The sequence below is a fragment of the Nelumbo nucifera genome, chromosome 3, assembly GCF_055504915.1.
Source record: "Nelumbo nucifera cultivar China Antique chromosome 3, China Antique-T2T, whole genome shotgun sequence".
NCBI classification, from domain to species: Eukaryota; Viridiplantae; Streptophyta; class Magnoliopsida; order Proteales; family Nelumbonaceae; genus Nelumbo; species Nelumbo nucifera.
In genome coordinates this window covers 51,921,967-51,987,836 of record NC_142651.1, presented here as the reverse complement: position 1 = coordinate 51,987,836, position 65,870 = coordinate 51,921,967, and the positions used below count along the sequence as shown (strand labels likewise).

The window sequence follows — 65,870 nt, the reverse complement described above, 5'->3', positions numbered from 1 at the left end:
TAATTTAGTAATAATTTTAATAAATTAATAAACTAATTTATATTTCCTAGTAGTAAATTGATATTTATTAATAATTTAAGAAGCATATATAATATATATTATTTATTATATATAAGTATTTTTTTTATATATGTAATAGTATCTGGCCAGGCTCGGGCTCAGGCCGGGCTTATTTGAGAAAGCTTGACATTGAGGAGTGGTTGCCTTGCCCTAAACCCGCAAGACACTAGGGACGGGGCGGGGATGGGGTAGAGTGCTATGGGGCAGGGATAGGGATGGGGTGCCCCGTCTTGAACCCACCCCGTTGTCATTCCTATATAATTGTTAATTATTAGTGAAGTTAATAAAAATGCTAGCTTTTGTAATTATTTTTATTTATTTAAAGTTAATAAAAATTTTATTAAAAAATAATAGGGAGAATGACCGTTCAGCCCAACGCACAGTTGGGGTAGATGCCAACTCGGAATGGATGCCAATTCACGGGCAGGCATTGGTGCATAGGGAGGGGGTAATTGATATTTTGAAATGTTGTAGATCTAAAGTGGAAATCAGAATTCTGCAGTGGGCTTTTCTGTACTTTTTCGAAAATAATAAAAATAATAACAATTACAAAAATTACTACAAATTATTAATAGAACTAAATTTATTAAAAATATTTATTCATTTAAATTAATAATAATTATTTTCTGTAAATTAATATTCAATTAAAAATATAATTATTAAAATTTTAGATATTATTAATAATTTTGAATACTTTTAGTTAATTAACAATACATTTCGATTATTAATTTAATATTAATTAAAAGTAAATGAAATTATTAAATCTTTCAAAATTCTATGCATCGTATGGATCCCGCTAGTATATTCTTGCTCAATTGCTTCGTATTTGGAACGATATCGCATCACGTCAAAAACTCGCAACCCACATTTCACTGCCAATAAGAGATAACTTGATCGGGCCGGGCTGATCAAAGCCCCAAAATGAAATTAGGCCGGCCGCTCTACAAGTAGTCTACTTCATGAAATCAAATGTTATTGAATTTTGTAAATAGACAATGAGGAATCCTAGCAAAAATAATACATATGGTAACTTTGTGGTGGGCCCTATTAGAATTCAAGATCCAAGATAGAAGTTTGGACATGTCTTTTTATGAATCCCACCGTAGGGAACAGGGATGCAATTGGGCCCGAATTTGGATTGGACTGAGTTGGGTTGGGATTTTTAGGTGCCAACCTCGTTATTGGCTCTCACCACTTTGGATAAGAGTTATTAATGTTGCTAGAAAAAATAACGTATTATATTATACTAAAGTAAATTGAAATACAGTCCCCATGGTGGCAAAGGTGAGTGATTCAATACCAAAAAAAAAAAGAAAAAATAAATAAATAAGGTGCCAATCAGAAGGTTGATAAGGTTTCTTGCTCGTCGTAGCGAAGACTTGGGATTAAATCCCGCCTTCACCTGGATTGGGAATTATGTAACCCTTAAAAAGAAATCAAAAAAAAAAAATCCCCTTACCCATAACCAATGATCAAAATATCAATATAATAACACTACATATTTGATACCTGGTGACAATAATATTTAATCCCAAGGCTCTTTACAACAACCAGCAGAAACCTTACCAACTAAGCCAATTGGGTCGAGGTTGGTGTTGAAATGTAGGGGTGCAAATGTTTATATTGCACTTTTTATAATTTTTTATAAAAACACATGTATATATGTGATGGAAATAATTAAAGAAAATACTTATGTTTTTTGTTTTTTCTTTATACAAACTGTTATATTTTTTAAAATTTGAATAAATTAAATTAGATCGGATTATATTTGGATATCCAACATTATTAATGGATTCGAATTTGAATGTGTTTGTGTGAACAGATAATAGGATCGGATCAGATCTGATGTTTGTACTATCGGATTGGATTTAGATATATCCTGATTCAAATCCAATCCGATCTGTTGCATTTCTATTGAAATGTATGAACCCAACTTAATTTTGGGTTGGGTTACATTTGAGGCCTTGGGCAGTCCAACCCAACCTAAATTGGTGTTTTTGTGTTTTTATATTTTGATGTTAATATTACATAAATATTAAAAAATGCTAAAATTAAAAACGTGATTTCACTTAATAAAAAATCTAAAAAATAAGAACGTTTAACAAACTGAAGTGAAGAGCCTCAGCCAACCCAAGTTGAGAAGGGTTGACCTCAATCATCCTAATTTCACCCAACTTAATATAGGGCATTGAATTAAGGAAATTGCTAAAGTGCTCGTTGATTGATTGTTAACATCAAAGAGTATGAGGAAACCAATTTTAAGACATACACTATAATGAAGAAATTAAGCTACTTAGGTTAGGGATCTCTCTCTCAAATTGAGGATGCATGGTAACAATTGTTTAGTCAAAAAGCCTGTTTTTTTTACTATCAAAGTTTTACCCTTTATGCTTTTTCTTTTTCTAGTATATATCCTATCGATTGAAATTAAATCGGTTAGATACTACAAAAATGAGAGTGCAAGTATTATATTGGTTGTATCTTGATTTTACTTTCCATCTTTATCCTCAACAAATTTATATATATATTAAAGGAAGGTTTTCAAGCTACAACCCCCACCATTCAGACACATGACTTTTTCAAATTTAGACACATGGCAATTTTTGAGAAGTTGTTAAAACTCACAATATACTGCCATTATTCAGACAAGTGGCTTTTTCATTTTCTAGAAAGCTAGACGCATGACAATTTCCAAGAAATTCCTGCTAAAGTCCATAGCCCACTACTAGGTTACCGCTCCCCACCATTCAGACACATGGCCTTCTCATTTTTCTAGAAAGCTAGACACGTGGCATTTTCTGAGAAGTTGCTGTTAAAGTCCACAACCCATTACCACCATTTTCAATCTATTCCTAAAAAATGCAGAAAAAGCAAAATTAATTATCCACAACCACTTCTACCTACATTCTATCATTCTTAGTTAATCATTTACCATCTATGTATCATACTAAAAGAAACTATCAATATTTTAATGATTATTGAAAAGTTATTTTTGAAATAAATATTTCTTGAAATTTTAATAATTATTTAAAATATTAATAAATATAAATTTAACATTATTGATTCCCCGTACTTAGTACAAGGTTATTCACTATTTATCATTGAGAGAAAGATACCAAAAATTGTATATGTATATTATCATAAATGGACATGTACATTATCATTGATTTTACATCTTTAGGGCTCCAATGTTTAATCTATCATAAATGGACATGTACATTATCATGTGCTGACCTTATTGCCACTTATTATTTTGTTTAAACTCATTGCAACAGTCCATAAATTTCTCAATTACACACATGACACATAAGGGCTGCTACATGGTGGTCGAAATCCCATAAAACCAATAACTTTTTCATTATTAATGTTTTTGCTGAAATACTATATCAACTACTTTATAAATTCAACCTGATATTTAGAATAAAAATTATAAATTCATGAACTTCATTGACGATTAACACAATGCACGTGGAATCATCTAAATACCAAAAATTGAAAAGGATACAAAAGACACCTCTTATTGAATTAATATTAATTTTAATTAGATAATAATAATCCCAATTGTGGGATTAATATTAATTTAGGGATTGATCAATATCATTTAAATTAAAGACATTGCAACGGTCCATAAATTCTCAATTACACACATGAAATATAAGAACTGTTAAATAGTGGTTGGAGATCCCATAACCAATAATTTTATCATTATTTATGTTTTTGCTGAAATCCTATATCAACTACTCTTTAAATTCACCCTGATATTAAGAATAAAAACTATAAATTCATGAACTTCACCTACGATTAACGTAATGCATGTGGAATCATCTAAATACCAAAACTTGAACAGGACACAAAAAGGCACCACTTATTGAATTAATATTAATTTTAATTAAATAATAAGAATCTTAATTGTGGAATTAATATTAATTTAGGGCTTCATTGGATAAATTTTTTTTGAGTGAAACATAAAAGTAAAACTTGAGCTATGGTAACAGTTGTTTTGCCAAAAAACCTGAATTATACTTTCCCTTTTTAAGCTTTATGTTTTTTGTTTTCCCATATTTATCCTATCAATTAAAATTAAATGGGTCGGACACTATCAAAGTGTTTCCAATGATAAAAATGAGAGTGCCAACTACTAACATGGTTGTATTTTGATTTTACTTACCATATTTACCCTCAACAATTTTTGTTTTCTAGTGTTTTTTATGGCTCCAGTGTCTGATTTATCATAAATGGCCACGTACATTATCCTGTGGTGACCCTATTGCCATTTATTATTTTCATTAAACCCATTGCAACGGTCCATAAATTCTCATTTACATACATGACACATAAGGACTGCTAAATGGTGGTTGGAGATCTCATAACCAATAACTTATCATTATTTATGTTTTTTGCTGAAATCCTATATCAACTACTCTATAAATTCACCCTAATATTTAGAATAAAAATTATAAATTCATGAACTTCACCTGTGATTAATGTAATACATGTGGAATCATCTAAATATCAAAACTTGAAAAGGATACAAATGACACCTTTTATTGAATTAATATTAATTTAATTAGATAATAAGAATCCCAATTGTGGGATTAATATTAATTTAGGGCTTGACTGGATAAACCTTTTTTTTTTTTTGGACAAAACATAGGAGTAAAACTTGAACTATGGGTGAAACATAGTAGTAAAGACTCAATAAAAAGGATTCAACTATTATATAGCCATGTTATGGTTGTGCTATCTTAATCACCTCGATTTGGTCAAATCTAAGAACCATTCTCTTGACAGCCTCTACATGACTACATCAACTATATATGTGATTCATACAAAGTTATTCTTAGTTGATAGCCAAATTGGGAGCATATAAGAATTATGAATAAAAACAAAATGTGAACCCAACATTACAAAGGTAGATATGCAAATTGCAAATTAGGGCACGCATAAGAATTACAAACCGGACCAAGCATGTGAGTATAACAGATGAAGATAGGTGCACAAGTGCAAATTGGCTTAGGTTTGTGAATCACAAAATGCTAAACCACGTTTTTGTCATGTAGGTTGTGTTTATTTGCGATACAAACACAAATATGTACTCTACATAAATACTTTTTTTTGGTTCATAAATGCAAAATTGTTCACATTTGTTAACCCATTCTGTTCTCTTCATGTTTGTTTCCAATCGATGTAAAAGACTATATGGTGGTCTCTCTCTCACTTGACCGACGGAATAAAGTAAGCCTTTAACATTGAGATCCAAAAAGTACAAGTTTATATCCATCGAATGGACACAGTAATGCACTCTCCTTACGATACGAAAATGTTAGAAAAAAGCTCACAAATGCTCACAAATCCGAACAGGGGTACATATATACCCCAATTCAATGTTTGTATTGCAAACAAATGCAACCATAGTGAAAAGTACAAATTAGAGTCAATACAAAAAAAAATCATGAAACATAGTTGAGAATGCACATACAAACAAATGACAAAATAATAGCAAAGAAATAATTACAGATTGTCAAACATCAAGCAAAACCACTTATTGGTAACTTGGCCAGAAAACTTGAGCTAAGCTATCATAACTATTTAATGACTTACCTTAAAAACTTCTATAACAAAAAAAAAATGACAAATAAGGAAAGTTTCTTCTCTAATAAGATTTGAGATCAATATATAAAGCGGGGATTCCATTCTATTCAACTCACTCTTAGGTTTCTACCAAAACACACAAAACAAAAAGGAAAGAAAAGAAAAAAATAAAAATAAAATTTTACCACTCTTTGGAGAACTTCATTACTTAATCCACTCAATTTGTCTAAGATCTTCAGACTTAGGTTTCAAAGACCACAACCGCTACTTCAATAGCCTACACATTGTATCAACTATTAAGGTTATATATATAGTGCCCTAATCAAATGTGAAAATATTATATTCACCAAAAAAGTCAAGACATTTATTGTATAGTCTCTCTAGAAGTGTAAAACAGGCCATGCCGGGCCAGCACAGCATGGCCTACTTGCGGCATGCACTTTCATGGCATAACCAACTTGCGGCCCGTGCAAAGTGTGTGTCATGCCATGTTGGCTTGCAGGCCATCCTGGGTCATGCCGCCCCCTCCCCAAGGATAATTTGGGGGGTCGGCCCGGCCTGGTCCACGGCTCAAGCCCGTGCCGTGCCGTGGGCCTGGGCCATGCCATGCTAGGCCATAGGTCGGGCCTTGGGCGTGGGCTGAATCGAGCTAGACTGTTTTTTTTTGTTGTTTTTTGACATTTTTTTATTTCTTTGCTAAGTAAAACTAAAATATTTAACTTTCCTTTGGGAACTATTTGAAAAAAATAAGAAATCTAACAAAGAAATGAAAAAAACATACTTAACCAAATAAGAAGTCAAAGAGACAAAAGGCTCAAAGTGAATAACAAATTGGAAGAAAAAATAGGAATTTTATTTCATTTAAATTTGAATGATACAAAGCATACAATGGTTGGATGAATGAAATACGAAAATTGGAAAATGGAATAAATTAATAAAATATAAAAAATATAATATAGTTACAAATTGGAAATAAAAAATTACATTATTAAAAAAATATCAAATAAATTAAATAAAATTAAAACAAAATTTACAATAATTTGAAAAAATGTTATACAACTATTGAGTATACAAAAAATATTGACTTCAGCATTTTCTCCTATTGTTCTTGACTTTGATCATTTGCTTCAGGTGAAAGTGTGAAACATCAGTTGTAGTGTCATGGTAAAGGAAAGGGCTATTTATAGGAATTGAAAATAATCCAATTACCCAAAATACCCTAAAAACTAGTTGTTTTATAGTTGTTGGGAGGAGTATTTTGGTCATTGTAAAGTTATTTATCACTTTACCCAAAATGCCCCCCAAACTAGTTGTTATATAGTTGTTGGGGGGCATTTGTATCATTCTTTCTCCCCTCAAAACCAAAATACATAAATACCCCCTATATAGTTGTTGGAGAGTATTTCTATACCCCCCCCCCCCCAAAAAAAAAGCTAAAACTAGCCATTGGGGACCAAACGCGGCCCGCAAGCGGCACAACACACACAATCGTGTCGTTTCATACTGTCCCACGGATCTGGAACCCTGGGCCCAATACAACCTGGACCATCATGTTGGGCCTGGCACGACACGACCTAATTTACACCTCTAAGTGTCTCCATCTTGTGACCAACACCATTTTTAAACCATTGATTAAAAGTCCCCATTTCTTTTTCTTTTTCATTTCTATTTTTTCTTACATTTTATGGGGCTACACAATGGGTAGCCCATCCCCCATCCCCCTAACCCCGGTGGTAGTGGGATTTGATCATAAAGTGAAACAATTGAGAAGGTATAGGATGCCAATGCCAATAGGGCTTGGGTTAGGTTGTGACTACTAAAGACTTAAATCCAATTCCTTCCCAAGTTGGGGTCAAGACCATATTTTCATCCCAAATTATCATACTTGATTTGCACTAATAAATTTAATTATATTTTTAACTATTGATTTTTGCATTTATTTTCATATGTGCATGTACAGGCTTCTCCAATAGTACTAGGAAAAATCAAGGATATGTTTTAATAGTTTATGTGAGTTAGGCTATGTTTGGTTGCAGTGCAAATTTATTTGCACTAATACAAATGCAAGGGAGTGCAAATGTAAAAAATGCAAATTTTTGTTTAATTTTGTTTTGGATTTTGCCATGGTTTTCAAAATCAGACTGGAAAAACCGGGAACCAATCAGGTGATCGGTTCCGTTTTACCCTAGAACCACTATTTTCCTCAAAACCATTGATTTGGTCAACAAACTGTTGACCCAACCACCCAAGTGGTTGAACCGTTCAACGATTTGGCTGGTTTTTATTTTTTTGTCAAAACGGGCCGTCCGTTCAGTTCGAATGGTCGAACTGTTCAACCCGAGAACCAAACCCCTAACCGGTTCATTGTCCAGGTCGATTTTAAAAACCTTGGATTTTACTTTATTCTGCTTCATGCCTTAATTTACTTCATTTGTATTGCAATCAAACAAAATAAACTAAAATTTGAAACAAAAATAGGTCAGAATTTACACTCAAATCATTTACACTGCCATGGTTTTGCACCAGTGCAAATTTATTTGCATTACAACCAAACATAACCTTATGGATTATTGGGATGTAGTGAGGAAGCATTGGAATATGGCAAAATAATAAAAATTAGAGTTAAATCAAGAAAAATATCAATTTAGATGATTAAGTTATTAATTTATTTCTTTTTTATTTTTTAATTGATATTAATATTATTAAGTGTCATATAAAAACGCAAAGATGAAAGTATCAATACACTCAATATTTAAAAATGGAATATTGAAGGAATTTTTGTATTGATCTACTATGGATTAAGGTTACATACCAAGGATTATCGACGAATGAGTCCATGTTTATAGCTCTGCAATGGAAATCAGAAATCTGCATTGGGTATATCCATACTTCTCCGTTATTTGTATTTATTCGGATATTCTGTATGCACTATGCTGTATGGGGCTTTGGCAGCTTGGGCCTACCTTTCCAAACTTTAGTGTGTTAAATGTCTTCTGATTTCCGTATTCAATTTTTTCAAGGAAATCACAGAGATATGGTGTTTGATTTGAAAGAAAAGATAGTAAAAGGTGGGGAAACTTGTACCGACCTTTCCCTTTCTATCCTTTTCTCAATCAATCATACCTTTGTACAGGTTTCCCTACCTATTCTTTCAAAAATACAGCCTACAAACTTAACCAATCATAACTTGAATTTGAATGAATACCCATTGATTGGTTATTTCGGACAGGTTGCTGGGGTTAACAAATTGGCAAAGATCTAGTAAGATGAACCCATTTCAAGCAAGGTTCAAAGTATTAAACTATCAATAAACATTTTCATTGGCAAAGATCCAGTACGATGACTGCATCTCAAGCAAGGTTCAAAGTATGAAACTCACTTTAGCACAAGTAAATTGTACCATATTCCATTTTATTATAATTATTCAGGTAAATTGCTGAAAAGTTTCATGAAGTTTCTAACCATTGCTTAAACCTCCCCTAAAGTTGAATAATTGCAATCACCTCGCCTGAACTTTCTGACAGTTGCAAATAGGCTCCTTTATGTCCTCTATATATATCCTCTAGATCCCTAAGTCCCTTTAAATAATGCATAACAAGGTTAACAAAATTGATATATCGTACAATACACTGCTACATTATGATATTTGAATTCGATCTAAGAGTGGGCATGGAGTATGGCTTGTGGACCATGGAGTGTAAAGATAACAGACCCCTTTCATGAGCACTTAGAACAAAGCTTGCAACTTGCTGCATCCAAGACTCAACCAGAGAGTCCTACAGAAGTGGTCAGTGATGGTGCCACATTTTTTGTACCGTGTCAATTATATCCGTATCAAAGAAATGGAGGGCTAAGGTTATCAAAACAATATTATCTTTCTACATTGGTATGGGTTAGAAAAAATAAATGCGTTTGTCTCCATTCTCGGAGCTCAAATTAAAGCGTCAGGCAGGAGAGAGAAAGTCCTCCCACATGGGTGGTTAATTGGTTATCTCAAGCTCAAATCAGGATCATCTTCATCATCGAGGTCATGCTCATTAGATGGTCTGATTCTCTTCCCATCTCTTGGCGCTGTTCTTCCCTTCTTCGGTTTTCCCCTGGTACAAGAATTTGAATTAGGCTTAGTGACTGTTCGATAATGGCTGGACTGGTTGAACTGAATGACTTACTATTGTCTTCTAGTAAATCAGTCATTAAATAGATTGTGAGCTCTTTAATGGGTGAATGAAATATTGGGTTGATTACTATTCCCTGAAATAGTTTATTGTAGTTTATCCACTAAAAGACAAAGCAATAAAACAATTAATTCAGCCACTTCAGCCATTATCAAACAGCCTAATAGACATACAATGATACAATACTATGCAAACGTGCACAGACATTAAAACATCAGTGGTGCATGCACGCGGACTGCCAGTACCCCAAAACCCCAACCCTAATGTAGATAGGATCTGATATTCTGATCACAGCCACCTTACCAGAAAGCCAGTTAGCACCTTCATTTGCAAAATATCCTTTTACTGGTCCTTGTCAGCAAACATTATTTGCTATGGGCCAGTAAAGTTCTACTTCGGTGGATTGATAGGCAGATTGAAGGCAGTAAAAATAAAATCTCTTGTAATATCAGAATCCGTTGTAGTATGGGTACAGGGACTTCATAATTTTCCACATTCCCATTTTCAGGAATAAGATCATCAAGAGTCCCAACTATGGTTGGAGTAGAAATCTATCTAATTAGATGATTTCTAACCATCTGATTGGGGCATCATTTGTATTTTGTATTACTTTTAACTGTCCATTTAAATGCAGTAATGAAAGGGTTAGAACATCCTATATAAGCTGATCTTCTAAGTATGACCCATGTGATTAGGGGTGTCAATTGAACTGGATTTGGTCCAATCCGGTCCAGTCCAATGTGAGTCCATTACAAATGGACCTGGTCCAATCCAGTCCAATGAATATTTTGGACCATTTTGGACCGGTCCAGAGACTGTTCAATCTGTTCAAATTCCTGTTAATTTAGATTGGTCTCAACTCAAACCTGGTCCATTGACACCTATGTTCTAATTTTCTATCAATGGACCAGAAATTGGCTCAATCCAATATAAATTCATTATGGACAGACCAGGTCTAATCCAATACGTCATATTGGTCAGTCCAGTCCATCCAAATTCAATGTCTTATTGGTCCGTCCAATCCGTCCAAATGGATTTTGATTTGGACGGAGTCCAACCCAAAACCGGTCCATTGACACCCTCACATGTGATGGTGGGTTGCAATGCTCCAAACATGTGATAAGTGGTATGTTATGGGGCCCTAAACCCATAAACAGGGAAGTCAACAGTGTAGGTAACTTGTCCTGCATTGGGACAGGTTTGATATTACAACGTACAAGTCTAATCAGTTTTGAGGTTCTGGTTCAGGTTTGGGCCCTGAAATGCCAATCCATCATGGGTTCTGGTCAGGTTTGTCATATAATTCCATTCTAGATTGCAATGCTTTAAGCATGTCAAGTCTTTTTACATAACATCAAGTGTTCTATCTTTGATAATTTCTTTCCTATTATTTTTTATTTGTTCTATTTTTGTCAATATTTTTCATCAGTTCTCTTGTGAGGCTTTGCTATGCTTCATGCACTGGCTCACTCTATTCACAGGGTGGAGCGGGTTCCAGGGTGAGGTATGGTCAAGTTAGGTCAGGTTTGAATAAAGCACAACTAATACCAAACCCAACCTATTGACATTAGAGAGTGGGGATTAGCCAGGCCAAACTGAGCTAAGCATAGCACAGAGGATCTCAGTTAGGCTTGACTAGGTCTACCTTTTAAGCCTTTCAGGTTGCAAATACAGGCCTGGCCTGCTTCAGCCTAAACTGGGCAATTGAGTGTAACAGGTTTGGCCAAGAAGTGAAAATTCTAAAAGCTTTTAAAAGTCATGACTCCAACACAAGGCCTAAAACTTAGATTAACTACTCTCAGCTACAAAACTGTACTTAGTTTTTGATCAATTATTATATTGACAGTATATAATAAATATGTAAATATAGATATATGCTTATAAACAGAAATATATGTGTTACAAATAATTACATTCCTTATTTACTATTGTATATATCATGTCTTGCTATAAGTCATAAATGTATTATCAAGAGATATGTGCCTACTATATGTTTATGTATATTAATATTATGTATTTATGTATGTATTATATGTTCATGTAGCCTTATCTACATACATATCTGGTACAAGGACAGAAAACTGGTTAAGTATACATATATTCTACTCTATAATTTTATTTTTATACATAAGCTTTACAAATATATACCACATATGTGTTGTGCATCTAATATACAAAGAACAGGCTTAATCTGGGTCAGGCCAGAATCAGGCACAACCAGGCTAGACCTTAAGCTGAATCCCAGCCCATTCCAGAAACATGGACAGGTATCTAGGCCCAAGTCTGGCCCTAAAGTCCCTGGCCAGGATCAAACCAGGCCGGACCAGAAATTTCCATTCCTTGAGATGCTATATACAGGTTTTAAGTCCCCAGATCCTAGCTTTAGCCTTAAACAAGGAAAAGTTAAAGAGAACTCACTGTCCATTAGCTGATATGCCTCCCTTGGACCGACCATGGCCATAATCAGATCTTCCATCTGTCCAACACAAAAAAGGGCACAAAAATATATTCAAATTCTTTGACCAAAAAACAGCTATTCATATGTCTGCTAATATAGGCTCACCGTCTCTGCCAGATAAATGTTCTTCAACCTGGAAATTGACAAAACATGGTGTTCAGGTACAGCTTGAATAACTTAAAAAAGGAAAAATCTAATGGAACTTTGGAAGAGATTAGGGAAGTTAGTTCAACTTTGCACAATCACATATAAAGTAACTTCTAAGCCCCACAGTCCAACAGTCCCAAATGAATTGGAACTGTCAGGGTATTGGCTCTCACCTGACAGTTCAAGCTCTAAGAGAGACCATTCAAAAGAACAAACCCAATGTCATTGTTATAATTGAAACAAGAAATAAGCTATCAGAAGTTTGAAAAAAGGTTCAAGCTTCTGAAGGATTAGAGCTGGTGGGGAACAGACCGAATAGGACTGGCTGGGGGCCTGGCTTTAGTTTGGACTTTGGAATCAAAACATTCTGCTCTCTACAATGCACCTTCATATATGGACAGATTGTTTGACTCTACTACTTTCAGATGGCCAAGAAAAAGGGGGAAAGTATTATGGAGATGCACGAGGGCAGCAGTGATATGGACATTATGGGAGGAAAAGAATCGAAGAATCTTTGAGAAGAGGAGAATTAAAGAATCATTGATAGAAGGTATTATGGTGAAGGTGATTCATTGGGTAAAATCACTTGAGTTATCCTCAGACTTCACCTTTGACGATATAAGAAGGGAGCGGGGAACAATTGCAGCTACATCATCTTCAAAAAGGAAAGTATCTAGAACCTGGGACCCACCTGAGAATGGCTTCTTGAAACTCAACTTAGATGGCAGTAGCTTTGGAAATCCAGGTCCCTCTGGAATAGGAGTTATAAGGAATGAAGTGGGGCTATCTTAGGTCTGTTTTCAGGGCCTATTGGGGAAGGGGACTCTACAACAACAGAGTTAACGACAGTGCTGTATGGGTTGCAAAAAGCTGGGGAACTAGGGGTAAGAAAGTTGATAGTGGAAGGAGATTCAAAAGTGATACTAAGCTGGTTGAACCAGACTGAAAAGACTCCCTGGTACTTCAGAAATGAAGTCAAAAAGCTGAGGAGAATTGCACGGGATATGCAGCTAGTGTTCCATTGGACCCCAAGGTCAGCCAACAGTTTGGCAGATCAACTAGCAAAGCAAGGGATTAACAGAGATCAGTACCTCTGGGCGACTTTGTAAAGTTGAAAGGAAAATTTTCTTCATGTTTTTTGTTGTTTTCTGTTAAGATGTTTGGGGTAGCCAAGGCTACCTATAATATGTATTGATTTTCTATTATTAATAAAATTCCCTGTTGCTGATCAAAAAAACAAAATTGCACCTTCATATATGGGGAACCTGAGGCTGACAGAAGGAAAAGAACTGCTATTTTCAGTAAGTGGAAGCAGCTGACCGCAAAAAAAAACTGCGAATCTGTAAGTGTATAGGGGATTTGAACCTTATTTTTAGTCAAATTGATAAAAAGAGGAAGGAAGATTACTAGGAAAGAAATCATTCAAAACAATGAAGTAATTAATGATCTGGGATACAGACAGTTCACTTTCACTTGGACAAATGATAGATTTGGCTGTGAAAATGTAGAAGAAAGACTGGTTAGAGTTCTTTGCAGCAAGGAGTGGAAAATGGTGTCCCTGAAGCAACTGCTTATCACATAAATAGTCATGGTCAAGGTTTTAAAGGCTAAAAGCATAGTTGAGGCATAATGGCCCAAAAAGGAGAGGCACAATCCTCAAGGCATTGCAAGGCATAAGCCTCAATAAAAAAGGAAAAAACTAATTAAAGCTTATAAATGATAAAAAGTAGCATATAACATACCAAGTTAGAATCATAGAAGGTACAAGTATCTATGAAATAGAAGTTTACAAGCAATAAGTAATAGCTTTTAAGCATTAAATAATATAATAACTGATCAACTAACAATTATACACATATGTTTCATATTTCAAAATGCAAAGTTCTCAAATTCTTCAAAGACCAATTTAGATGAAAGGAAACATATGAAGATTCATCCATATAATTGATATTAGATTTATGGTCATCCGATAGTTTATACGAAAGGAAACAACTTAATTGATTTTCTCTATGGAAAAAAAATGATAAAAAGAGAATAAATCCATTAGGAAAAGAAATGAGAAAAACAACAAACTTGGGGTGTTAGATTTAGAATAATAAGAAAAAAGCCCACTTGATTTATCCAATAAAATTTGATTTTTCCTATTGGTTTTTCATTTTTACTCTTTTTATTTGGTCCATAATTATTGGAGTGCTTCTTCCATATATTCTGAACTTTAAAAATGCATAAAATACATATATATTTTTTGCAGTAAACCACTAAATAATCATTGATACTTGAGGCTTACCCCTTTTATGCCTCAAACTACACTACACACCTTGAAGGCCTTGAGGCTTATGCCTCATTTTGACAAAGGCTTAAGCCTCACATCAAAGCTGCTGTGAGGCTTAAGCCTTGAAGCAAAATCTGTACGTCTCACACCTCAAGGCTTAAGCTTTTTAAAACAATGGCCATGGATCACAACATCTCCCCATTCTTATTAATACAAGCCCCAAGCTTAGGAAAGGTGCTAGACCCTTTAGATTTGAGGAAATGTGGACAACATTAATTTTTCAGATACTTGGGGCAGCTTGGAGGGAGAAGAAAGCTTAACCCAAATTAGCAAGAAAGCTGAAGCAATTAGGAATGCTATGATCATTTGGAATAGACAGGTTCTCAGCAACATTTAATTTTCAAATTAGGGAGCTCAAAGAGAAAGATGGGAGCAAACAGCAGTTATTATGATAATAAAATTAAGGATCTTGAATGTAAATTGGACTTGCTTCTCAAGAGAGAGGAAATCAATTGGGCTCAAAAATCTAGAGTTCAATGGCCAAAATGAGGGGACTGGAATACTAGTTGTTCCCATGCTTCCACTGTCCATAGAAGTAGAAATAGAACCAAAAGATTGAGCAGAGATTGGCAGGCTGGAAGAGGAAGCATCTATCATTTGCAGCAATGTCTTCCGGCACTCTAACCCAAGCCAATTCTGGGAAATTTGATCACCTCACTCCTTAGGTGGCAAAGAAGCCTTTGATTGATCTATTATGCCTCAATTTTCATCATCATCCAAGCCTTATCCCATCTAAGTACCTATATATTAGGAGACCCCTTGAAAGTAACACCAAACAACTTGGTCGCTCCTAACATAAAAGCATTTGCTTATGGTTGTATTTTGAACTCAGCATGTACAACCTTGGGCAAAGATCACATAATTTTCCTGCTCCACACTATTCTTCTTCCCAAAATCTTACTCTTACTCCATTTCCCAGTTTAAAGTTCAAACTTTGTGAAATCAACAAATGACTGTTGAAAGGACATGATTCTCACGTACCCCATATAATGTGGTCACTACAATACCATAGAGCTAATGCATTCATTATCTTGCACCAAACAAAATGATATCTTCTTTGAGAAAGATATTGAACAACATAGGTAAGAAGAGCAAGTTCTATATAAAAGCTTCAATGAATTAACTGAACCATTACCTAAAAGGTCAGGTAATTTTATATTACAAATACATCGAGAGTAAGATGATGCACAAGCATACAAGCTCCACAAGAAACTATAATAACCCAACGTTCATTTATCATCTTACACCAAACAAAATCATGCCATCCTTGACAAAGATATTGAGTAACAATAGGTAAAAATAAGAAAATCTGGAGCAGTTGTTACAACTAAATAAGCCAAAGGCAGGAGGATACATACTGCTGGTGAGGTAACTGAAGACAAAGAAAACAGTCTGTCCTCAGCTTGGAACTTCCTAGATCGCTTTAGGCTGCAGGCACAGGATTTCACCATTGATGATTGATAATTGTAGCAACCAAACTAATTAGTAAGAGCAAGATAACAAAATAATAAAATCCATAACTTCGACCATGTGGTTGAAACCTATAAAAATGGCAACACTTTTTTTATCAATTATAAAAAATGGTAACATTGAATACAAGTATCCTACAAGTGCTTGGATGCATACTTGCTGAAGATGTCAAGTGAGAAGAATTGTGTGACGAAATATTTATAGGAAACCATATTGCAGAATACGGAGCAGATAGGTATCAATGACCTCAACTTCAAATTTCCTTCCAATATTACATAAATATATATTAATCTACAAAATTAGCTTAATTCTTTAAGTCATAAAACAATCTCTTAATTGTATATTTACACATATATAATCAATGTATTCTAATAGTATTATTATATTCAAATCAATTATGCAATAATCTTCCAGAATGTTTGGCTCCACTTGAAATGAAAACACCCCTAAATTTGACTTGTGTGTTAAGAAAGTGGGTGTTGAAAAAGAGATAACAAGTTTAGGACCCAGATTTCATCAATTGCTTTCCAAAAGTGTAGTGTTAGTGTATTACTAGAACTTGGCAATTTATTTCTCTTTTCTTAGAGTCTGCATTCTCACCTATGTCCCCTATCTTCTGCTTGTCATCACCAGACATTTTAAGTCCTTACAAGAGCAGGTAATTCCATTTACAACTTTTTTCCCCAAAGTGGCTACTATTAGCCTAGTATGAAAGTTATATTAAAGTGTATATTGTAAAAAGGGTAGGATAGTCCTTTTATCTTCCTTTATTTGTAGACAGGGGCATATATGTAATTTTCCCCCTTTCTCTTCTAAGTAATTCAAAGATGGGTCGACTGGTTGAGAGGTCGATTGACTCACTACCATTTGAACCCTATTTCCTTCCCTATAGTTTCTCTTCTTCTTCCTCTTCTCTATTTCTCTAATTGAAGCATATTCCATCTTCCTTTTTCATTTTTTGTCTATTAATCTAAGAGGTTTGTGAAAACACATGGTATTAGAACACTAGTAGTCAACAGATTCATCCCTAACATCCTGCTCCATCGTTTTCATCTCAAGCCCATTCCGTACATTGAAGGAAGGGAAGAGGACCCAAGAGGGCTGATTATTTCTTAGGAAAGGAGACTTTAATGCCTCGAGTGGTTTCAGTTTTTGTGTTGTGGGTGGTTTTCTAGATGCCCTCTACTCAGCAATTCAAAGAGGGGTTGAGTTCTTCAGGTGAGGTATTGCAGTTCCTTTTGTTTGTGTGTGTGGTGTGGTTATAACCTAGTTGGAGGTCAGTGATAGTGGTGATTGCTTCAGGCGAGTGATAAGCTACGTTTCTTGTGATTCTTTCAACTAGAAATCAGTTTGGAGACAATTAAGTGTGATTATTTGATTAAAACACTTCTTTTACCTAGTTTTCAATTTTCTGTTAGTAACTAAAGAAACCTTTGTCTCATGGCCACCTCTACTAGTAGTTCCTGATCAGCTATGGTGAAACAATCTGATTTGATGAATGTTCAATTAGCCATTTGTTAGGTACAATGGTACTATCTATATACCATTGGTTAAATCTGTTGAAGTTTCTCTGATTGGGAGAGGGAAACTAAAGTACATCACTAAAGACAAGCCCAAGGTAGGATCTGAAGGGTATGGTGAATGGGTGCAAGAGAATGCACAGATTATGACCTCCTTATGGAATAGCATGGAAAATCACATTAGTATCAATCTTATGTTCTTGGACATGCAAAGGAAATTTGGGAGCATGCAAGGCAACATAGTTGTCAAGCCCGTCTAGGCATCGCCTAGGCGACTAGATGCTTTTCAAAGAGTGCCTCGCCCAAACGCCAAGAAAATATATGTTAGGCGCATGCTTAGGGGACTGAAACAAATATATAATATTTATTAAATAAAAATAGATAATATTTTATTGATTGGTTTTAGTTTTTATAATAGAACCCGTTGCATGTTATCATGTTTTGTATTTTAGTATTTTTTATTCTTCATATTCTTCTTTTATTTTAGTATTTTTTCACCAACTTTTCTGGGTCTAGAACAGGAGCTCCGCCCCCTTCTTTTGTTCTTAATTTCTCGCATTTTTTCAGCTTTTTTTGTTCTCAGCATTGGTGTCTGAAACAGGGGCTCAGCCCCTTGTTTTCTTCTTCATATTTCTTCTATTGTTTTAATATCTTTTCACCATCTTTTCTGGGTCTAGAGCAGGGGCTCTGCCCCCTACTTTCCTTCTTCATTTTTTTCTTTTATTTTAGTACTTTTTCTCATCAAGCAACATTGCAAGAAACACAAGCACAAAAGTAAGTGCAGACTACATAAAACCAAAAAAACTAGTTCAGAAGGGGTAGAAATCCATCGGCTTCTTATTTTTAAATTCCATCGCCTAGGTGATGGCTAGGCACCCGCCTAGGCACCTGGGCGCCCCATGGTTGCTCAGCCTCGCCTTGGCACCTTGAAAACTATGCAAGGCAATTGTATTCAGGGAAAGATGATGTAACTCGAATCTATCAGTTGTATCAAGATTACTTTGCTCTCCAACAAGGTAATAAAAATGTAGAGGGATATTATGCAGCCGTGAAAAAGTCTAAGAAATGAATTAAATGCATATCAACCACTTGCAACTGATTTGAAGACACAACAGGAACGAAGAGCATTTAGATGTGGTGAGATTTTTATCTTGCTTGAGGTCAGAATTTGAACTAGTTTGAGCCCAGATTTTGGGTAGTAGTGACCTGCCATCCTTATCTTAAGTATTTCTCGTGTTAGAGGAGATGGATTTAGAGGCGGTAGAAGTGGTGGTAGAGATGGCAGCAATGTGAGAGGTGGTGGCAGGAATTGTAGTGGTAGTCATATGCAAGTTCGATAGTGAACTCATTATGGTGTAGTGGTGGTCATATGCAAGTCTGACAGTGAACTCATTATGGCTGTGGAGGGCATATAGCCAATTTTTGCTATGACTTATATATGGACCCCATCAACTTGGGCTAATCATGCCATAGTTGGATAGCAGCTTTATGATAGTATTCCCCATGACTATCGATCAAAAAATAGCATTCCCACTGTAGAGAAGATGGAGGGTAGTTATGTAATTTTATCTTTCTTTCTTGTATTTTAGTAGGCGCATACATTAGTGTACAGCTTCTTTAATTCTTTCGTAAGGACAAATTTGTCCATTCATATTTCTTTAATATAAATACTCTCTTTTTGGGTTGGTTCGATCAGATTGATCAACCCTAACAGATCTGGACTATTGTTCTTCCTCTTGTCTCTTCACTTTCTCACAAACTAACACCCACAACTAAGATTTCTGGTTCAGGAGGTAGTAAGAATAACAAACTTATTCCCACCACTCGTGAAAAAGAGAAACTTCATTACTCATCTTCATCCAGTGCTACCACCACACTTGTCAAATCAGGTATAGCTTGTCCTGTTTCCACTTCTAAGTCTAGTCCTTGGATAATTGACTCTGGAGCTTTAGATCACATGACTGGGTCTTCGGATTTATTCATGTTTGTCTCCTTCCTCTACATCTTAGACAGTTACCTTAGCTAATGGTACTTCTTCATCCATAGTTGATTCTAGTAATGTGTCTCTTAATTCTAAGATTACTTTAAATTCAGTCTTATGTCCCTAAGTTTCCTTTTAGTCTCTTATTTGTAAGCAAACTTACACAATCTCTGAACTATTCAGTGACATTCTATCCTTCTTATTGTGTCTTTTAGGCATGGTTCAAAGTATCGATATGCCCCTATGTATCGATAGAGGCAAATCAGTACAAGAAACCATGCACGTTTATATATATATATATATATATATATATATATATATATATATATATATATATATATTATTTTTCTTTCAAATTTTGGTTTTTGGGGATGTTTTTAAGTGTATTTTTTATTAAAAAAAGGGCTTCCCGAAACACTTGTAAACAGGTGTACTGGGACCCCAAAGATACGATACACCCAATAGTATCATATCGAAATTTTGCTCCTTGCTTTTAGGATATCAAGATAGAGAAGATGAGTGGTAGAAGTCATTGTAAAGAGACTGGGCCGAATGGGTCCTAGTATCTTCTCTTGTAATATTTTTTCTATTTTCCTGTTAGCTAATGGGCCTCTCTTAATGGGCCTGTTATTTCTTTTTTGTTTGATCTCTTTATGTTACTGCCTAGCTGGCCGCCCACTTAAGGGCATACTTGTAATTATTTTAACATTAATTTTTAGTAAAAAGGATTAGAGAAGAAAGGGAAGGATTATTCGAACCTTTCTTCTTCTTCCTCCTCTTTTCTCCATCTTCTTCTCTTGTACTACTGCTCTTACTTTTCTTCCTCCTTTTTCTCTCTAATTTTTCAAGTTTACACCTATTTTTGAGGACTGGTTTACATCTGTCATGAAGTTGGAGGATTGTACAGCCTAGATGACAATGGTCCACAAATTGCAAATTGCTCTTAATTCATCTCTTACTCCTCATCAATGGCATTGTTGTTTGGGACATCCTTCTCTCTGTATTTTGAAGAAGTTAGTTCCTTTCCTTCCTCAGAGTCAAGTTCTCAGTTAAAATGTGAATCATGTCAACTCAGAAAACATCATAGAGTACCTTTTGTTCCCAGAGAAGATAAAATAGTCATGAATCCTTGTGATCTTGTTCATTTAGATGTATAAGGTCCAAGTCATGTATCATCCTACAATGGATTTAGATATTTTGTAACCTTCATTAATGATTTCTCAAGAATGACGTGGATTTATTTAATGAAAGATTGTTCAGAGTTATTTTCTATATTTCTCTCATTTCATGCTAAAGTAAGAAATCAAATTTGGTATATGCATTAGGGTATTTCGTTTTGACAATGCTAAAGAGTATTTCTGTTGAGATTCAACAATTTCATATGATTTTCTTGTTTATAATCATTAGTTAGTGTTATTGGGCCCAAGGCCCATTAGTTTATGTTGCTTTTTAGGAATTGTTTTTATGTTATAAACAGTATCCACCCCATTAAGAAAACACCAAGTATAAAAAATCCAAAGCGCCCCTTCCTAGGTCAAAAATAAAGAGTCCTACAAATCTGCAATCAAGACTCCTCCAGTACTTCCTGATTTTGATGATCAACCCAATATCTGACACAAAGGGTTCTAGATCCACCAAAAAATCCAAGAATTGGGCACTTTTGAAGTCTTCAATCAGCTCTCTAACTCACCATGCAATCGGCTGATCTAGGGTTGCATGATGGAAGGCTCAAAAAATCCCAAAAGTTGCTCTGATACTAAGTAGAAAAAGAGAAAACAATAATCTGATTTGATAACAAAAGAAGAAAGAAACAAAGAGTTAATAGTGAGAAGAGAAGAAGAGATGGGGAAAAGCCAATAATGATCTGGCCACCCCACTCATTATCTTAAACTCATAAAAAATATTGATTACAAAGAGTAAATATGCCCTTAATGGGGTGGCTACTATTCATAACATAAAAACAACTCCAAAAAAAACAAAACTAATGGGCCTTGGGCCCAATAACACTAACTAATGATTATAAACAAGAAAATCATAAGGAATTGCTGAATCTCAACAACTTCCACGGTAGTTTTCAATCTTACTTTGATACACATAGCGTTATACACTAGTCTTCTTGTCTGCATACCCCCAGCAAAATGGCATGGCTGAAAGAAGAACAAACACATAATCGAGACTGCTTGTTCCCTCTTGATTCAGATGTTAGTGCCAAAGATATATTGAAGTGATGTTGTTCTTATTGCTTCTCATAAACTGCATGCCCACTTCCATACTTGACGGACAATCTGCTTTCTCTCTTTTATTTCTTCATGTTTCTCCCTTCACTCTTCAGCCTCGGGTGTTAGGGTGTGTTTATTTTATCCACAAGTTAGGTCCCGGTCATGATAATCTGGATGTCTGGGCTATCAGATGTCTCCTCCTTGGTTACTCCCGCACTTAAAAAGGGTATAAATGCTATGATCCTATTCTTATTAAGGCCTTTGTTGCTCCTAATGTCACTTTTTTTGAAAGTTTATCCTTTTTTCTCTGGATAGGAACCCTCAGCTTCTATTCCTCTCCCATCAACCTCTGGAGATATATTTATTCCACTACCAACTCTCAAGGATCCAATTAGGCCATTAATTCATAGAGTGTACTCAAGACGTGAAAAAGAGCCTACTTCAATGCCACCAATAGCTCCTTCTTCGGCTTCCAATCTCCCACTAATGCTTCCACCATCGACAAATCCACCTCAGTCAAATCATTATCTTCTCATCGTTGTTCATAAAGGTAAGCACAAATGTACTTCTTATCCTGTCTCATGATATGTGTCTTTTGCTCACCTATCTCCTTCCTATCAGCACTTTGTTTCTCTTCTCTTTTTGGTTTCTATTCCTCGTTCTATCTATGTCGAAGGCATTTTTTTATTCAAATAATTTGTAATAAGTGGGCTAGCTAGTCTACTAGCCAAATCATTAAAATTATAAAAAAGTATCCCGTGTGGGAGTTCCCCCTCTTAAGTGGGGAGTTCTCTCTCTTTAAGTGGGGAGTTCCCTCTCTTTAAGTGGGAGGGACAGGTGTCCTTCACCTAGGAGGAGTGGGTAGTTACATAACCACCCCACTCCCTATTTAAGCTCCTTAAGGAGAAGCTAGAAACACAGACACACAGAGAGACTCTTCGGAGAAATTTTCACAAGAGATTCTTAAGAAAAGAAAAGATAAGGAGAGAAGAAAAGAGAAGTGCTCAAGGGAAGGCAAGGAAGGAAAAGTCTCACTAATACAAGTAGAGAAAAGGAAAGTCCTCTCTGTGAATACTTCCTATTTATGTCTTCTGCTATGTATCCTTCTTTCTCTCCCCTTTGTTATTACTTTTGAGAAAGGAAAAAGAGGGAAATAAACCATCTACAACCAGGTGCCTCTACTTGGTTGATTATGGTTCCTCTTTCAAGACAAAGTTAGGGAGTAAACCATCTACAGTCTAAATCTCAAAGGCTGATTATGGTTCCCTTCAAATGAAAATGAAGAGCGGAGGGATGAAAATCGTCTACAATCAAATATTCAATTTGATTGACTACGGTTCCCTTTTTGTATGCAAAATTCCAAGGAGTAAGGCTGTCTACAATCAGAATTTCATCTGATTGACTACAACTTATTATGAAAAAAGGAGTGAGAAGCACATTTTCTTCGTATTAAATAAAAGGGAAATGTATTGCTGTATAGTTCTCAATTGTATTTTCTTTTTCTTTCTTCTCATTCTTGTACATCTGATGTAAAGGAAAAGCAAATGAAAAGTTCTTTTTTAAGTATCCTATTATTCTTTTCTTTTGTTCTATGTGTTCATTTCTCCAAGTCAAAATCAAAAGGTGTTCTCTACTTTCTTGTGGGGATGTAATTAAGGGGAACAATCCGTATGATTCCCTGAATGGGCCTTACCCAAAATAATAAAAACTCAATCACTTGATTGAGTGAATTATGTTGCATGAGAATTTATTAAAATTTTCACACCAACAATCTAAGAAGTCCTTGTTTCTCCTGATTAGAAGAAGTCTGTGGCTGAAGAATTTTGTGCTCTTTCAATCAAATCACAATTCACACATGGGACCTTACTTTTCATCCTTTTGGAAAAATAAGGAAGAAGTGTATATGGAACAACTTCCTGGGTATGTTGCTCAGGGGAAGCAGGGAAGGTGTGTAGATTGAGGAAGGCGATTTATGGATTGAAGCAATCAATGAAGGCTTAGTTTGGCCATTTCAATATTGTGGTGCAGGAATTTGGCCTAAAGTAGTGTAGTATTGGTCATTCTATTTTTAGCGGAGATACTTCTTCTGGAAAGATCATACTAGTAGTATATGTGAATGATATTGTTCTCACTGGTGATGATGTACAAGGAATTAGTGAGATGAAATAGTTTTTACAACAACATTTTCAAACCAAAGACCTTGGTCCTCTTAAGTATTTTATGGGAATTGAAGTAGCCAGAAAAAGTGGGAAATCTCTCTATCTTAGCGCAAATATGTTTTTGGATTTACTAGATGAGATAGGGCTGTTAGGATACAAGCTAATTGAAACTTCTATGGACCCTAATGTGAAGATTATCGATACTCAAGGAGAAACATTAAGTAGGGGTTAGCATTCGGTTTATTCGGTTAAAAACCGAACCGAATAAACCAAAATTTAGAAAAACCGAAATTTTCGGTTCGGTTTTCGGTTATTTCGGTTAAAACTGAATTTTAATAATATATAATCTATTATATATATTATAACATATAATATTATAAATTATAAAATATATTATGAAATCAAATTTCAGTATATTATATATTATATGTTACATATTATATATTATATATTACATATAATAATAAAAAGTTTGGTTAATTCGGTTAACCGAAACTCTAATTCTAAAAACCGAAACCGAAAACCGGTAATCATAACAGCCGTCGCCAAAGAGGGGCAGACATGTAATTTACCTTTTTTATTACACAAAGCATAAATACTAGTGGGAGTCTTCAGAGACCTCACGACCTGTTTTTCTTCTCACTGTTCTACTTGCTGAAATCAATCTCTCTTGTGACTGACTGATACACATCAAACATCTAATCTGAAGTATTCTTAAATCAACAACTTGTTATCAGAGCCAACTAGCCAAGTTTCAATCCAGCTTACTTTCTCATGCAATCATAGACCAGCTGATTGCATGACATAATCAGAGGGCTGGTTTGACAACTTTTGGAGATCGACTACATCTGCCCAGGAGTCTGCCTTGGAGAAAGCCCAGAAATTGAGGAACAGACTAGAGATTTTGGAAAGGGTTTTCAGGTTTTGGTTGTGTACCTGATAGATTATACTTTTTCCAGTTTTTCTGGATTCATTAGTGATCCTAAAAGAGATCAACAGCAGCAGTTATGACACTTCAATAAACAAATGAGGATTGCCACATTATTGCTTTATTTTCAGGACCAGCAGGGATGGGCGACTCAGTCAATACAGAGCTCCAAGCAGTACTACAAGGGTTACAGATGGCTAGAAGCCTAGAAATTCGAATATTAACAAATTGCTTATTGAAGGGGATTCTAAGATCATAGTGAGGTGGCTGAAAAGCCCAAGTACTGTAAGAGGGACTTTAGGGAGGCTATCAAAAGGTTTAAATGGCTGTCTACCAATATGGAAATCCAGATTCAGTGGAAAAGGAGGTTGACAAATGGGTTAGCAGATTACTTTGATAAACAAGGGGTGAATAGGATTCTCTGAGGCTGCACCATGTGCTTATTCAAAAAAAGAGCCCAACAGATTCAGGCCCATAATAAAGGAACAATAAGCCACCCATAGCAAAGAATAAATAAAGACTCATTCAGATTCATTCCTTCCTACAAGTTATTTCGCAGCTATGGAAACTAAAGTACTAAAATAAGCTTATAATGAAATTATCAATAACCTTTTGAAGTTGTCCATCAAAACATATTGATTAAGATGCACATATATCAAAATCCACCCTTTAATTGGAAACTTAAGAATAACATAAACTCATGTATGGATATAAAAAGAAAAGACATTATTCTTGTCACAAAAAAGAGAAATTCTAAGCCACATACTTGGTTGTGCTCTTTGATGAAGCTAGAAACCCTTCAAAACCTTTCAACACATTCCCACATTGGTTTGAATCATGCAAATAGCTTGTCTCTAACTCGTAGACCTAGAAGAATAGAAAGAGATTAGGCTCTAAAAAAGAAAAAAAAGAAGAAATAAAATAAAAAGGGGTTACATCTATGATTTGGATTAGACCATAGCTGGTAAATACATTTACAGCATACATACAATACAGGAAATGTTCATGTCAAGAATAAAAAAGACAGGCAAAAAAAATCGGTCAAATAAACATACTATGGTTAAAGGCCAATCAAATACATAAGTTTTATTTAAAATTTTCAAAATTAAAAAAGGGCATATTATATATAATATGTAATGTCAGTGGAAATGTTGGTCATCCAAATATAGGAAACATGTCAGAAATGTCGGAAACATGGAAGGAGATGGAGATGGAGAACAGGTTCATGGAAGCTGCACGTTGAAGGTTGAAGCTAAGGAGTTCCTCTTTGAAGAAATAATGATCAGGGGTGTGCTGAACTTGAAGATTAGGGAAGCAAAGAAGGCAGCTGTGTCCCTCTCCTTCGTCTTCTCGTTGCCCAGGTATGAATGTCATTTACATTTTTGGTACTGACTTGTGTATTGAGCCTGCTATAGATACCCTAGCGTCCTTGTTTGAGGAGGTGGTGTTAAATATAAGGGCAGAGTTGAAGGAAAAAGTGAGGAGTTAAAAGAAAAGGCTAGATCCGAATTTAGAACAGGTTTGGAATAGGAGGTGGAAAGAATTTGGGGGTTGATTTGGATGGACTTTGAGGAGCTTAGTCGGAAGGAATGTTATCTAGAAGAGAATACCGGAGAGGTTAGAGAGGAGATAGAGGCTATAGTAGAAAATGAGGGTACAAGCCGGTATTGACTCAAGTATGTGGCAAGAGTGGTAAAAAGGCTACTCACGATGAAAGAAAGGGAGATAAGAAGTTATATCATAGGAAATTTGAGAAAAAGAAAAGAAAGAACTAAGGTGGAAAGATTAATTTCTGACATTGAGGGGGACATAGAATTCAGTAGAAGGGGAGATAGGAGGAAGAGCTCTAAATAAGGAGAGGAGATTGGCGAAAGAAGGGTTTTGAGAAATAACGATGAAAATTATCAGCTGGAATATACAAGGTTTGGGGAGTGCAAGAAAAAGAAGAGTGTTAAAGGACCTACTTAGGAGAGAAAAACCAGACATTGTGCTACTGAAAGAGACAAAATTGGCAAAGGTAGATGAGAGGTGGATCAGAAGTTTTTGGAGATCCCGTGGGGTAAGGTGGTCCTCGGCTCCATCCTGGGGAGCTTCAGGGGGAATTGTGACAATTTGCAAGAATAAGGTTCTAGAACCTGTTGAGGAATTCATAGGAAGATTCGCTGTCTCTATCAAATTCAAGAATGTGGAAGATGATTTTACTTAGTTGTTAACTAATGTGTATGGCCCTAATTCCTATAGAGAGAGGAATGAAATGTGGGAGTTGTTTGCAATCAAAGGTTTATGGGACAGCCCTTGATGGCTGGGAGAGGACTTTAATGTAATAAGATTCTCAGATGAAACTAATAACTCCCGATAGTCAACTACAACAAGCATGAGAAAGTTTAATGACTTCGTAGATGCTTATGAGTTAAAGGAAATCCCACGTTTTCAAACCATCACGCGTTGTGCTCAAAGCTGGATACGTTCCTTTTCAACCTAGGTGCCTTTTCAACCTAGCTTGGGAGAATCATTGGGGTAATCCGGTTTCTAGTGCTTTGTCTAGGGTAATTTCTGACCATTATCCAATTAGGATAGGCATGGAATCTTTGTAAGTGGTCCTAGACCTTTTAGATTTGAAAATGTGTGGTCAACACACCCGAAGTTCAAGGATAAAGTGAAGGAGTGGTGGAATGAGTTAAGGGGCGTAAAATGGAAGGGGGTGAAATTCCATAAGAAACTACAAAGATTAAGGTCCAAACTGAAGGAATGGAATAGAGACAATTTTGGAAGAATAGAGGAACAAAAGTTGAACCTAATCACTAAGATAGAAGAGTTGGATGAGAAGGAATCCCAAGGATAATTGACTAAACAAGATAAAGAGTAGAGGAGACTAAAAAAGGATCTGGAAGATGTGCTACTAAGAGAGGATATTTATTGGAGGCAGAAATCAAGGCATTAGTGGATTAAGGAAGGTGGTGGGAACACCAGATTCTTCCATGATGTGGCAAGTGGACAACAAAGGAAAATTTTTGTAGCCAAATTAGAACTAGAAGGGTAGATAATTACTAATCAAGAGGAAATGGCTAGTACCTTTGTCAAATCATTTCAAATTCCTTTATGGAAGACCTGTAAATGAGAGACTACCTTTGGAAGGGATGGAGTGGCCAAATTTGGGGAGGAAAAAGTTTGCTAGTTGAAGAGAAACTTTGAAGAAGAGGAGATTAAAAGGACAATGTTTTTGATGGATAGATCCAAGGCACTGGTCCAGATGGGCTTATATTAGCCTTCTATCAAGATTGTTGGGAGATCCTAAAAAATGATCTTTGTGAGGTGTTCAAGGAATTTGTTGATAATCATATAGTAAGCCTAGGAGTCAATGCTAACTTTTTGGCCCTAATTTCTAAGAGGGTTGATGCTATTCACCCTAAGGACTTTAGACCAATTATCTTGGTGACTGGTATCTACAAAATTGTAGCTAAGGTGCCATCCTTGAGGATCAACGAAGTGCTCCCTTCCTTAATCAAATAAAGCCCAAGGGGCCTTTGTACAAGGAAGACAAATTATAGGCCAGATCCTGGTAGCCAATGAGTGTCTAAAGGAAATGAGATCTAAAAAGAAAGGTTTTGTCTATAAGCTACACTTGGAAAAGGCCTATGATTTGGTGGACTGGAAATTCCTATCCCAAGTTTTGAGAAATTGTGGATTTGGAGAAAGATTATGTAAATGGATTTATGGTTGTGTAAGCTCTAGTCACTTCTCTATCTTGGTCAATGGAGTGGTCAAGGATTTCTTTCTAGCTCGTAGGGATGTGAGACAGGGGGATTCTCTTTCCCTATTCCTCTTCACTTTATTAGTTGATGTCCTATCGAATGATCTCAAAGGCTAATAGGGAGAGATTAGTAAATGGGAGGGAAATAGGTAGGGATGGAGTATCAATTACCCATCTTCAATTCACAGATGATTTACTAATTCTTTGGGAAGGGGGAGACCATGAGAAGGTGAGAAATCTTAAGATGTTGGTGAAAATATTTGAAAGAAAATCCAATTTAAGAGTAAACCTTGAAAAGAGTAGTGTAGAAGCGGTAAACTTGGAGAGTAGAGAAATGGAGGCTATTGCAAAGTACTCAGAGTGTTCTATATCTTTCTGGCCAATGACCTACTTGGGACTTCCTTTAGGGGCAAACCCTAGGGAGAGTAGTTTTTGGTGTCCAGTTGTAGAGAAATTTGAAAAGAGATTGGCAACATGGAAGAAGTACATCTCCTTGGGGGTAAGAATCACATTGATTAAAGCCACCCTTGCTAACTTACCAACCTATTTTTTTCCTATCTTTAGGATTCCTTCTAGGGAAAGCCAAGAAACTGGAAAAATTGATAAGAGACTTCCTTTGGGAACTGAGGGAGAGTAGGAAGGCTATTTGTTAAAGTGGGAGGTGGTGTATAAAAGCGAAGAAGAGGGAGGGTTGGGTAATAGAAAATGTAATGCAAAAGAATATGGCTTTATTGGGAAAGTGGTTATGGAGATGGCCATTAGAGAGAGAGAGAGACTATGGCATGGGATGGTAAGAAGTATTTTTAAAGAAAAAAAATTCAATTGATTTCATTAGAAGCAATGATAAATAGTCTGTTACAAGCATCCCAATATGAGGTGCGAGGTGCAGCCTCACTCATTAATACAAAAACATCATAAAGTTACAAGTGGGCCCAATACAATTGATCCCTAGTTACTCCTTGTTTAGCTAGAGAATCAGCAAAAGCATTTGCCTCCCTCCCCACCCATTGTATAGTTACATCCATCTGCTGAGTTATCCATTTGAATTTCTTCATTTCATTTCTGTAAGCCCAAATCACTGAACCTGGGCTTTTTAGCCAACCCACCACCACCTTGGAGTCCCCTTCTATCACCAACTTTTCCAATCCTAACTCTCTTGCAATCTGTACACCTTGTAGGGCTGCGTATAATTCTTTCTTTAAGGAGTCTCCATTCCCCACTGGTCCTGAGAAGAGTGCTCTTAAATTTCCTTCCTTGTCTCTGATGACCCCTCCTATTCCAACTAGGCCTGGGTTGCCTTGACTACTCCCATCAAAGTTTAGTTTCAGAAATCCTTCAATGGGAGGAGTCCAAGCCAACCTTGCCTTAACCTTTTGCATTGAGCTAGAAGCCACTAAAGGCCAATTCCTCCAAATATCATCAAATGTGAAATTTTTGAATAGTTCCAACGTCTGTAGCCAGTGTATAACCCTAGTCATTACACACTCCACAATTTGTCGTTTGCTCCTTTCTTTCTCTTGGAAGATTCTAGCATCTCTCTCTCCCCACAAGGTCCACACCACTACTGCTCTAGTGTACCTCCACATTACTCTTCCCCTCTTCTTCGGTAAAGCAAAGGTAGATGGGTCAAACAACATTTTTATCTCCGTTGGCATATTCCACCTGCACCCAAACGAAGAGAAAAACCAATCCCATATATCTATAGCAAATGAACAGGAAATTAATAAATGGTAACAAGATTCACCATCAGATTTGCATAGAGTGCACCAATTCGAGGAAATACAAAGAAAAGGCCTCTTTTGCAAATAATCCAGAGTGTTAATTTTCTCAAGAGCCACTTCCCAACAGAAGGCATGAAATATAGGGGGAATCAACGAGAACCACACTTCTTTCCAAGGAAAGGACAGAGAAGAAGGGGACTGACAAAGAGCTTTAAAAAAGGAGGCACAAGAAAAGGAACCTTTGGAGCTTGGGAACCAAATTCTTCTATCTGGACAAGAAAGCTCTAAGCAAACACTATCAAGACGAAGGGCAAGCTCTGACAGACAAGTTGCTTCCTCATCCCTCAAACCCCTTCGAAATCCGAGATCCCAATTAAGACTCAAAGGCAAAGAAGGAAGAACCAAAAAATTTGAAATGGCCTTATTTTTAAACAATGAAATAGAATACAAAGAAGGAAACACCTCCTTTAAAGGCCGATCACCAAGCCAAGTGTCTTCCCAGAACCGAATTAAATTCCCTGAGCCAACATCATACCTGATGTACCTGTAAGAAGTATTCATGGTCATTCAAAGAACGGGTGGGATGTTGGAGTATCTCGGTGGGCAACTTTGGCAACACCTTGCAAGGCAATTCATAGTATTCTTCCTCAAATTTGCAACTTTCTTAGGTATAATGTGTGCGATGGTAATTCAATCCTTTTTGGGAAGATAATTGGGTTGGACCTATTTCCATCCTTAATCGCTATCTCTCAGTATAAAAGTGAGCCTGCGTCAAAATGTTGTTACCCTCTTGAATCTCCTTTGGCACCTATCTGGAATTTTGGATTCCGTGGAGGTTTAAGGGATAAGGAAGTTAAGAGTCTAACCAACCTTTTGAGCCTTCTTGAAAAAGTCTACTGAACTAGACAAAAGGATTTGGACACCTCTGCCTTCGGGTCACTTCTCTTGGGCTTCCTTCTTTAAGACTCTTTGTTGTTCTTCATCCCAACAGGTTTTCCCTTTTAAGGAGGTTTGTTGTAGGCCAGTTCCCCCTAAGGTGTTGAAATTCTGCTGAGAAGTGTACTATGGGAAGTAAACTCCCTGGATAATCTACAAAAGAGAAGACCTTTCCCTTGCATCTCACCCAACTGATGTACTCTTTGCAGGTCCCATGGTAAGGATTGTTACCATTTACCAATCTCCTGCTCTTTTACTGCAGAGTTGTGGGATTGGCTCTTCTTGATCTTTGGGTGCAGGTGGGATAGGCCAGAAGAGGTAGGCATGCTCTTTGATCCTTCCTTCTTTACTTGGCACCATCGAAGAGGAAGAATTATGTGGAGGTGTGCAAGAGCAGCTTTGTTATGGACAGTGTAGGAAGAAAGGAATGCCAGGATTTTCCAAGAGGAGAGTGCCAACAAGAGTTAAAGGAGTGTATTTTGTATAGAGCTATCGTGTGGCTGAAAGCCCTAGACTTATTTCATCAATCTTCCTTTAATGATCTCTGGAAGAACTGGGCAGCAGTGGCAAGTTGCTCCTTTGTGAAGAAGAAGGTGTGTTTGAGTTGGGAACCACCTCCTGAAGGCTTCTTGAAACTGAATTTGATGGCAGCGGCCAAGGTAATCCAAGTCCATCAGGGATGGAAGGGGTTCTAAGGAATGAAAGTGGAACTGTGACTCTCTTATACTCTGGCCCTTTAGGTGTGGGGGACTCCACTAGGACAGAACTACTAGCTGCTCTTCAAGGAGTACAACTTGCAGTACAGTCAGGACTCAGGAGTGCAACATCTACCAATAGAAGGAAACTCCAAGGTGGTTGTGGGGTGGCTGCAGAACCCAGAATCTGTGACTTGGTGCTTTAAGAATGAACTTAAGAAATTTAAGTGGCTGACAAGGAACCTGTATATTAGAATACAGTAGGTGGAGAGATCAGCTAACTCCATGGCTGATAGTCTAGCCAAGCAAATAGGAAACATTTGTATTGGGCATATTTGTAATCTGTTGTTGATTTGATTGCTTGGAGAGGTAACAGCCCGTGCTTCTCCATGGGATATTTGTATCCGTCATTATCCTTATTTTAATAAAATTCTCATCATTTATCAAAAAAACTATACATATACGTAAAAACATAAGTATATTTTTTAATATTTTAAATATATACTTAAAATTCCTAAGTTCGGGTCCCATACCTTTCAAAATCCAAATTATTCACATATTATACATTTCCCCCAAATCATTCATGTCTATTTCTGTATCTTTGAAAAAACACAATTCGGGACATTTTCCTCAGAAAAATCAATACACTTATAGTATATGTTTTTATCAGTGATGTTGAAATATCATTATTAACTTGTAAAAGTAATAAGTGATATTTTTTTTGATAAATAAGTAATAATAAGTGATATTTAGTTATTTAAAATACTGAATGTGCCCCTACACCTCAATATCCTTTTGAGTTACCCCTCATCTAGCCTAAGATGGATTCTTTTCTTTTATTTGATTACATATATCAGTCTAATTTTCTATATGTGTTCCCCAATACAAGTTACCCATACTAGTACCTTGTATTGCAAGTCGATATGTCATTCTATTTGTTGATCTGTGTGTCCAGGTGAATATCAATCTCAGCTCTCTTGCTAGTTGCCTGACCTCTCTCATAGTGTGCCAAAACTGCAATGGTGCTGGAGTGTTGTGCTTGAGCCATCTAATTATTACTTTTGACTCCCCTTCCACTATCATATATTATAGTTAAGTGTCTTTCTTATTCTCAAGCCCTAGAGTACTGCATAGAGTTCTGCTTGGATCAAGTTTCCAATGCAAATAGGTTCCAATTAGAGCACCACAATTGCACTTTCATGATCTCTAAACACAAAAACCAATACCCGAAAAAACTTTGGGATTGTCCAAACTACACCCATCAAAGTTCAATTTGATATAGGCTGCAGGTGGTGGGGATCAAAGATGTGTAGTAGTACTTCTAGTTGAAGACAAGGCTGCAATAAACTGCAATCCCCTTAAGACATCATCCACTGAGAATTGTTCAAATAATGCTTTTAACCCAATGAGACACCTTCACTAAATATTTTCAATCAATGCATCTTTAGTTTGAGCCTTGTCCATAAAAATTCTCACATTCCTTTCTACCCAAATTGCTAATCGAATGGCAACCCTTGTGCATCTCCAAAGTATATTCCATCTTTTCTTGGATAAGGAAAATTATGGTTCCTCAAACATGCTTTTCATATCCCTAGGAGATTTCCACCTGAACCCAAAAGGCAAGAGAAAAACTCCCAAATGCTAGAGACATAGGAACAGAATATTAGTAGGTCAAATGTAGTTTCATTACTTGCCATGCCTAAAAGGCAATCATATGGGGACAAACACTAGTTTGGCGTTCACTTATGAAAGATCTCTCAAGTATTAGCCCTTTGATTTATAACTTCCCAATAGGAAGCCCTTCTCTTAGGAGGGTATGGTCCTTCCCAAATTGCATTAGCCAGAAAAGCCCTTGACGGAGAAATCAAATGTAAGATGGCTTGGAAGAAAGAAGAATATGTTTGAGACAGAAGCAGTCTCACATCTCACAATCCCTTAAACACATGTCCAATACCAACCTTGAGGCACCCAAAAAGACAAATTGGGAAACAAATTTATTTTTATTCAAGGATAATACATAGATACTAGGAAATCTCTCTTTCAGTGGCAAGTTCCCCACCAATCTAGGATAATACATAAGTTTATTTCCCGAGGTACATCATATCAACTAAAGGCAAGGAAAACATTGAAAAAAAAAAAAAACCTGAAACTGACTTCTTAAGTGATGTTAAAGAGGCCCTAGGATCCATGCTTGCATCCCAACCATTCCAAATCATGGTAAACCCATCTAGCTTGTTGTGAGGATTATTTAATTGTTATTTTATAGTTGCTGTTAGTGGGTTGTCCTCTTAAGATGATGTCAGTTAGTTATTTTCTTTCTTTTTTATTAGTTTGTTTCTAGGGAGTGCCGCCAAGGGAATACTTGTAATTTCCATTCTTTTTATATTAAGTTAATATAAATAATGAACTAGCGGCAGCCAGAAGTAGGTTTTTCTTTTTCTCTCAATCGTATCTTCCTCTTCTTCTCTTTCTCTCTCTCGTCTCTCTCTCTCTCCATGAATGATTACAGGGTATCAAAGCCAGGTTCTGGGCTATAAAAGAATTTCGGTCTCTCCTATTTGAACCTGCTTCGTCCTCTTTTCCTTCTTTGATTTCTTGGACGTGGAAGACAGAGAAACCCTAGCAGACTACTTGCGGCTCTTCCTTTGGGTTCTTCCTTGGTCGTAATATCAAGGAAACCCTAGTCGAAGAAGGGCGATGTAGAAAGAGACACCCCTTCTTTTCTGTTCGATGCTGTGAAGTCAGTTTCTGGTTGGCACCTTCGTACAGGTGCTGGACAGGGTATGTGTTCTTGTTTTTTTGTCTTTGGCCAATGGTGTGAAGGCCTTATTCCTTGGTTCTATATATTCGTTTGGATGCTGGATTGTTAGACTGTATGGGCTGTAGTCAGACTGATAGTATACTATTCTAACATCTGCCTTGGCTGGTGTTGGACTGTTTACCAGGCTGGTTTAAGAATGAACCATCACAGAGTTGATTTCAGCAAGTTTTTGTTGTCTTTTCCACATCCCAGAAGTAAATTTCTTGAGGGTTGGTATTCTGTTTGTGGTTGTTGTGTAGCTGTGTGGGAATTGGACTGATTTCAGCAGTAATTTATGGCAAACTATGATTCAACCTCATCGAGGGTTACACCGCCCCGCAGCACAGCTGGGATGGGAGGTGAAAACATGATGTTTCTCATGCCCATTACCCCTCTAAATGGTCTAAACTACCTGGAGTGGGCTAAAAGTGTAAAACTTTATGTAATGGCAAGGGGAAAAGATGGTTACATAAATGGAAGGGTGAAAGAACCCAAGAGTGAGACAGTTGAACATGATAGGTGGGATCAAGAAAACAATATGGTGATGTCTTGGCTCCTTGCAGCCATGGAACCTGATGTGAAGAAGAACTTTATGTGGGCAGACACCGCTAGTGAGATCTGGGAACAGGCCAAAACTACCCTGAGCAAAGGCATTATGCCAAGGTTTACCAGTTGCAAGCTGAATCCTCAACCTGTAAACAGGGAAGTCGTAGTTTGTCCTCCTATTATTCAGCACTTACTTCCATATGGAAAGAATTGAATCATTATCAGGCTATAGAGTGGAAACATGATGATGATGCTAAGGCCTACAAGAGTCGTAGTTTGTCCTCCTATTATTCAGCACTTACTTCCATATGGAAAGAATTGAATCATTATCAGGCTATAGAGTGGAAACATGATGATGATGCTAAGGCCTACAAGAAGTTGGTTTCTCAGCAGCGTGTGTTTGCTTTCTTGTTGGGACTGAACCCTGCCTATGAACCTTTGAGAGTTCAGATCCTAAGAAGCAAAGAGTTGTCGTCGGTTCACGAGGTATACTCCCTTGTTCAATCGGAAGAAAGTAGGCGGAGTGTGATGGTTACAGCTGAGGGGGAGCAACAAGTTGCTTTGGCTGCGATGAGTAATAACAACATGGGGAAGAAAAGTGACACCAAGAAGGCTGATGATAAAGACAAGTTGTTTTGTACCCACTGTCGGCGCTCACGGCATACACGTGACACATGTTGGGACATTCACGGGAAACCCAAGTGGGCAGTGAAGAACCAAGAACAGGGTAAAGGGCAAGCTCAAAAGAAGATGAACACAGCACCTAATGCAGCACATGTGGCAACCCAAGATACTCAGGTTGCCGGTACTACCCGGGACCACCTTAATAATTCTAACCCCAAGGAAGATATAATGAATTCCTTCAGAGACCACTTGGAGTCTTATGGTAGGGATTTGCAATAGATGGATAGCTCAGTCACTGGTACTCCTACTTCATTTGCATCTACATCAGGTAATACGGCTTCTGCGTTCCATGTCACTCCCACTGGTTCCCCTTGGATCACTGACTCAGGGGCCTCTAACCACATGACCGGTAAGCCGAACTTGTTTCAGACTTATAGCCTTTTGTTAGGAAGGGATAAAGTGAGGCTTGCAGATGACTCATTCTCCTCCATTGCAGGCCAAGGATCAATATCTCTTCCCCATGGCCTTAACCTGAATTGTGTATTGCATGTCCCTCAACTTCCTATAAATTTGCTTTCAATTAGTAGTATTACAAGCTCTTTAAACTGCAGTGTAACCTTTTTTCCTGGCTCATGTGTTTTTCAGGGCCTAACTTCTGGGAGGACGATTGGTAGAGGGAGCTTAGTGGATGGTCTCTACATTCTCAACAACAAAGTTGGTCTCTCGGTGTCATCCTCAGATTCACATAGCTAGTCAAATAAGAGTCAAATTTGTTTGTGGCATAGTCGGTTAGGTCATGTTTCTTTTGAAATAGTAAAGTCTTTGTTTCCGGTTTTGTTTAAGTCATGTTCAGTATCAGAGTTCCAGTGTCAAATGTGTCAGTTGAGCAAACAATGTAGAACAACTTTTCACTCAAATAATAAAAGATCAAGTGTTCCTTTTCATGTTGTGTATTGTGATGTATGGGGGCCTACTACTGTAAACTCTAAGGGCAGATATAAGTACTTTATCACATTGATCGATGACTACTCTCGCTATACATGGGTATTCCCTATGCGTAGTAGAGATGAAGTTCCAAAGATTGTGAAAGACTTCCAGAGGATGGTATTTACGCAGTTCCATGTTGAAATACAGATCTTCCAATCTGACAATGCAAAAGAATACTTCCATAGTGAGCTCAATGAGTTCTTTGCCTCCCACGGATCTATTCATAGGAGCTCATGTGCCAGAACACCACAATAAAATGGTGTTGCAGAAAGAAAAAACAGACACCTCCTTGAGGTAGCTCGCGGGATGATGTTACACATGAATGTTCCAAAAAGGTTTTGGATGGATGCTATACTTGCAGTTGCTTATGTCATCAATCGCATGCCCTTCAAAGTGTTGAACTACATGACCCCTCATCAGTTGTTGTTTCCTCAATCCCCTTTATTTTGCATTCCCATGAGAGTTTTTGGTTGTCGTGCCTTTGTCCATGATTTGTCTCCGTCTCGAGGTAAGTTAGACCGTCGGTCCATTCCTTGTATCTTTCTGGGGTATCCCTCCTCTCAAAAAGGGTATCGGTGCTTTGATCCCGTTAGTCATAAGTTCTTTGTGTCTATGGATGTGTCCTTTGAGTCTGAACCATTCTTCCCTACTTTTCCTCAGGGGGAGAGTAGTAGTGTGGAAGAGGAGAAGTAGGTTCAGGTCCGCCAAGTCTCTCTTCCTTCTATTCCGGACCCTGCTCCTTTTCGTGTCTTCCAACGTACACGTCGTAGAGATCAGCAATGTGATAGAGATGTGGAGCAGCCAAACATTGAGCAACCGATGCCGTTAGACTCCAAGGAGGTAAGTCCAATCCTTGTTGCACCTATTGATACCCCTACTCCTACTGTGGATGACCTTGACATTCCTATTGCTCAAAGAAAGGTTGTCAGGTCATGCACTACCAAACACCCCATTACCCAGTTTGTCTCCTATGATCACATTTCCCCCTCATACCGAGCCTTTCTATCTGTAGTTGATTGCATCCCTGTTCCCAGAAATGTTGCAGAAGCCTTAAAATGCCCCGAATGGACAGATGCCATGAAGGAGGAGATTAATGCTATTCATAAAAATCAAACTTGGGAATTGGTGGATCTTCCAAAGGGGAAAGACCCTGTGGGGTGTAAGTGGGTGTTTACAGTTAAACACAAGGCAGACGGAACAGTTGAAAGGTACAAAGCAAGATTAGTAGCCAAAGGGTACACTCAAGTGTACGGGGTTGACTATGATGAGACTTTTGCTCCAGTAGCTAAGATGAACTCAATTAGGGTTCTCCTGTCATTAGCTGCTAATTTTGACTGGGAATTGCATCAACTGGACATAAAGAATGCTTTTTTGAATGGTGACTTAGAAGAGGAAGTATACATGGTTTAACCCCTAGATTTTGTGCCAAGGGAAGTGAAAATAAGGTGTGCAAGCTGAGAAAGTCTCTTTATGGTTTAAAACAATCTCCCAAAGCTTGGTTCAATAAGTTTCACATGGCAGTTCAGTAGATGGGCTTCAAACAATGTCAGTTTGATCATACACTCTTTGTGAAGAGATGTCAGGAACAGGTTGTTGTATTGATAGTGTATGTGGATGATATCATCATTACAAGAAGTTGGAGTTCAGAAATACAAAAATTGAAACAATTCCTTGCATCTAAATTTGAAGTGAAAGATTTAGGTCCCCTGAAGTATTTCCTTGGAATTGAAGTCGCCCGCACAGAAAAGGGTATCTTCATTTCTCAAAGGAAATATACCCTTGATCTATTACAGGACACAGGCAAATTAGGTGCAAGGCCAGCAGATACACCCATGGATGTTGACCACAAGTTGGGTGACTGTGATGGTGAACCTCTAAAAGATGTGAAACAGTTCCAAAGGTTAGTGGGAAAGCTGATTTATTTGTCCATGACCCGTCCAGACATTGCCTATTCAGTTGGGGTTCTAAGACAATTCATGCACTCTCCTAAGAAACCACACATGGAGGCAGTAGAGAGAGTTCTTAGATACTTGAAAAAGTATCCCGGAACAGGTCTACCATTCAGTAAACATAATCACCTAAAGGTGGAAGTCTTTACAGATATTGATTGGGCAGGGATTGTGGATGACAGAAAGTCCACGAGTGGGTATTGCACATTAGTGGGAGGAAACCTAGTGACCTGTAAAAGCAAGAAACAAAGTGTGGTAACAAGGTCAAGTGCTGAAGCTGAATATAGAGCTATGGCACATGGGGTGGCTGAAGTCCTTTGGCTAAAGAATCTTCTAGGGGAGCTTGGAGTTGTGGTTCATAATCCCATGTCTCTTTACTGTGACAACAAGGCAGCCATAAACATCGCCAGCAACCCTGTCCTACATGAGAGGACCAAGCACATTGAGGTGGACAAACACTTCATAAGGGAGAAATTGGGAAAAAGGGAAATCTGCATCCCTTATGTCAACTCCAAGGAACAACTCGCTGATGTCCTCACAAAAGGACTTCCATACTCGCGGCACAATGAGTTATGTGACAAGATGGGCAAGATAGACATATTCAGCCCAACTTGAGGGGGAGTGTTGTGAGGATTATTTAATTGTTATTTTATAGTTGTTGTTAGTGGGTTGTTTTCTTAAGATGTTGTCAGTTAGTTATTTTCTTTCCTTCTTATTAGTTTGTTTCTAGGGAGTGCCGCCAGGGGCATACTTGTAATTTCCATTCTTTTTATATTAAGTTAATATAAATAATGAACTGGCGGCAGCCAGAAGTAGGTTTTTCTTTTTCTCTCAATCGTATCTTCCTCTTCTTCTCTTTCTCTCTCTCGTCTCTCTCTCTCCATGAATGATTACATAGTTCATAGGCCCTTTCTTATTTCATCAACATCAAAAGGCTTCTCCATATCTCACACAAGAGTACTCTCTAAGATTACCCAACCCAGGCCCTCAATATGAATTCAATGGGATAGAGTTCCATACAACTTTTTGAAAAAGGTAACAATCTCTTTTGTAATTCTTTCTATGTATTAATCTTTTTATTCCTCCCATTAGCTAGTGAATGAAACAAAAAATAGAGTTTTCATGCCCTTCTTTGATCCACTTGCACCAAGAATTTGTCTCCAATCTATCTTTCCAACTCAAAATTACACCTAGCACTTTTTTTCATTGTTGTCTACTATCTTTGTCTCTCTTAGACATTTCTCTCCTTTCCTCCAACTTATCCAATTCTCAATTTGGTTCAAGATTGATTTCTTTCTCTCTAATTGCCTAAAGACTTCTTTATTTCATGATTGTAATTTTCCCTTTAACATTTGTAGTATCTTCCAAAATTTGAAACCCTTTCATCTTGCAACCACCTTTCCCTCCCGTCAAGGCCTAACATCTGTTTTGAAAGATGGATGGGTTAGCCAAATGTTTTTAATGCAAACAAGGGGTTGGACCACCACTAAGAAAGAATTGGTGGATTAGGATGAGATAGTGATCAAATATTGGCATGGCAGGGGCAGAAGACATGGCAGGAATCCTTGGCTGCAAGGTGGGTAAGCTCCCAACAACTTATCTACCTTTGGGGGCTAAATGCACCTCAAAATCTTTATGGAATCTTGTTGTGGAGCATTTGGACAAGAGACTAGCTCGATGGAATTCCAAACATCTATATCTATGGGAGCCAAAACCACACTTCTGAAAAGTACATTATCCCAACTCCGAACCTATTTCATGTCCTAGTTTAGATTGCCATCAAAAATAGCGGAGAAGCTGGAAAGAGAGCAAAGGGATTTCCTATGGAATATGGAGAGGCTAGAAAGAGAAGAAGAAAATACACTTGGTAAATTGGGATCAAGTGTGCCAACTCATGGAATTTGGGGGGCTTAGGAACTAAAAGTCACAAATTGGTAAATGCAGCATTAATTGGAAAATAGTTCTGGAGGTTTAGCACCCAACATCAAGGGCTCTGGAGACAGATCACAGCTGAGAAATTCAGAACAAGAAATTTTAGCTACCAGGTATTAGTGATGAGCCTTATGGCTGTTCCATTTGGAGGGGTCTTGGTAAGTTTCACAGAAATTTCCTTCAAGGAGTCGTGTAGAAAATAAGTTCAGGTGTCAGAGCAAGTTTCTGGAGGGATGTTTGGTGTGGTTAAGGGGTTCCCTTTTCTATTATCTGTGCTAGCAATCAACAGAGATACCAAGTGTCAGATTATTGGAAGTCACAAAAAGTAACCTGTTGCCTAATCTTTAGAAATTAGAAGGCATTTAAAAATTTGGAAATAGAAAATCTGGATGCTTTGATTGAGACCCTCAATGGCATAAACCTACAGCCTAATTAAAATGATAAAAGAGTTCAAAGGTGGGAAAGGTCAGGAGAATTTTCTGTTAAATCTCTTTTCAACCAACTGAAAAGTAACCCAGAGTCAGATTTCACACAAAAAGAGACTTTGCTTCCCCATGTTCCCTCCAAAGCAGCCTTCTTATTATGGTTGGCAGTATTAGGGAAGTGTCTTACCAGGGACAGCCAGACAGTTTCCAGAGGAGGGGTTTATCATTACAAGCACTCAGCTGTGTGCTCTCACTGTGGGGCAGAGAGGGAGACTGCAGATCACTTATTTGTACTACATTGTAAAGCTTCTTGGGAAGTGTATGACCATTTATGCAGGCTCATAAATATAAGTTAGTGCCAGCCACACTCTCTTAGAGAACACCTGAAGGGTTGAAGCCTTGGAGGCTGGGGGTCTAGGCAAAAGAGGAAGGTAGGTTTGGAGAACTATTCCAGCAGCTGCAACCTTGCGGTAAGAGAGAGATCTGAGAATTTTTTTAGCAGCTCAGGTGACGAGCTAGTTAGAAGGGTGATGTGTTAAGTGGTAAATCCACTTTGACCCAACATTATCAGCTAGTTAATCTCAGTGGGGTTTCATTTTGCATTCAGATTGAGGCTAACCAACACCAAACCCAACCCATTGACATTGTGGTATTAAATGATTGTAAACATAGCATTGAATAACAATAGAAGTACTAATCGCTGGATGGGTCAAGTCATGTTCAACAGTTCTATCTAACTAGTCAAGTAGGGTTGGAGTAACAATGGATCAAATTCAAGTTGAGCCAAACTTAATCCATTAGAATCCCTAGTTAAACCATGTAAAATTAGCTTGAAGCATGAGAAAATCTCTTAAAGCACATATGTAGATAAGAGTTTTCCTATACTTATGGTGATTTTTGCATCAGCCTTTTGTAAAATAGATCATGTTGAAATCCCCTCAACACCATGGTCCATCCTAGAGTCTCCTTGTCAACCAATTGTCTGTAGAGTGCAGGCTGTTAATGTTTTAGACAAATTGTGTAGTCTATAGTGGTAGTTTTTTATTATTTACCATTTAGATTGGAAGTGGGGACCACATCACTCTTGTTGGGTCCTTTTTGAGCAGTTATTTTAATTGTTTTATGCTGTTTTATGTGTTAACTGCCCTATAAGGGCATATTGGTCTTTGTACTCTTTATTATTTTAGACTATAAATAATAGTGAAGAGGGCGGCCAGCATTATTGCTCTTTTTTCTCTCTCAAATCTCCTCTTCCTTTTCTCCTTTCTTCTCTTCTTCTACAAGAAGTATACTTTTTTTTTATAAATGAGGGTAATTTTATTGAAATAAATATCAGAAATACAAGCAGCCTAGGAAGAGGCACAAGATGTTACCTCCCCCAAGGATTGAATCATAAACACTAAACATGCCCAAACCTGAGATACAAATTACAAAGTAGCCCAAAACAGATCACCCCTTGCTTGGCCGGAGAATCGGCCATTACATTTGCTGATCTGCTAACCCACTGGAACCTAACAGTCATATTTCTTGTCATCCATTTAACTTTCTTTAACAGATCCCTATAGCCCCAACAAACTGTGTCTGGGCTATTCAGCCAGCCCACTACTACCTTGGAATCTCCTTCTACTAACAAATTGTTCACTCCTAATTGACTAGCCATCTGTATACCTTGTACCACTGCTAGTACCTCTGCCCTTACAGAATCACCTTCACCCACTGGTCCTGAGAAAAGAGACAACATATTGCTGTCTTTATCTCTCAGAATCCCTCCAATTCCGGATGGCCCTGGGTTACCTTGGCTGCCATCAAAGTTCAATTTTACCACTCCATCCGGTGGGGGTTTCCATTCAACTTATAATTTGTTCTTAGTGGAGACTGTAGAAGCCACTGCTTCCCAATTTCTCCTTAAGTCATCAAAGGATAAATCTGCCAACAATTGTGAAGATTTCAGCCATGAAATTGTCTTTGTCAATATACATTCCTTGACTTCAGCAAGACTTCTTTCCTTTTCTTGAAATATTCTAGCATTTCTCTCCTCCCATAAAATCCACAAGGTGGCAGCTCTGATACATTTCCACATTATCTTCCCCCTTTTTGTCAATCTCCCAAGAGCATCTGGAGTGAACAGCAGCTTTACTTCAGAGGACAAATTCCACCTTCACCCAAATAAAGAAGCAACCCAATTCCAAATATTGGCAGCAAAGGAGCACGATATCAGCAAATGGTTACAGTCCTCACCCTTCACTTTACACATAAAGCACCAATTTGGGCACAAACACAAAAAAGGTTTCTTCTTTTGCAAGTTTTCCACAGTACTGATCTTAACATAATAGGCTTCCCAACAGAACACTGCTACTTTGGGGGGTATTGGCCTTGACCAAACCTCTTTAACAGGGAAGATCTGAGAGAAAGGGTTAGAGCAAAGGGCTTTAAAGAAAGATGTTCAAGTGAAAGAACAAACCGGGTTTAGAGCCCGGACTATTTTGTCCAGGTTAGTGGGGTCCAGGCACACCGAATCTAGAAGCAACAACAGCTCTGAAACACAATGAAATTCTTCATCCCTTAACCCTCTCCGAAACCCAAAATCCCAATTTAAAGCCAAAGGACAAACCGGGGGGGAAGGAACCAAGAAATGGGTTTCTTTTTAAAGAGGGAGATGGAATAGAGAGAAGGGAAACGGTCTTTTAGGGGTTGAGTGCTCACCCAAATATCTTCCCAAAAAAGAATAGAGTTTCCAGAACAAGCATCGTACCTTACAAACCTGAGGAATTTAGGGAGAATGCCAGAGATAGCCTTCCAAGGTGTTGTGAGCAAAGCCCTTCAAGATACCCCCACATCCCAACCTGATTCAGAACTACCTAAAAGAGCCTCATTCTTACTCACCACATTCCCTAAGCCTACTCCTTTTTTTATCCGACTCACCACCTCCCACATAATCAAGTGATCTTTTCCCTCTTCACTAAGTTTCCATAGGAAGTCCCTCATCAGTTTTTCCAACCTCTTTGCCTCCCCTTTAGGAGTTCTAAAGACTGACAGGAAGTATAAAGGCAAGTTGGCTAAAGTTGCTTTAATCAAAGTAACTCTACCGCCCACGAAGATGTAGTTCCTCTTCCAAGCTGCCAATCTTTTTTCAAATTTTTCAACCAACGGATTCCAGAACCTACTTTCCTTTGGATTTGCACCTAGAGGAAGTGATTTTTTATTTCAGCACTTTTCTACTTGGTTGGTATCAGAGCTCGGCTAGGGTTTCTTGGAGTTTTTTCCATGCAGTCCTAGATCAACAGATTGCATGAGGAGATAAAGGACTAGTCGATCTACTTCAGATTGCCCAGTTCTTGGATTCTTTGGTGTGATCTAGTCATCAGGAGGGTGATCTATGTTTTAGCATCAAAATCAGGAAGAACTGAAGTGCAGGAAAGAGTCCTAGTCAAGTTGGACTCTTTGGTGCTCAGGTATTGTTGGACTTCTCTAACTATTCTATAGGGGGAGGTTAGGTTTCTGGAATTTTCTGGGCCTTCTGGAGTGGCCGATTCACTTTTCTCTCTGATGGAAGACAATAGGAGGAGAGAGATTTCCCTCCAGATAGGGTTTTTTTCTTCCGAAAAGGTTTGTTACCTTTTTGTGTGAGATTGATTTGATCTTTGAGGCTCTCTACCTAATTATTTTCTGCTTTTGAAGTGTTTGAAGTAAAATGGAGCGTTGGAGTACCGAGCAGAAATCCACCGGTAACATGGGTCTGGGTGTTAGAGGTAGTAGTGATATTTTTAGGTTTGGAATTATTACTGTAGTGAAGTTTGATGGCACAAATTATCTAGAACGGGCAGAATCAGCCAAGATGGCCTTCGGTGCTTGTGGGAAACTGGGGTACATCACTGGGGAGGAGAAGAAACTTGATACAAATCCCTCCCGGTGAGTACATGAGAATTACATGGTGATGACCTAGTTGTGTAACTCTATGTTACCTCACATTGGTAAAATTTTTTTGTGGGCTAATACTGCAAAGGAGATTTGGGATGGAGTGACTGAAACCTATTCCAAGAAACAAAATGTAGCTAGAGCCTATCAGTTAAGGAATAAGGTGATTAGTACAAAATAGGGAGATAGATCTCTTGCCAACTATTTCTCCATGCTGAAAACTCTTTAGCAGGAGATCGACCACTTAGAAACTGTAGTTTGGGAGAGTATGAAGGATGCAGCAACATATCATGATTGGTAGAAAAGAATAGGGTTTTTGAGTTCTTGGCTGGGCTGAACCTTGAATTCGACATTGCCAGGCAGCATCTCCTTTCTAGAGAAAGTGTGATTCTTTCTCAAGCTTATGCCTTTGTCTCTGGGGAGGAGAGCAAGAGGAATGCCATGTTGAGACAACCTGGGATTAATCAGTCAGCTATGGTTAGTACAGTTAAATCTAAGCCAAATGGAGACTGGGAGAGTAGTGAGACTAGAAAGGAGGACAAGAAGGACTTGGTGTGTGACTATTGCAAGACCAGTGCAAGAGCCAACCATACTACTTCCTTTGCTCATACAGGTAGTTCATATGCAGTTGCAAATCATGTATCCACCTCAGGTAAGGAGGGGCCTCTCTGGATTATGGACTCAGGAGCATCTAAGCACATGACAAATATATCTACCCCCTTTAGTTCTTACCAATTGTGCTCTGGTAGAGATAGAGTCTCTACAGCAAATGGTTCCCATATTTCCATTGCTAGAAAAGGGACAGTTAGAGTGACTAATAACATTACTTTATCCTCTGTCTTACATGTCCCTAAACTCCACACTAATCTTCTTTCAATAAGCTCTCTGATAAAAAATTTGAATTGTTCAGTGACCTTTCTTCCTGTTAATTGTGTTTTGCAGGATCTAGAATCAAAAAGGATGATTGGGAGTGGTTGTGAGGTGAATGGAGTCTAGCTTCTAGATGAGATTCTGAGGCATCAGAGTCGTCATGTTAATAGCAACAGTAGTAGTGAATCAGAGTCAATGAGTCAGATTATGCTCTAGCATAATCATTTGGGTCATCTTTCTTTCATTTCATTGAGGTTTTTGTTTCCAAAGTTGTTTAAGTCTGTTCAGTTGTCTAGTTCAGAATGTGAGTTAGGAAAGCATTGTAAACATTCTTTTAAACCAAGTAATGAAAGAAGTTCCTTTGCTTTTGATATTGTTCATACTAATGTATGGGGTCCTTACCACATTTCTTCCATGGGTGGTTACCGTTATTTTCTCTTGTTTGTGGATGATCATACATGGTATTCTTGGATATATCTGATGAGATCACGTGATGATGAAGTACCCATTTTGGTGCGACAATTCTAATAGATGGTTCTCACACAATTTGGAGTGAGGACTAAAGTCTTCAGATCAAATAATGCTAGAGAATACTTTGAGAAGGACTTGTCCTCATACTTTTTGGAGCATGGTGTGATTCATCAAAGTAGTTGTGCATACACACTGCAACAGAATGGGGTAGAAGAGAGGAAGAATAAACATATTGTGGAAGTGGCAAAGAGCCTTATGGTGTGTGCCTCAATTCCTATTTGTTTTTGGGGGGATGCAGTTCTCACAACCGTGTATTTGATTAACCATGTTCCCTCACGTACTTTGGGGTTTTCAAGGCACCTTTCATCTTGCTTTTTCCAGATGGGGAGATCATAGTTGTCAATGCAACACCTAGGCGACAAGGCGCCCTTGGAGGCTCGCCTCACCTAATCACCAAGTAGTTTTCTATAGTGTGTGTTATAAAAAACTTTTATATTCTTAATTTTTTGAGGTTATAATTATAAAATAGACATTTTTAAACTAAAGCATTCATTTTATGTGCTTATATACCAATTTCTTTTTATAATTTTCTTATTTGTTAGAGTTTAATCAACACAAACATTGCTAAATGCTGTATTGAACCCTCAAATACTTCAAAACCTGAACCAATAAGTAAGGAAGAACATAAAATGTTGTCCAATCAACACATTTTCTTCTTTTTCTTTACTAATTTTGTGTGTTTATATACTAATTTCTTCTTCTTTTCCTATAACAGAAATAGGGATTCAGCCCCTATATTTTTTGAATTTTCTTTTCTTTCTTCTTTTTCTTCTCATGAATATGTTGGAATGTGTTGATTTTCTATACTTTAACATGAAATTTATACTTTTCTTAGGAAAATTATGGATATTTGTTAAAGAAATATGATTATGGAACCTAGGGAACTACCCTAGGATACATGTTTTTACTTGAAAAATCCATCGCCTAGGCAGGTGCCTAGGCGACAAGGCACAGCCCCCTATTGCCTAGCCTCGCCTTGGCACCTTGAAATCTATGGGGGAGATATTTCATATACCTTTGAGAGTCTTTGGGTGTGTCTCCTTTGTTCACATTCTTGGTCCTCATCGCAAGAAATTGGATCCTAAGGCCAAGAAATGTGTTTTCCTTGGGTATGCTCAAAACCAAAGGGATATTGTTGTTATGATCCAGTGTTAGGGAGCACGTTTGTCACTATGGATGTTACCTTTTTTGAGTCTACTTTCTTTTTCTTGGGTGGTTCTCCTCAGGGGGAGTGTTTTGGGGAGGAGAACTCACAACCTATCCCTCTTCCAGTGGCATTTATTCCTTCATCTAATCCACCTATTCCACCATCAGCAGCTACAGTCCCACTGTCTAATCCACTACGGCCAGCCTCACAGGTCTATTAGCGCCACCAAAAGAGGGTTGACTCCACACATGCTCAGATAGAAGAACTTGCACCACTCTCCATCAGTCCATTTGAGATCCCAGGTTGGGCTGATACAATTCCAAGTATTTCCCTTGAGCCTGAGCCTGTTATTTCCCCTGATAGTGATGTTTTCGTACCTAAAACTGTTGTAGCAGTTGATCCCACCGATCTTGATCTTCCCATTGCACTCCACAAATGAAAGAGAAAGTGTACAGCCAATTGCATTTCACACCATCTCTCCTGCAGTGCCTTATCACCCTCCTACTGTGCTTTCCTTTCTTCCTTGGATTCTATTCTATAGCCAGGAATGTTAGTGAGGCTCTCTCCAAACTTGAGTGAAAACTAGCTATGCAAGAAGAAATGGAAACCTTGGTTAAGAATCAAACATGGGAAAAAGTTTATCTTCCTACAAACAAAGAGACAATTGGATGCAAATAGGTGTTCACTGTGAAATACAAGGTTGATGGCAACATAGAGAGGTACAAGGCAAGGTTGGTTGCAAAAGGGTATACACAGACCTATGGTATTGATTACCTGGAGACTTTTGCACCAGTTGCTAAGATGAGCTCAGTTCGGATTCTCTTGTCCCTAGCAGCTATGTGTTCATGGCCTCTATTCCAGCTTGATGTTAAAAATGCTTCCCTTAATGGTGATCTACAAGAGGAGGTATATATGGGCATTCCAGTTGGTTTTTATAAGAATGTTGGTAAGGGAAAAGTTTGCAGGTTGAAAAAATCAGTATATGGTTTGAAACAATCACCTAGGGCATGGTTTGACAGGTCCAGATGAGCACTTATCCGTTTTGGGTACACATAGACTCAATCTGACCATACTCTCTTTGAAAAAAGGAGAGAGGCACTCTTGTCAGTATTGATTGTATATGTAGATGATATAGCTGTTACAGGAAATGATCTAAAGGAAATTGATGCACTCAAGAAGTCACTACAGCAAGAGTTTGAGATCAAGGATCTAAGTGAACTGAAACACTTTCTAGGGATTGAAGTTGCAAGATCCAAGTATGGGATTTTCATCTCTCAGAGGAAGTATGTGTTGGACTTGCTACAAGAGACTAGGAAGCTAGGAACTAAACCAATTGATACTCCTACTGACCCAAATCGTAGAATTAATACTTTGGATGGTGAGTTGGTTAAGGATGTGGGAAGATATCATAGGATGGTAGGTCGGCTACTATATTTATGTATGACATGTCCAGACATCTCCTATGTTGTTAGTATTGTGAGCCAATATATACATGCTCCTCGTGTTCAATACTGGGAAGCCATTGAGAGGATACTTGCATACCTGAAGAAGCATCCTAGCAGAGGGATTCTTTTCTAAGACCATGAAAATTTAAATCTGGAGTCCTACATAGATGCAAATTGGGTAGGTTGTTTAGATGATAGGAGATCTACATCAGGGGTATGCACCTTTGTGGGAGGAAACTTGGTATCATGGAAGAGTAAAAAACAATCAATTGTGGCTAGATCAAGTGTAGAGGTTGAATATAGATCTATGGCTCATGGTGTTTCAGAACTACTTTGGGTAAAATCTCTACTAAGTGAGATTGGAATAAAAGCTGAGAAGCCCATGATGTTATATTGTGACAACCAAGTTGCAATCAATATTGCCCACAATCCAACTCAGCATGACAGGACTAAACACATTGAGGTTGATAGGCACTTCATAAGAGAAAGGGTGACAACTAGAGAAGTCTGCTTGCCTTATGTCTCCTCTAAACTACAATTGTTTGATGTCTTCACCAAAGGGGTTGCAAAGAACAAGCTTGAATACAACCTACGCAAATTGGGAATGTGTGACATTTACTCCCAACTTGAAGGGGAGTGTTGAGGTTTTAGACAAATTGTGTAATCTATAGTGGTAGTTTTTTATTATTTGCCATTTAGATTGGAAATGGGGACCATAGCAATCTTGCGGGTCCTTTTTGAGCAGTTATTTTAATTGTTTTATGTTGTTTTATGTGTTAGCCGCCCTATAAGGGCATATTGGTCTTTGTACTCTATTATTTTAGACTATAAATAATAGTGAAGAGGGTGACCAGCATTATTGCTCTCTTTTCTCTCTCAAATCTCTTCTCTTCTTCTACAAGAAATATTCTTTTCCATGTTAACACTAGATAATCCACTTTCCTTTTGGCTCTCCCTTTCTTCTACAAAGAGAATATTGGTGCTGTAGATATCTTCGCCATGGGCTTCAGCACCCACTATGAATGGATCAATGTTCACAATGCTTGTAGCATCATTTTTTTATGATAAAAAAGAAATTTCATTAAATAAAGAGAAAAAGATACATCCTAATAGGTGATAAGGCATCCCCCTCATACAACCAGAACAAAAGCTAAACACAGCAGCATACTAAAAACCACCCAAGTTACAAATTTGATATTCCAAAATCTCCCCTAATCCGTCACTCAAATCTTCTTTAGAAACTTGACTAAAAGATGGAGAGACCAGAATCCAATCTGCAACCGAGTTACTGATAGCTGCCACAATCTTTTTCATGTTCCAGAGTTTGTCTTCAAAGACTCTTCTGTTTCTCTCTTTCCAGATGTTCCAGCAAATAGCGAAAGGTAAGCAGCTCCAAAGAATCCTTGCTTTTTTACTTCCTCTTAACTTTGGCCATGTAGAAAAATTTCTGCAGCATTTCCTGGCTGAAATTTTGGAAATCAAAACATTGATGTGAAGAAGCTCCACAAGAATCCAGCAACCTTACAATGAATAAAAAGATGTGTAACAGTGTCCTCCTGTTCTTTGTAGAGAAAGCACATATTGGCCATGCAAAAGCCTCTGGACTTCAGGTGATCGACTGTCAAAATACTGTCCATAGCCACAAGCCATGCAAAAGCCACTGGACTTCATCCGAATAACCCAACCCTCATTGATCCCTTCTTCAGGTCTATCTTTTAGTCTTTTCAAGCACTTTGGGTTAGATTTGTCCATCAAGGTAAAAGACCATGGGTCTCCACAATAAGGCAGCCTTTGGGCTGGCTTTATCTGCCATTGTAGGGGGAACAATTAGCAAGCAAGAGGAAAGCAATGATAGACCACCTTTAGCATCTGTACTCAACCTCATATTCACTATCATCACATGATCACTTAAAGAGTCATGAGTGGTGGCATGGGTGGGGTGGATCAGGATGAGCTGGTCTAGCCTATTGTTTTATGAACTGACTCTCTTGAATCTTGATTTGGTTTACATATCGTAGGCCCATGAATCTGTAAATTGCTCCTCTACTAATGCTAATCTGATAGTGATGATTAGCAACTAGGGACTTAGGGTCCATTTCATTTGCAGGAATCTGTCTGGAATCGGAATCGGAATCGGAATCGGAATAGCCCATTCCGATTCCAACCGTTTGGTTGGGCGAAATCAGAATCCAATTCCCATTCCTGGTGGAATGGCATTCCCCCCATTTGAGGGAATGGCCATTCCCTCCCCCTCCCTTGGGAATGAGAATTCCATTCCAGCCGATTTCAATTCCCATCTGAACCAAACAGGCAAGGGGAATGGACCATTCCGATTCCGGGGGGTTTCAATTCTGACTGCAAACCAAATGGACCCTTAACACCTTGGTACTCTCTTTAAGGACCACCTGGTAACAGATCCAATTGTAGTACCTGTTTTCCACCTACTACATCTCTAAAGCTTTTGAACTTGGCTTTTTGATTGAACATCAGTGGATCTAAATCTAGGGCTGCAACTTGGGGGGCTCAGGTTGAGCATTTGTTAAAATTTGAATAGGATCAGCCCAAGTGCAATGCTGTGTAAATTCTTCTAGTCAGGCACCTGATTTGTACCCCTATCTAAATTTGGCTTTTCAACCCGCCTAATCTGGTTCTCCTTTTGGCTGCTTTCTCAAAACTTTCCTTGTTCATAAAATTTGGCCTCCCCTCCTGCTCAACAGGATTTTTCCATGTGTCCTGTGGACTGCCAACACATCTTCCTCAACCTTTTTTCATCCTTATTTTATCTGGTTCTCTATGGATGTTGACATTAACAGTCATATGATAACCTCAAACCTTCACAATGCAGGTTCAATTCTGTTGGAACCATTTCTGCTTTGTTACCCATGACAGTTATCCTTGCTTCTCAGAGGTCTATCAGATTAAGTCTCCTTGTCCACTGCGACAAGGCCACCATAAAATTCCCCAATATGCTGTAGTACATCCTCCTGCTCAACAGGATTTTTCCATGTGTCCTGTGGGCTGCCGACACATCTTCCTCAACCTTTTTTCATCCTTATTTTATCTGGTTCTCTATGGATGTTGACATTAACAGTCATATGATAACCTCAAACCTTCACAATGCAGGTTCAATTCTGTTGGAACCATTTCTGCTTTGTTACCCATGACAGTTATCCTTGCTTCTCAGAGGTCTATCAGATTAAGTTTCCTTGTCCACTGCAACAAGGCCACCATAAAATTCCCCAATATGCTGTAATACATCCTCTTTCCAGAGATCAAATGGGAGACCAATAATGCTCCTCAATGTGTTGTAACACGACCTCCTTCCAGAGATTGAATGGGAGACCAATAATGCTCACCTCAATTTTCTTGGGCAGATTTCCCTGCGGTGCTATGTTTGTTGCTAGGCAACACCTGGAAATCATCATTAAACCAACTCTATCTGCAACATTTCTGCATTGTTTACTATTTCCTTTCCAAGGTTGAGAAGCAATAAATCAATTATCTTCAAATGATCTCAGGTCAAGCTTCAATTCTATATGAAACCTTTTCCTTAAAGTTTCTTCTATTTCTTTCCAGTCAGATGCTTTGTTCTTCAGCGAGGCCAGTAGCCTGTTCTCTCATCCACTCCTTATTTCTATACCATAATCATCAGTTCTGATGGCAAAACTGTCATAGTCATAGATCTTTGGTGTCCTACATTCAGCTGCTTCTTTTGTTCCTTGACCAGAGATCTTGTGTATCACTACTGCCATAGTTGATAGTTTCCAGCTTCTATGAAGCTCTACAGTATATCAGAAAAACTTTTGATCTACCTGAAAGTTTGCCTTAAGTAAGGTAATTGGCTAGCTTTTCTTTCGTATAAAGCATTCTATTATCCAGATGAAATCTTCCTGTTTTGGTCTTCCCCATTTATAAATATCACCCCTTCCCACTTATCTGATTACTTCACTGGGTTCTATATGTTGCATGGATAAATCCATCAATGAAGCCTTTAAACCAAGAGATTCCTTCTTTATCCAGAAAGACAGTCCCCCTACCTCCTTTGATCTTCAGGGCTACTCCTTCACATCCTTTAACCTCTTCTAACAGAAAGGATTTGGCTTCGTAGCTGAAAACTATTCTCCACTTCATTGCTGGCATGAACTTCCTCCCGTACAAAACACATATTATATGTGAATTTGCCAACCATGGTCTAGACACAACTAGTCAAAATGAAATATTACATCTGTGATCCACATCATAAAAAACATATTCTAAAACTAAAACTGAATGCCCAAAATGCTCAAAAGTTGGGATGCAAACCCTCCTCAAATTTTGTTTAGCAAAACAATCCCTCCTCAAGATGACTAGATTTCCAAGTTAAAATCATTCGTGGAAAAAATTCAATGTACCCATAGTGTTTTTTTTCCCGTCGGTTGAGCTAGTTGGTAAACATTTTTCCTACTACAATATTAGCATAACAAGTGCATTGGCACTGTCTCTATGCATCCAACAAATTTTTTTATGGTAAGCTGGGTAAGAATACATGCACTCATGATACAATTATAGCATGTCAATCAATTCAGTACCAAAAATTCTAGAATCTTTTGGACAAACAAATTCTAGAGTTTGTTCGACAGTTTCTGGAGAACTCAAAAAGCTTTGGAATCTGTTTGTTCAACTAGTTCTTAAGCAACAATATAGAACGGAATTCAGAAAACTTAGCAACAAACAATATTAAAAATATTTTCGTGCAGTAGTTGGAAAATCAAACTCCAAAACCAGAAAGAAACAATTATAAAATATAAAATAGCCACTTTCTAAACATTAGAGCAATTTCGTAATCCCCAACATAAGGAAGAAAAAAGGAGAAAAGAAAGTCGGTACAAACCGGAATTCCTCTTCCAAAAAATAATAAAAACGAACAGTATGGAAGAAGGTATAAAGTAAGAGGGAAAATCACCTGCTTTTCAATGTTCCGAAGCTCTTCCTGAAGCTTCTCTCTCTTGCTCATTAGAGATGCGAGCATGGCGGAGGGGTTCGACGAGGTTCGTTGCCCTGCCAAAAAAAAAAAGTCAATGTAGAGATAATAACAGAAATTCAAATTCGACAAACAAACCGTTCAAATGCTGGGATGGCAGGGAAAGAGATGGAACAGGTTGGTAACAAATACCTTCAGTTTCCATTTTCGCGCGAAGATTCAAATCCTCCGACAAAACTAAAAACTAAAAAGCCCCTCTTCCAATTGAAGTCGCCCTTTATTGCGCTCTTTTTCCTTGCTCGAACTCGCTATAAAACGAGTAGGACGAACGCTAGGGCACGAGCCGCTATTTTGAGCTACCTCCGGTCCAGAGTCCAGACTCGGTTGAATTATTGAATCTCCGTTCAAACGTCAAAAGTTAAAATGTTTCTCCACCGTGCATTGGGCACATCTCCCGTGAATAATAATTTATAATTACGGGAGATGATCCCAATGCAAGGATGTGCGTGTGAGGTCAGTGTGAGACGTCCTGTGTGAGGAGCAGATCCGGTCCCGTTATGGAGCACGGATGGATCAAATTACACGTGTATCAAGGGTTGCAAATGAATCGTATCGAATTTTTTTGTAAACGAATCGTATCGGATCGGAAACTAGTATATTCAAACCCATTCATTTTATATTCAGGCTCGAATCGAATCAATTCAAATGCAATGTTAGTTTTTTGGATTTTGAGGGGGGAATTGGTTAATGGGATTTTTGGTTTCCATTGACCAAGATATCTATATTCTTTTTTCAAATTTATGTGGGATTCATGAAAATTTTATTTTCGTTGGATATTACTTACTTGGGGTAAGTGATACCCATCCCACATGGGGTAGTTGCCAACACTTGGATGGGACAAATTTCCCATATAATAGTGTTTTTATGACTAAAACAGTCATTGTTTTATTTACCTAAAAAATAAAATGGTGGATTTCTTAAACTACCCCAAAGCCTTAGGAAATTGACTAACTATATCCCTACGATTTCAGCATTGTCTTAAAGTACCCCTACTATTTATAACAATTGTCTAAAACCTCCCCTACCGTTAACTTTTCGTCACATTCGATCACATATGCCATCACGCGACCAATTTGTTTTCAAAAATACCCTTAGGAATATTTCTCTCTCTCTCTCTCTCTCTTTCCCTCTTCTTTTTTCTGCTCTGTCATCGCTTCTCTGGAAGAACAGGGTTGCTGCAATAGAAGGAGCCAGCACTTCCTTGTCATCTGCATTGGTTTCATTACAGATTGGTTCAGATAAATCCATCCCCAGCCCACTGAATAAACCCTAAGTGAGCCCCACCAAGACTCTTCTCCAAGATTTGGGCGTACAAAGAGCTCCTATGGTCATAGGAGATATGAATCGAGGTTGTTTATTTTCTTTGGCAAGATCTTGAAGATGCAGTGACCAAGAGCCCTTGTGGGCTCCAAGATCTAGATAAGCCAAAGAGCTCCTGGTTGCCCACTACTGAGCAAACCAACGGCAACCCTTCTTCCCTGATTTCTTCTCTCTTCTTTCTATATTCTTGTCCATTATAATCTTCTTCCTATTCTTTTCTTTGTCGCAACTACTCCCCCTGTTTCCGTTTTTCTCCATCAAAGTTCCAATAGCGGCTCTCTCCGCCACCCACCTTTATCTCATATCTCTCACTTGCTCTTGGTCTCTCTCCCTCACTCTCTTTTTCATCTTTGTTTTCTCGATCTGTCAACAAAAACCCGACCCCCTGTTCCATTCCATCTGCCTTCCTTTGTTTTTACTCGCCACTACGAACCCGACCTCCTGAGGGTCTTGCCTATCTCTATTCTACCGTCGTGCCATCCATCTTTCATCATGGCATCCTCCCTCCACCGAATCGCTCTCCTCTCTGATGGTTGAGCAATGCCCCACATTGCTCTAGTGGTTGCAACAACACCCCACATCACCGTCATCGCTTTAATATCAACCTCTTCGCTGCCCCCACATCGCCACCACCACTTTGTCGAACCGGAGACCCACCTCGCGCACCCAAACCCCTTCTTCCCGAGTCCTTCAATTTACGATAACCCTCCGGGTCTTGCTTGGACCGAAACAATGGGGGTTTTCATCGTATTAGGGTGGAGATGTGGGGAGAGTTCCACCACTGTTGGTTTGATTTGCATATGTAGTTAGAAAGCAAGGGAGACAAAAAAAAAAGCAGTGGGAAGAAGAAGAAGAAGAAGAAGAAGAAGGACTTTAAGACAGTAGGGGTACTTTAAGAAGGACTGAACCAGGGATCCCTTTCTTCTCCCTATCTCATCACTGAAATGGCGGAAGGACTGAATAGTAGAGCAGACCAAGGCATCCGATGACAACGATGGAGAAGCAGAGCAAAGAGAGAAAGAAAGCCTTCAAAAATCAGGCTTCAGCTTCTTCGGGTTGTTCGGTGCTTACCCAAATAAGCGATAACACTAGCAATTCTTGAAACTTTCATGCTTGTTGCAGAATTGAAAAACGTGAAAACATGCCAGAGAAGGAGGAACTAAGGTTTATGGGTTCCATTTCCAAGAGATGATGCCATAGTGATAAGGGTTTAAATAAAATAGGGCTACTGACGATGCTTGCGATGGGATTGCCGGTGGAGCTTGAAGATCACCGACGATGTCTTCCATTGATCCAGGAGTTTGAGTTTTCTGAGTGATGGGCAAAATCATCTTTTTAACCCTTCCGTTAATGAACACTGATGATAAGAAAGATTTAGTTAATTGTCAAAAACAATAGGGGTACTTTAAGACAATACTGAAACAGTCAGGGTAGAGTTAGTTAATTTCCTAAATCTTAGGGGTAATTTAAGAAATTTGCCCAAAATAAAAAAGAACATGGGTAAATGCACTTACCCAGCAAGTGTTTCTTAAGAAATATTTACTTGGTAACTTCTCAAAAAGCAAATGGGGCCCAAGAATTAGGAAGACACCCCTTGCTACACATAATAATCCTTATTTAGTGGAGATGAATCCTATTTTAATCAGTGTTTTAAAAATTGAACCAAAGTTTGACCCGGTTTCTTATCTGCACTACAGGAAAAATGCCATATACCAACAAAAGTTTGGTGTATGCCGATGGTTTATGTTTGTCAATATATGTTAAATTTCTTATGGTGTGGGTGATGGGCCATCAGTTCAATGTCCAGGTTGAATAAATCAACCCGTTACAACAAATAATAGGCTATATAGCCCTGAGAATTTTTTTTCTTTTTGGAAGCCCATTGAAACATTTCATTCAACATTTAACAAGATTACATATGTGAGGTGAGTATCTACTTTACAGATGATGGAGGTGATACCCAGGTTCTGGATAAAATATTGTTGATTAGAAAATTTAGCAAGATGGTAAGCTAATTTGTTACAACTTTGAAATGTATGTAGCACTACAGACTGAGAAAATGATGATAGTAGACCTCTAAATTCCTAAATAATGTAGTGAAGCCTCAAAGGAGGATCTGTATGAGAGTTTAGAGAAGATCCATAATATGCCATTGGCATTGCTCTCTATCTGTAGAGCTTGCAATATGCCAAACTTTTGGCCTTCTGCAAATCTTCAAAAAATTGCAAGAGCCTATGTTTCTTCCATAGAAGAGGATGGTACCAAACAGGCTCAACCAATTAGAAAGTGATTTTTGAATCACGAACAACAACTCCAATCGCCGTTATACAAGAGATGCCATGCTCCATGAATACTAATCTTGACAAAACCAATAGAAGGTTTTCTACAACCAAGTGTAGAAGTAGAAATATGCCTAACCAAAATTTGTTGTTGATTACTTGTTCTCTATAGATGATGTAAAAGTTTTGAAACAATGGGCTTGAATACAATAAACTAGATAAGACAAAGGAGATTCGGGCATTATAAAAAAATTATTCTATTTATAAGCTTCCAAATAAACCACATGGTAGCAGCAATCATCATGAAGCAATGCACAAGACCTGTCATGGAAGCATTATCAATTTGAATCCAAGTCTCAACCAGAATCTCCACCCTTACGAGTTATTATATAGTGAGGTCGAAGTCTAATTGGTAATGCAAACCATATAGGGTGCACCATTGAATAGACAAAAAAGATGGCATATGGTCTCAATCTCCTCATTAGAAAGTCTACAAATTGGATTGACATTAAGTGAGCATTTAGCCATTTCACTTCCCACTAGTAGATCACTTGTGCATACAACAATGCCATATGAAAAATTTTATGTGAAGGATAAGCAAAGGGAGTCTCTATCTATAAGGTCTTCCAAATAAGACCATAACACACCCCGGTAGCATTGGATGATCCTAAAATATGTTGGGTTAATTAAGAGCTTATAACCCGAATTGAATGTAAAATGACCATGAGAAATCAATAGCCATACAAGTTTATCGTCCTAAATTGGTGCATCCCTAGGAAGTAGGATAGAATGGATATCTTGAGATTCATTTATATTGAAGCGGTATGCAAACATGGAGGAATTCCAAGGTGATGTTGATCTATCAATAAGCAAAGCAACTCTTTCACATGTTGTGGGCTATGAGGGTGGTTTTCTAAATAAGGCTTGATGTCAACCACGGATCATCAAAAACACTCACGCTCCAACCAAAAGAAATCAACCACCTAGACCCTTTTAGTATATCATTTCTACAATCTAGTAAAGCTGCCCAAATAGGAGATCTTGAACTCTTTTGTTTTCCTCAAAAGATTTGTCCCTTAAGTATTTGCATTTAAGAACCTACACCCATAAGGAATTCTCTTCTTATAGGAAACACCAAGCAAGTTTCAATAATAGAAACTTGTTCATTATATTTAAATTCCTAAACCCCAAACATCCTTTTTTTTTCACTAGACATAAAAACAAATTCCATACTTTTAAATAAGGGAAATTATAGTGTGAACCAGCTGAACATTTAAAATATGTTGTAGATTGGTTCAAAAACCAACAAAACTCTAACAATCGGCTCTACACTTTAAATTATAAAAGCCCCTTCATGTCATCGGAGGCTTATGTGATTGTTGCCAACATGGGACTCTTAATCCATATTGGACACATTAAAAAGCCTATATTGAAATTGCCCTTAATGTTGGATTATTTAAAAAAAAGGGTTTTTAGTTTCTCTCCTACTCCCTTTGTCTTTTGATTTCCCTCCCACTCTCTCACTCTTATAGTCGTTGCTCTATGCTCAATGACTATATGATTTGAAAATAAACAAAAATGGTTTTCAATTTCTATATTTATGTCCTATTTGTCAATTTGGGTGTGTGTGTGCATCAATCTATCATTCTTCCTCAATATCTCTCATTCTATTTTTTTGTCAATCTCTCCTCCCTCATTTTCTCTCTTTACTGATCTCTCCTTCTCCCTCAATCTCTATAATTCTCTCTTAAATCTCTCTTCCTCTCCCTACCTTGTTATTTTTTTACTTTTCTTACACACTTGTACAGTATTAATCAGACCGTATAAGGCATAACAAAACATAAGGCCAACAACTTGTACAATCAAGCTATAATTTCTATCAAGTTGGTGTATATTTCATAGCCAATAGTTTCTTGTGAATTTTTATTAAATTGGGCTAAGGAAGTTAGGACCATACCAAGTTGGTCTTATGTTCTTTAATACAGTTTGGTTAATACCATATAAGTGTGTAAGAAAAATAATAAAAAAAAAGAACGAGAGAGGGAGCAGGTGAGAAACTAAGAGAGAATGATAGAGATTGACAAAGAGAGAGAGAGAGAGAGGGAGAATGAGAGATTAACCGAGAAACATAATGAAAGAGATTGAGGGAGAATGGTAGATTGATAGAGAGGGAAAGAACAAGAGAGATTGATAGAGAGAATGTAAAATCCTTTTTTTTTCAAATCATACAATCATTGAGTAGAGAGATGATCGTGGGAGTGAGAGAGTGGGAGGGAGAGAGAAACTGAAAACCCTTTTTTTATTTTCAAATAACCCAACATTAAGGGCAATTTCAATATAGGCTTTTTTGTTGTGTTTGACATAGATTAAGAGTCACATGTTGGCAATAACCACATAAGCCTCCAATGACATGGAGGGGGTTTTATAATTTGAAATGTACAGTCGGTTGTTAGAGTTTTATTAGTTTCTAAACCAACTTGCAGCATCGTTTTAAATGTTGAGTTGACTCAGACTATAATTTTTCCTTTAAGTAAATTGGTTGTTTCTCCTCTTTAACACTTCACTACAAATCCCTACAAATTGCATTTAATGTCTTGCCAATTGAAAGTTGAAGGGAATATGATGACATATGATAAAGTGGTAATGAAGTGTGGATTTAATAAGAATTGTCTTGCTTGCATGGGAAGGGACATTGGACTTTTACCCTTTGAGTTTCGAGTGAGCTCTATCAATAATAAACTACCAAGATGATGCATGTTGTGAGGCTTCTAGAAGCGGTCCACCTAAATAAGTATCCATACAACTCATTCCAATCACAACCAACAAGTTCATAATAGAACTCCTCACATTTGGTGGAGCATTTCTACTAAAATGAATAGAAGATTTCTCATAGTTCACCACCTGTCCTAACCACCTACAGAAAGTGTCCAATATAAATTTCATGGTGCATACTTCAACAATTGTAGCTTCACCGAAAGGATATCACTAATAAACATTAAATGATTTAGATGCAAATGTGAATGTACAAAGAAGCCTTGCATATTTCCATTCTGTATTGAATGTATTAACATTTAAGATAGAGCTAAAGGTAATAATAAATATAGGGATAATGGACATCCTTGACACAGACCTCAAAAAGGCATAAAGGTCTTCATAGTGGCCCCATTGATTAATGTTTTCATGGAACTAGCATATACGCATTGCTTTATCAAGGCACATTAGTCAAATGAGAAACCCAATGAAGCATACAATGTAGTAGAAAACTCTATTCCACCTGATCATATGCTTTAGAGAGGTCCATTTTGAGCATAAAGTAACATGTATAATCACTAAAATAATGCATAGAATGTACAAAGTCTTGCAATGATAAAATTATCAATTGTTTGATAATATTAATATATGAGTAGTCATTGTACGAGAATATTAGGTCTAAGTATCTCTTGTCTTTTATATTAGGTATAAGTGCCATTTTTGTAGAATGAGAAATGAAGTACAAAGAAAGAATAAACCACCTTCACTGACAAAACACCTTTGCCATTGGTAATCTCTCTCTCTCTCTCTCTCTCGTAGTTGTTTTCTCTTTCTTTCCATTGTTGCTATTTATTGGTAATAGATATATTGTTTTTGTTTTATTCACCAAGATCTTCACCTTTTTCTATTTGTCCCTCCCTTCTCTATCTCTCAAACTTCTTCACCAATCCCTCAACTTTGTCACTATCTTAAAATTTCTACTACAATCAATTTCTTCCACTGTTCAACTTGTTTATTGTTAATAAGTATGTTTTGCAACCACCAATACGCAACAAATTTCCCCTCCCTGCTTGTTTTTATTCTTTATGTTTGTTATGTTTTGTTAATGAAATGAAACCTCTCTTTGTACGAAGCCTTGTGGGTTTCATCTTATTTCCTTTTTGTTAAATTTTCAAATTCCAAACAAAATGCTAAAATTGATTAATGAGTTGAACGATTCCATGATTCATTTACCCAATGTCAATGAGTTATTGACTAAGGCAACATGTTTTAAGGATTTTGCAAGTTTATAGTTAAATCTACCTAACTTTTACCTCCGGGTGACAGGTTGAATAGTTCAACCGTCCAAGTCAACAATAGTTTAAAAATGCAATTTTTAATGAGTGAGACTTATGCTAATTGGGTGTAAAGTGTTTTGACTTTAATTTTTATAATACTTTTAGGGATAAAATTATAAATTGCCACCTTGTACTTTGGGGTAGTGATAGGTGGCATTTGATAACACTTTTTAGAAATTTAATGTCTAAAAACCCATTCGTGTTTAAATTTGAACATTATAAGATAAAATAGGTCTAAAATGGTAAAACATGGCCCAATTGTTTAATGTGGTCAAATGTTTCAAAACTTGGACAAAGTACTAAATGGCCTTAAAATTTTTCGAAATGACCTACGTTACACATTCTTTTGAATCCAATTTGAGCCTTAACTTAAGTTTTTTCCTCTCAAACGATATAAGGGAACATTGTCTTCTGCGTCACATTTATCCAACAAATGTAAGCATCAACAATGATAGTGACGTTTTTGGAGGTTGAAGAGGAATGACAACTCTAATGTATTTCATCAATTGAGAAGTAGGATGAGGAAGAATGATGGGAATGGAAAGAGAAGAACAAGGAGAGAGAGAGAATGGGGGGAGAGGAGGAACTTACAATTGTTGGTTCAATGTCAATGGATACAATGAAGGAGGGGAGAGGAGGAGAAGAAAAAAAAAGGAAGAAAGGATGAATATGTGAGTGGTTGTAAGATTTGGGGCTCTCCATTTGTTGCCAAAGAATGAAGTTGTTAAGTATTATTGGGTGATCTCTCAACCATTGCAACAAATTCACATATAACAAGGATAGGCTTTGCATGTAGAAAAAATGTCCATGTTGACACAAATCTCGTGTACAAATCCAAATACAAGAAAAATGAAGACAAATTCAAATAAATTGATTTTTTTTTTATATTTGTGAATTAAATGGAATACAAACTTTTTCTGAAACTCTCTTACAAAAAAGAAAGAACCTCTGATTCTCTCTTTATGTTTTTTGCAACTTGAGGATTTGGATTTGAGTTGAAGCCAAGGGTTGGATGATGTACTCTCGTACTTCAAATAACAGTGGAGATTATTTCCTTCAAATGGGCATGGAAAGAAAAGAGATAAAACTTTTGATTCTCTCTTGATGGTACTTCTTGCAACTTAAAGGCTTGGATTTGAGTTGAAGCCAAGGGTCAAATGACATTCAACTAGTGAAAGTAAGAAGGCTCTTGAGAAGAATAAAGCACATACCCCATCTTCTAAAGAGCAAAGCCACAACACCTTTCGAGTCTAGCATAATCCTTCTTTTGATCAAGCTTCCAAAAGGAATCTTAATCATAGAGGCCTTCAGGATAAGTTCGAATAAAGCAGTTCCTCTCTGCCTTTCTCCAGAATCCTCGACAGTCTCTATAAAAGGAACGCTTCCTCCAGTTCTCAGTGTGCAATGCTTTCTGGTGCAAAAATCTCGAGCAAAAGAAGAGTCCAGTAGTCTTATTTCGCTTCTGAGTGTTTGTAGTAAGGATTATTGTACAAATTTTCTGAGTGTTATTGTACTTGTGAGCAAGAGTGTCGTTTTCAAAGTATTTTCGATCCCTCTTTGTAAGTACTATCAGTAATATATTTCCGTTACGTTGCTTTCCTACTATTTCTAGTTTTCTCTGCATATTTTCATCATTATGGTTTTTCCCAGCATATTGATACTCTGCATATAGCATACATATATATATATATATTCACGTTACTTCACTATTCACTATTACTGTTCACTTTTAATATTCACACCACACTTGGTATCAGAGCCATTAATCCCTATCTAACCTTCCTTCTACTGTACCTACCTTATTAGGATTTTCTCTTAACTAGATACCTCTTAGAACCTTTGGCTAGAACCCAAAGACTATAGTTTCTTCGGAGATATCACTTGGCTAGAACCCAAGTTGGATAGCCTAGACATCTGCCAGTTTCACCAAGACTATAACCCTTGAACCAAGGTCGAAGTCGCGTTTAGGCCGTGAATAATTGAAGGCCGTTGTAGTTAATTGACAATTAATTGGTAAAAAACCATAACGACGGGAATATGCTCTTGTACTTCAAAAAATGGTGGATATTTTTCCTTCAATTGGGCTTTGAAAGCTTGATCAAAAGAAGGATTGTGCTAGACTTTGAAGGTGTTGTGGCTTTGCTCTTTAGAAGATGGGGTATGTGCTTCATTCTTCTCAAGAGCCTTCTTACTTTCACTAGTTTTTTTTTTTTTTCCTTTTACCAAAAGTCCCCTCTCTCTTAATGGGAACCCTTATTTATAGATTTTTTTGCTCTCATCTCTTAGTCCCCTTGATTAAGGATTTGATTAGCTCTTCTCACCCCTTTTTAGAGAATGAAAGGTTGTAATTATTGCCATTCTTGGAGAGAATAATTTATCCTCCATTATTGCCTGTTCAATTATTAACTAATTTCCATCAATGGGAAGATGTGCTGATTGACCGGAGATTTGATTGGCTCTAGTCACCTTTTATAAAGAAGAGGGTTGGGAATCTATCATTTATAGAAAGAATGATTTTTAATTAATTATTCTCTTTTTAATTATTGACTAAATTTCCATATTTATGACTTGAGATGAGTTTAATTGAATTATTTCCATAAACCAATAAGATTTGTAATTCACAATTGAATTTGAACTTGACTTCATAATATGTCCCACATAGACCATTCCCTTACGCTAATGGATTTACAAGAACAAATCCCCGAGGTAAGCCCATGCACATATGTGAAAGTATGGGGTATGATCCAAATAGAAGGACCTTTACTAAGGCCCACGAGTGAATTTGAGTTTATGGGGGTAGGCCCATTTAGGAGCTCATGACAATTTTAATGTCTACAGTCCATTCAAAATTTAAATTTAAGATTGGAAAAGGTTAGTAGAAAAACATGTCATCATCTTCATCATCTAAGACTTATCCGGGCTGGCTACGTGAGTCATATTCATCAATCTATTCTATTATCTTGAATGCAGTATCTATTGCTTAATTATAAAGTCTTAAATCATTTCCTACCATTTTGACCCATGTCCTTTAAGATAATCTGCTCAATACATTTCTTTCTTTATTTATTCATTCATATTTATATTGACATGCAAAGGTGCATAATAGTAGACTTGATATTTAGCAATTGAAGCTTGGCTCAGGAGTCTAATCAAGTTTTTGTTATATGTATAATAAAAAATAAAATTTCTATGTATCGTTTTTATATATATAATTATTTATTTATTTTATATAAAACTTGATTTATTGTTGAGTTCAATTTGAACCAAGTTCAAACATATAAGTTGAACGTAAACTAATATTTCATCAAGCCTGAACTAAAACATTATGCCTTAATGGAACTAGAATAGTCAAATATCCAGTTAGACTTGACCCGTATCCACCCATTAGACGGTTGTAGTCGGTGGTTTATCATGGTTACAACTTACAATCAATTCTTTGTTAAATTTCTCTATTTTTTCAAGCTCTTAACTTTCTCTCTCAAATATAGAGCGGATAACGGTAGGCAGGGGGGAGCGGCCCATTAACGTGCGCAATTGCAAAAGTAGGGCTGCGTGGGTTCTACGCACCGGCTTCGGATGTGAATAAAGATAAAAGATAGCGATGCGATGATACATCAACAATTATTAAGAGCGTCGGACTCTTGGGTACCAGTTTGATGGGCTCCCACTTTTCGGTCAGGACTCAGGACTCAACTCCCATCCAAAAATCCTTGGCCCATGGGCCGTTGCTGTAATTTGAACTTTTGAGACTCAACGGTGCCCAGATTGGACTGTCAATTGTCAAACAAGCTGACCTGGGGCTCAGCCCTTGTTTTGAATTTTTAATCTCTCCATCTTACTAATACAAT

At 37.5% G+C, this 65,870-nt stretch overlaps 1 protein-coding gene across 1 annotated transcript; it reads right to left on the bottom strand.

Moving 5' to 3' along the window:
• Window positions 1–9,231: 9,231 nt before the first annotated feature.
• Window positions 9,232–54,663, bottom strand: LOC104600869 (histone acetyltransferase subunit NuA4-domain protein). Its single transcript, XM_010264015.3, has 7 exons — window positions 54,468–54,663; window positions 54,258–54,352; window positions 25,808–25,908; window positions 16,123–16,192; window positions 12,391–12,418; window positions 12,246–12,303; window positions 9,232–9,749 (listed from the first exon to the last, which is right to left on the bottom strand). Exons 1-7 carry the CDS (start codon window positions 54,478–54,480, stop codon window positions 9,641–9,643), a joined length of 474 nt encoding a protein of 157 aa, XP_010262317.1. The 5' UTR covers window positions 54,481–54,663; the 3' UTR covers window positions 9,232–9,640.
• Window positions 54,664–65,870: the final 11,207 nt, after the last annotated feature.

Coding starts and splice junctions, on each gene's coding strand:
- LOC104600869 (XM_010264015.3), bottom strand. Junction 16,193..25,807: donor TCATCAAAGAGCACAACCAA/GTATGTGGCTTA, acceptor CTGTGCCTGCAG/CCTAAAGCGATCTAGGAAGT. Junction 12,304..12,390: donor ACATTTATCTGGCAGAGACG/GTGAGCCTATAT, acceptor TGTGTTGGACAG/ATGGAAGATCTGATTATGGC.